At 47.8% G+C, this 72,089-nt stretch overlaps 1 protein-coding gene across 1 annotated transcript; it reads left to right on the forward strand.

Moving 5' to 3' along the window:
- Positions 1–15,620: 15,620 nt before the first annotated feature.
- On the forward strand, positions 15,621–53,560 carry LOC120843168. The gene is made up of 8 exons (XM_040214417.2): positions 15,621–15,767; positions 42,627–42,794; positions 44,027–44,148; positions 44,269–44,383; positions 46,321–46,551; positions 48,051–48,365; positions 51,036–51,251; positions 53,222–53,560. Exons 1-8 carry the CDS (start codon positions 15,621–15,623, stop codon positions 53,558–53,560), a joined length of 1,653 nt encoding a protein of 550 aa, XP_040070351.2.
- The last annotated feature ends 18,529 nt before the right edge of the window (positions 53,561–72,089 follow it).

Below are 72,089 nucleotides of genomic sequence, written 5' to 3' on the forward strand. Positions count from 1 at the left end.
CTCTTATTGTAGTGGTAAATGCTGTGTCAAGTGACGTGTATTTGCCCGCTAAATCTAGCTAGGAAACAAAACTGTTGTATTTGACACGTGCGCTAGATATCCCCCGCTAAACTCGGTGAGGAACTTAATTGGTGTTCAGGTCATGTGATGTCATATTTTTCCCTATATTGAACGGGAAAACTGAATCTAATTCGTGAATTAGCAACCGCGGTACACGCATTTATTTTTGCTGATGACATTGCATCTGGACGACCGGTGTCACTCGTCCTCATATACGGGCGAGACTCCAAAGCGCTCTGAAAACTACCCATAAGTATCTCATCTCATCGAACGTGGACTTCAAATATTAACTTCCAAATCAGCTGCGATCCGGAAGCATACGTTCCTCTTTAGATCGAGGCTCAACGTAGACGCCTCGTGTATCCCGACTGAAAAGGAAGCTGACATCCGTATAGTGCATTTCATGCGTTTCATCAGTGGCACAACATGGGGCGCAATTGTTGGTTGCCTACAGCAACTGTTAGAAGCCTTCTTCCCCGGACTTTGGAGGTACACCTCAGCGGTTATCAAGAACACCAGCATTGCCAATATACGAGCCCTCCAAAGCATTCAGGCGCAAGCCCTACGATCCTGTTTAGGGCTGTACCCCACTCTGCTTCCACGCCCGGGACAATTGCGGAGGCTCGCAGGTTCCCAGTTGAAGCATACATAATACAAGAGACACTGGGGTTGCGTTTGAGACACCTGACACAACATCCTTACAATCACTTAGCAACGTTATACCTACCTACAAACAGACCAAAGTCCAGCTTCTTCAGGACGATAAGAAAGAACAATACTACTCTAAATAATTTTGTTCGACCATCTATGAAGAACATACCGCAATGGACATTCTTGACTCCAGAAGTAGTGCCGTACATCAAAGGTATACGTAAGAGGTCATCAACTGCACTGCCTGTACTGAAACAACTGGCATTAAGGGTCATAAATGAAGGATACGGCTCGGCGACACATGTGTACACCAACGGGTCTTCTTCTGAGGAACGATATGGGGATTGAGATTGTAATACCCGCCCACAGTCATTCCTCCAGTTTTGAAATAGGGCACAAAACGACCTCAGCGGCATCTGAGTTAGCGGCCATACGAGAAGCAGTGAGGTACATCCTATGTCAGACACCCCAGCACTGTACCATCTTCAGTGACTCAAGACCAGCTCTACAAATATTCCAGACATCTATGAAACCTAATGCGTACGACTTTCTGGCATACCAAATCTTCTGCACCTGCCACCGGGCCCTCCAGAAGGGTCATCACATAACTCTTGTGGATACCAGCTAGGTTACTGCGGTGTTGCCGGCAATGAGGCAGCAGATAGGTCAGCAAAGTCAAACAGTAACGGCAAAACAAAATGGTATACCTTACTCCAGATGTGACACGAACACCCTGGTTCAAGACGTGGCAAAAGGAATTTCACAAAACTACTAAATGAATCCACATTACTACCATCCCGGGCAATACTCCCTGGATCCTCATTCATTCATTCATTTCCTTCATTTTCAGTGCCACACAAACAGCTATACGCCTTCTTAGTGGTGCACTACGTCTAAATAAAAAGAATTCGCATCTCAAGAACAAATGTTGACATGTCAGAACGAAAGGAAGACATCGATGCACTTTCTAAATGTTCGTTCGCATCCAAAAACACAATACCAAGTTCATCTAAGTTGGATTCGAATTTGTTAAAAACCAGTTGCAGTCGGGTAATAGGGTCAGCGTTGTGTAAAATGGAAGGATAGAACAATGAGCGTATGCGAATAGACCGTTGAGGAACACGCAAATATACACTCTTCAGTAACGCTGTGCAGTCAACAACACCATTAACAACTTTAATTAAGAACATGAAATCACGCGTCATTCGCCTATTACACAAGGAGCGTAAGCCAATTTGTTTACATATTCTCTCATAGTCATAAAATATCTTGGACTGCAAGTGACGATCATAAAAGACGCGTATAAAATTTCTTTGCACTCGCTCAATACTAGATGAGTTAGATTCTCCAATGCTGTTCCTTACAACTGAAGAAAACTCGAGGCGGCTTAGCACAAGAGAGCGAAATAACATTAAAAAACACTGTGAATTTCTAAAATTTCTCGATATACGCGTTATGATACCGAAAACATTTAGAGACGAGTTTACAATATTCATAACCTGATGAATAAACAAAATTTCAATGTCTAAATATATACCCAAATTCCTAATCAGAGACACACGGCTGATAACAGTTGTGCCTAAAGCATAGCAAGATTGCAAAACGTCACGTTTCCTGCTGAGGAAAATAATTTTTGTTTTCGATTCGCTTATAATACAAGGCCATTGGTCGAGCATCACAAAGAAATAGAGCTTACGTCACGCTGAAGCAAAACACAGTCCTCTACAGTATTTGTCCTCCGATACAATTATATGTCTTCGGCAAATAACAACATTTTTGAGTATTTCACACAAGAGGTGAGGTCATTTACGAAAATTAAAAAGAGGAGAGGCCCAAGATTGCCTCCCTGTGGGACGCCCGACGCAGCCAAGAAAGGATTCGATTAGCAACTGGACACACGTACCAAGCTCCCGCGTTTAGACAAGTAACTCTCAAAAAGCTTGCAATACTTGGGGCACAAACCATACATATCTAACTTGGCCAATAAATGCCGGTGATCGACTTTGTCAAATACCTTCGTCATGTCAAAGTAGACCACATCAGCTTGCTTCCGGTTATGAACAATGGGCACAACATCATGCAGAAAAGAACACAAATTCGTCTCCACCGAACGACCTTTCAAAAATCCGTGCTGATCGAGTACAATTTTCTGACGAAAATATGCATATAGACGATTGTGTAGTATTCGAAAACTTTTGACAATGTGCAGATAAGTGACACAGATCTATAATTGTTCACTTCACTTCGGTTACCCGATTTAAACACCAACACTGGAATAACAAGAGAACTCTCCCACATTGTCGGGAATACACCCGATTCCAGAGATAAGTTAAAAATGTGATGTAAAACGGGACAAATCGTTTCCGCACAGCCTTTAACTCTAAAACTCGGGATCCCATCTATACCCACAAATAACTTCGGTTTAGCCTTCGAACAGCCTCCACGACTTCGCACTCAGTTATCGGGTTGCAAGACAAAAAGTCGCCGCCTCTGACGTCCGGACTTGTCAAAGGTATCTCAGCGTCAGAAAAACAAGCACTAAAATGCTTCGCAAACATGTTTGCTACCAAAGTTGGTTCCGAACAATAACCATTGTTATCTCGCAGTACAATTGAGGAAGGAGTACTGCTTTTATTTATCTTTTTTACGAACTTCCAAAGGTCGTTCGGTTGCCTAAGAAGTTCTTGCTCATCAGCATGTTTGCTTTATCGTTCTTATAGAGCTGCTTGTTTATCGTTCTTATAGAGCTGCTCCCTGGATCCTCAACTTGCGTTCCGCGTTCCATCTGGATTTTCAAGACAGCTGGAGGCGATCCTGCACCTACTACGGCATGGGTTTCAGACACGCGGCCCGCCGGCCGCATGCGACCCGCAACCCGCTGGGAAGCGGCCCACAGGCAACCGGCTGAGAGTTCCGGTTTCTATGTTTCAAGCGCTAGAAATGTTGTGCGTCATAGTGATATCATCTCGGCGATTCATTTTCGCTGGAAAAGTATCTATGCTCTTTCAACGTATTCACATATTTTATACTCATCTGTGTTCATTTGCCCTTTGTTTCGCTTTATTTCTTGTTTCCCAGCTTTTTTGTAATGTACAGCAGTTCCGCTACTAGTCTGCAAGCGCGAGTTATTCGTTGAAGGATGCATGTCGGCTGCGCAAACTCTCGCTTAGCAGGAGCAAGTCCATAGATAAAGCTATGAGCTCGCGATTCTCGCCTTAAAAATATTATCACCATTAAAAAACGTGTATTTGTTCAGAGTGTTATAATGAAAGTTTGAGGAATTTAATAACTGTCAAATTAACTGATTATTTTTTTAAATACATGTTGAGCTGGAAAGGACACTATACTTGCCATCTTGTTCTATTAAAAATGCCAGCACGTTGACGGGTGGTGCCATTTTAATTCTTGTTATCAGATCGGGTCAGGGCCCAAAGTACTAATATAAACCAATCAGATAGAAAGATGTCACTGGTAAAACTGAGTTTGCAAAAAGCATACAGCACGAGGTCTTTTCGCATTAATATCTAACCACTCCAACCTCCTCCTCCCGCCTCCCTCCGTCCTACGTTGGCCCTCGACCTTTGCGGTGTGGGCTATCTGACCCCCGCACTCAAATTGGAGACCACTGGCACTACGGCTTGGTATGGCATACACACTGCAGTGTCTTTGTCGGATTCAAAGGAGAGATTCCGCGAACTGTGCAAGCTGCGAAGTTGAAGGGACAGTTGAACAGATACCTGTGTGCTGCAACATACATTAATGGCGTTGGACTCGCGGAATCTCAGCTCATCAAAAGTGCTTGGTGCCTGGGACACAACTGACCAATTCATGAAGGCCACGAAGGTCTTGGTAGTGTTCCTTACGAACAGGGATTTATCGGGCGCTTTGTAGGGTGTGGATTCGTTAAAAAGCATCTCCTGCTCTAAAATTCTTATTGCTAGTTATCTGAGGCATTATCTCAAAGTGCAAGAAATGCCTTTCGGTCCTTCAAAATTGTTTAAAAAGATCGCAACAGAGAAATAACTTATCGTATGAGTTTTGTGACACCGTATTTAAAACTGAGGAAGTAGCGTTTTTAGATTATAACATTCGACAGTGACTCCCACTCGCGCACAAAGCACCAAAATGGCGGCGACCACTAAAAGATATGGGAACAGAGTGTCAATACTCGCCCGGTGCCTCCTGAAAAAATGAGAGCTACCGGACGTCAAATTTCTGGCACCTGTCACCTGAGTCTGCTCATTTTTGCCACCTGTCGCCAGGGTCTGCGAATTTATTGCCCCTGTCGCCCGAGTCTGCAAAATTTTGGCACCTGTCGCCCGAGTCTGCAAACTTTGGGCATCTGTCGCTCGAATTTGTGAAATTTTGGCAGCTGTCGCCATAGTCTGCAAATGTTTCTATCGCCCGAATTTTAGCACTTTCGGCACAGCTGACGCTCGAGTTCATGAATTTTAGGCACCTGTCGCTCGAGTCCGCGAATTTTTTTTTTCGCTATTTGCGGTTTGAATTTGCAATTTGCAAGTCAAAGTCTACGAATTTCTTGGCCCTGTCGCCCGAGTTTTCGCACTTTTGGCACAGCTGTCGCCCAAGTCTGCGAATGTTTGGCTCTCTGTCGCATTTGCCAGCGAGAAATGTTCCTTGACTAGAGTCACTGACAGCCTAAAAAACGCAGGGTGTGGATCATTCATTAGCTTCACGCTTTTTGCTTTGTGATTGGTTCTTCAGCATTCGTATTGGACAACGCCGCAGTCAATTTGGCTTTGGAGAGATAATGAGATGCAGTGGACTCACTTGCCACGCGAAGCTGGCCACGGCCGGCTGCCGACCAAACCAGTTTTCGCCCTCAGCGGCGCGCCGGCCGGCGTCGCTAAGCCGGCCTGTCCTTGCGTGGTTAAAAACTCGCTGTTCCCCGCCTCTGAGGAAAGGAGCCAATGGGAGGTGGCGTAGATAGTGACGTTGCGATGCAATTGCAATGCGCAAGCCGCTTCTCCGGGCGTCTTTCACGTTGCAAAGTAGCGTAGCGTTGTTTTGTTTCGTCTGCTATCCCTCTTTCCCCCAATGCCTTTCCCAACGGAGCGGTTCCTCGAAACGGTGCGACTGTTTCCCTTTTTATATGACAAGACGCAGCCAGACTACATAGACAAGGACGCTAAGAGCAACCGCTGGGAAATTATAGAAGAGGAGTTAGGAATCACAGGCGAGTTTCTCCGTGGCACTTGTTGTATGCCGCTTGTGTTGTGCATGTTTATTTGGTGACACTCTCGAAAGTAGCCTTCATCTCTGATGCGCAGCCGGGGCTCTACACCACTGACCTGCCCCTTGGTGTTTCGGTAGCACCAATTCGGCCGGTCCAAAACCCGCGTTTCCTTCCTTTCAGAGCGCGGTGACGTTGTAAGATCAACGAGCAGGCTAGGATGTTCACATTCACGCAGATCACCAGGTCATCATGACTAATAATATATTATAATTGAGGTTGTGTGGATATTTATACAGCGTGTAGTTGGTCAGTCATTTCAAAGTTGCGACGAGTCACTCGCTGTATATGAGCAATTTAACCAGTGCAGTACAACCGCTAGCATGGGGTCTTTAACGTGCACCACGCAGTAGTAATGCTCATCATGACTACCTACCATGTGTACAGCAATTGAGAGCCGAAACAGAATAATCTACCGAAGAGCAGACGACGAAAGAACAAAAAATCCGGCGGGAGGCGCGCGCGCGAGCGCGAGAGCCAGGCCATATGACTTTAACGCCCGCGAAACCAGTACAACCTCAAAGACAAGGCCTCTGCATGACGTTTCATTAGTAGATTAGGGTTGCAAGCATAGTGGAATAAGCACGTTTAGGTGATCGACGCGCGTGGAGCGAAAGCTCGCGCTGCAGAACCCAGGGATCCTGGGCTCGAGCCCCACCCCTGCCCGTTCCGATCTGGATGAGCATCGTACCGGGGTGCGGTCGTGTATCACTACTGCGTGGTGCACGTTAAAGACCCCAGGCTAGCGGTTGTACTGCACTGGCTAAATTGCTCATCTACAGCGTGTGACTCGTCGCAACTTTAATGGCTGACCAACTACACGCTGTATAAATATCCCCACAACCTAGTTTGTTTTTCATTTAGCTGATGACTTTTGTCGTTCTTCCCGCGGGGAGGAAGCGACTATACTCTGTTTCACCTTGTGTTGTACCGCAGGAAAGGCTACAAGCGCGAGCTCCTTACTCAAGGGCGCATCTCGGCGGCAGAAGCTCTCGTGCACCAAGGGCACCACACTCTGACTCCGAGCACGTGGAGCCAAAGCTCGCACTGCAGAACCCAGAGATCGTGCGTCCAATCCCAACCTCTGCCTTTTTAGTTCTGGGCACGGTGATTTTGGGTGAGCATCGCACAGGAGTGCGATCGCGTGTCACTACTGCGTGGTGCAGGTTAAAGACACCCAGGTAAGCTGGCAGCGGCGCCACGGCGACAAAGACCGGTTAATTCTTTGGGAATCGAATCATATATAAAACGAGTCAGACAAAAAAAAAATACGTAGAAGCTCGTGTTCTCATTTACGGTTCAACAATGACAACAGGGTGTAATAAAATGGTAAATCCGCCAATGTTTACTAGCATCTATTCTAGCCGAGTAAAGTAGCGTAGCGTAAATACCGATTTTATGCATGGCGCTTGTAGGCACGAATCACGCACCTCTCTTGCACGTGCGATCGTCACGCACACGCGCCTGAGTCACGAGCTCAGCCAGCTCGGCTCATTTAGAATGTGAGCTTTGTGTCTTCAGCACATTCACCAGCGGGCCAGCAGTGGAGCAAAAGAGGTCATTCCACGCCTTTCGGCGTCCAAGTAAGCTTATTAGCCATCTGCGGCCACAAATTCTTAATTTTTTTTTTCGGTTGGTATTCAGTGCACCAATCCAGCTAGGGTGCACCGAATTCTGTAGATCGGAGCAAGTTCCAGTTCCAGGAGCCAGATAAGCAACTTAACATCCCGTGGCATAGCCCCCTTTATTTTTAAAAGCCTACATATCCCCCGAAGGAGCCATAGAGTGCCCGGCCGCCAGAAAAAGGCGACGAGCAGCGCCGAGAGGTTACCGATATGGCAGTGCAGAGTCACTTCTGGGGTGACAAGGGAGCCAGATTTTGCTGGTGCTCTTGTTTAATTCGTTTTAAAATTCCTTTTTGTGTTTTTTATAACAAGATATTGGTGTGTTCGATGTGATACTGCTCCTTTGGACGCATATAGACCAAAAATTAAGCGCCGAAATTTTGTTGTAGTGCATGCGCACGTCTCCTTCCCTGATCATCTTTCCCCTTTACAATGATTAAGTTCTTTCGCGATTTCATAGGCTTTCAAGAATAAAGGAGGCTGCGGTCGTAGCACTAAACGACATATTTGAGGGCTTTGCTATTATTGCTTTAGCAAGCATGCTCAAACCGAGTTCGGCATAGAATGAACGTTGCGGAAACAATGTGAAAACTTGGCGTCTTCAGTTCACCTGGAAGGGGGAGGGGGGAATCGGTGACTAAGTGTATAAGCTACACACCACAGCTCGGAGCACGCGTGGAGCGAAAACTTCCGCCACGGAACCCAGGCATCTGGGTACTCACTGGACGCAATATTTGAGGTCAATTTTTAGAGCGCATGCTCAGAAGAAGCTCTTATTAATAGCCTTCTTAGGCAGGCAACCTTGATTTTGCGAAATACAAGTTGCAAAAGCACTGCCGTAGAGACAAAACGCTTTTTAAGCCTTTCTTAGGACCAGCTCCGCAGCAGCGCATCCGGTCCTAAGACGTGGGAAGAGGCTTAAAAACCGGTCTTGTCTCACTCCGTCCTACTTGGTTGCAAGAGTGAACGGGCCTTAAGTTTGAGAGCATAAACTTAACTGGATCAAAAGTTAAAGGAAAATAGAAACTGATTTCTAAGAGCAAACGACGACCCCCGGAGAAAAGTGGATCAATCGCGAGTGCTTTGGATCAGTGATAAAACCCCCTTGATAAAGGCGTTTCTTACAAGCACCGCCAACCATTAATTGCTCTGAAAACACGCAAAGCAGTGGACGTGCCAAGAGCGGGTGCTCCGCAGTCATTCGCTTCCAAGAGCCGCTTATTTCAGTTCTGTGCCGCCATTTGCTTCTAAGGGCCGCTCGAGACAGGGGCCTCGAGCATTGGCGCATTATACTTGCAAGACAAACGCAAACTCATTGCGGGTCTTTAGTCAGTGTCAAAGCCACTGGTTTAGGCTTTGGTGTTGGCGGCAAAACAGAATCGTTGTTCGATACTTTCTGGTGTTTTACTTACTGCTTTTTATTTCAACAAAAACAAATAAAATAAAATGTACGCTGTGATACTTGGGTGCATTTGCTCAGATATAAAATTTATCAGAATAATTATTTCAGCAGACGTCGTCTGCTTTGCTTGCTCTTCGGAAACCCGGACACCGGCCCTCCCGCTGGTCACTTTTATCGTCCTTCGCATTTCGCTGAACGTTCGTGCCTCATGAGGCAACTAACTCAAAAGGAACGCACGGATGTCGTGCATGCTGTGGTACTCGGAGGAGAAAACCTTCAAGAAGGTTCGCAGTCAACACCGACGGGAGCACCGTTGCAGACCACCGTCGAAGAGAACCACCTGGAAGTGGGTCCCGCGTTTCGGGGAGCTGGGCAGCATCGTCAACAAGAAGCACATCGTCGCCAGCACGTCGGAAAAGAAAGAGCTCTTCTACGGCGTCCTGGAAGCATTCGAAGCGGACCCGCATCTATTCACGAAGAGAGCGGCACATTTGTTTGGCGTCTCCGGCTTCACTGCGTATGGGATCCTTCAGCAGAACAATATGCGGGCCTACAGATTGCACGCATTGCATGAGTTGATGCCTCGCGGGACAATGAGCGACGGCTGGACTTTTGCCGCGTAGAAATTCTGACGACCGGGTCCAACCCCTCCCATCTGGACTTCCTTCTCTTCCCTGACGAGACAATGTTTCACCTTGACGGAGAGGTCAACTCACAGAAGTGCCGTCTCTGGCGCAGCAGCAACCCGCACTGGACATTCGAGAAGGGCCTTTTGAATGCGGTAGCTTCCTGTGGCAGCCAAGTCGGCGGCGTCCGAATGTTTCAAATAAACTTGCTGTATCATCAACAACAACAAAAAAAGTTAGGATGGATGGGCGCAGCGTAAAACCGTGGATCCTTTTTCTGTTAAATTCGATCCAGGTGGCCCAATATTTTTTGTCTTTCAAACCTTTTCAAAATAAATATTCGTAGTGTTTGTGTACTTTTTTTTTGGTGACAAATATTCAGTAAAGGAGTGGCAGAAGGCGCGAAGTCAACGATGTAGTGAATCTGTCTAGTATTATAGAGTCTTTACGTATTACGTCAAGAGTTGATTAATATTATTATTATTTTTAGTCTTATTAATATTATTACGTGAGCCCAATACTCTTGGTTAGCTGGTATTGCGATAAAATGCTGGCTAGACCTGCATGATTAGGCTACCCTGTCGAAGGACCAGGGTCATTATTTATATGGTCCGGAGACACCAGTTGAGAAACACGGGGAGGCGTTGAAAGAGTAGCCCAGCAGCCGACAGCAACAATTGGCAGCCCTGAAGTGAGCCATTTGTCAAGGGTGAATAAATAAAAAAATAGGACAGCACACTTGGCGGGAGGGATCCTTGCTCCAAGATGTCTCTCTGTGGAGCGCCTCAATCACAGGCAGTCATAGGAAGTCGTAAGAAGTCGTAGGCAACACAGAAGTCCTGCTGCTCCATTTCAACTTGACCTCTCAACTGCCAGGTGCGTCGTAGAAGCCTGGCCTGGTATTTAGCAAACGCCGCAGCTCGCACCTCGTCCGTGAATAGCACAGACGCAGCCTCGATCCGTTGCTTGGGAATGTCGAGGGTGGCGATGCGACATGTGTACAAATGATACTTGGTTAATTCCTGCACAAAAAAGTCGCAGATCGTGATGTCTGGGGATCGTGGTGGCCATGGCATGCTGGACGATCTTCGGCCCATCTAACGTTCAGGGAACGTGTCGGTCAGCCATTACCTGACGGGGGTCCACAAGTGCGGGGGCGCTCCATCTTGCATAATTGTGCACACCTGACGTTGCATATGGAACGCCTCCAAATCGGGAAGAAAGACTTCCTTAAGCATACGCAGATAACTTCTGTCCGTCACTGACTCTTGAAAAGAAAAGAAAAAAGAAAAGGGCCCTACAACATTTTCTTTTTAGATACTGCACAAGACGGAGACTTCGGGAGAGTGGCCTTCTCGAATATCCAGTCCGGGCTGCTGTTGCTCCAGTAACGGCAGTTTTGTGAGCTGACCTCTCCGTCTTGATGTCCAGATGGTCCAGATGGGAAGGTTTGGACCCGATCCTCAGAATCTCTTTACAGCAGGAGTCCGGCCTTCCCTCATATATAGTCTCATGAGGCTTCAACAGATGCAATATTTGCAACTTGTAGTCGGCATCGACTACAAGTTGTACGTTCGCGTCGGTATCGACGGCGAATCTTTTGAAGCTTTTTTCTTCTGAGTACAGGCCCGTTCACACTCTTGCAACCGAGTACGACCGAGAGAGACCAGACCGGTTTTTAAGCCCCTTACGATCTCTTAGGACCAGCTCCGCTGCCGCGGAGCTGGTCCTAAGAGATCGCAAAAGGCTTAAAAACCGGTCTGGTCTCTCTCGGTCGTACTCGGTTGCAAGAGTGTGAACGGCGCTTACCACAGCACGACATCCGTGCATCGCTTTTGAGTTAGTTGCCTCATCAGGCACGAAAGCCCAGCGCAACACGGCGGAACATAAAAGCGATGAACGGGGGACCAGTGTCTGGGTTCCCGAAGGGAAAGCAAAGCAGTCAGCATCTGCTAGAATAATTATTTTTATAAATGATTACAGTGTACATATTATTTTATTTGTCTTGGTTAAAATAAAAAAAGCAGTGTGTAAGTAACGCACCAAAAAGTATTGAACAACAATTTTGTGTTGCCGCCAAAACTAAACCAAAACGAGTGGCTATGACATTAATGAAGTGGTGGCGCCATCTATGCGACGCGATGCAAAGCAGACGCGATTGTTCAACTCTTGGGGTCGTGTCTGCTCGTAGAGATCAGGGTCTCTAAACACGTCAAACTCAAGGCCGGGGCCAAAGTTCAGAGAGCGCGCCGATTGGACTATCATGACGATGACTTCGCGCTTTTGTCGCCAGCGTCCAATCGCAAACTTTGGGCTCCAACTTTGTGTTTGACGAGTTTAGTGCCCCAGTCCCTATTTTCTTTTAACTCTTGATCCACGTAAGTGCATGCTCGAAGCGTAGTTTATATGTGCGAACTAATAAGCGGGGTTTAACTTTCTTGATCGGACCCTGTAGATTAGGTCAGTTCTGGAACGTCCATGGGGGAGGGTACCCCACTCACTCACTTCAGTCCGCCTCCCGTCGTTTGAAGCGCCTTCTAGGTCGTCTTTGCAAAACCGTGCATTCCATAGAGTACGGTGAAACGGCATCTAGACGCTGTGCATCAAAATATATGCATTCCATAGAGAATACACTGCAATTACCATAGTATACATCCCCAAACCGGTGGCGCGTCGAATGACTGGAGTCGAGCCGTGGGGTCGAGCCGTGGGGACAACGGGAGCCGAGCCTTAGGGGCAAAGGAAGGGGGTGGAGGGGGGGGGGGGGGGCCTAGTGCTCGTGCAAGCAGCGTTAAAGCAGCGTCTATGGGCAGTTCCGTAACTGATCGAATCTAGTAACGTTGCCTCGTGTGAACTGAAGTTATGGCGACGTCACGCATGCGCCGTACACTTGGTGAGATAGGTCGATTCCCTCCCTTGCCCGTTTCAACATGGAGGAGCATCGTACCGGCGTACGTTCGTGCTAGCTATCGTAGTTTACTAGCTAAGTTTTGTATTGCACAGTGGCCCAATTTTTTAATAATGTCAAGCGAGCGTCGACCGCCGGTACGGCCAGCACCGTGCCGCGGAGGGGTGCGGTGACACGGGAGAGATTAGGCGCGTGCGCACAACAACCCTTTCCGGTGCGAGCATCGTCTGCTAGGCTGTTCCGTTGACCGTACACGGCCCCTGTTCATTATCTGCTGGCAGCGCTAACCGCGTTTAAGCGAAGATCTGAAGAGCACTTGCTTGCGTGACACTGCTCAGGAGTGGCATAAACCGTGCGTCATCTCGAGTTTTATTTAGTTTTTCTTTTTTGGAGCGCAGCTCTTAGGGGCCCGTTTCCGGCTTGAGCGGCGTCGCCGTCGCCGTCGGCGTCGCCGTCGGCGTAACCGCGCGGTGCATCATGGGAAATGTCCCATAATGCACCGCGCGAGCCCCCCACCGGGGTCACGTGACCTCGTGGGGGGTCACGTGACCCCCCGAAGTCACGTGACTCCCCTGAGGTCACGTGACCCCCTCCTCGAAGTCACGTGACCCCCACCGATGTCGCGTGACCCCCGATGACGTCATCGTCACTGATGACGTCACCGGCATCCACATCGTCATCGTCATCATCACTGATGACGTCATCGGCATCCGCATCGTCATCGTCATCATCACTGATGACTTCACCGGCATCCACATCGTCATCATCACTGATGACGTCACCGGCATCCGCATCGTCATCGTCATCATCACTGATGACGTCACCGGCATCCACATCGTCATCGTCATCATCACTGATGACGTCACCGGCATCCACATCGTCATCGTCATCATCACTGATGACGTCACCGGCATCCACATCGTCATCGTCATCATCACTGATGGCGTCACCGGCATCCACATCGTCATCGTCATCATCACTGATGACGTCACCGGCATCCACATCGTCATCGTCATCATCACTGATGACGTCACCGGCATCCGCATCGTCATCGTCATCATCACTGATGACGTTACCGACATCCGCATCGTCATCGTCATCATCACTGATGACGTCATCGGTGACGTCACTGATGTCGTCACCGGCATCCGCATCGTCATCGTCATCATCACCGATGACGTCATCAGCGACGTCACTGATGACGTCACCGACATTCGCATCGTCATCGTCATCGTCACTGAAGTCATCAGTGACGTCACTAATGACGTCATCGGTACCCGCATCGTCATCGTCACTGATGACGTCATCAGTGACGTCAGTGATGACATCATCGGCATTGGGGGTCACGTGACCCCCAAGGTCACGTGACCCCCCCCTGGTTAGTTTAACCCCCCCCCCCCCCCCCCCCCAGTGCCCTTCCCTCCTCCTCCTAAAGAGCTGCGCTCTAATTCGGTGTTACAGGGAGTTGTAAGCGGCTTTCATTTTTTTTCATTTTATGTTTGCATTTACTTTCTGAGCACCAGCAAAATAAAAACTGCGGTGAAGCGACAAACTGGATGAAACGATGAATTAAACTACACGCCGCAGCCAATGCTACGAGCCTCCAAAAACCAATCCAGTGCTTTCACCCTGCCACGAGACATCGTGCTTCCACGTGCAGGTGTACCTAACGGGAAGGCCACGTGACACACATTTAGCGATGGACTGGTCAAGATGGCTCGTAGTGTCGGCTGCGGTACAACACAAAGTAAAAGGGAGTACAGACAGGGTTTCGACTTGGGTGTTTTGTATTATCAACTGCGTTGTTACTGTCGTTATCTAGCTTATGTAGCCGGGTAGTCACATATGGTAGTCACACTTTTTTTGACCAGCGGGCGCGCGCACATTTTTATGCCTCCTTGAATGCCCATAGAAACACGGGGACGTGTTGCGAGAATGTGGACGGGCGGCGTGACGCAAAGGGATATAGCAACAACAATCTGGGTTAAACAAGGCCACCGTCAATAGTATTGTGAACGCATTCCAAGAGGAGGGGCGTATCGGCGATGCACCTCGACATTGCAAGCGCCCTGGGCTCCTTTGGTACGGTGCAGGAGCTGTGTGCGATCAACGAAATAGCCTAGCAGACGACACTCCAACCAGAAAGGGCTTTGTGCGCACGCGCTTAATCTCTCCCGTATCGCCGCACGCCTCCGCGGAACGGCACTAGCCGTCCCGGCGGTCGACACTCGCTTGATATTGTTAAAAAAAATTGTACCCAGACTGTAGAAAGCAGACACCCACTGGTGCTGACATTTAAAAACAAGAATTCCCGAACATCAGATACGGTATCAGGAGGCTTTGGCGATACCTTTAGCTCTGTCGTGAACTGTTTTACAGATTTCTGAATTACGAAAAAGCGTTTCCTGCAATTTCACATCAAATTTCCTATAACTGGCACCAGCAATTTTAAGCAAGAAGATGGCTGAAGTGCGGCTACTTCGAAGCGTAGCTTGTTTAGTGGCTTTGGGCCGAACACTTGGGCATGGAGCCTGGAACGGGTCTCCGACTGGTGTGTTTAGCGTCAAAAGTGGTCCCGAAGTGGCAACAAATGACGTCACAGAAGCCGGAGTCTCTTGCTGTCGGATGTCGCAATTCTGGTGATTGACCGTCGAATTGCTAGCGAAAATCACCAGCGAACGCGAGTGTCGCTGGTGTCGCTGTTGTCGCGGCGTCCCAACTCCTGGCTGTTTAAGGTCTGTCACGCAAGAGTGCGACCTGCAGCAAAACAGGCGTCTGCCACATCCACCAAGGCTGCTGGGACATCACCAGGATCGCGACCAGCGACGGCATGACACTTCTATGACGTCATCGGGCGTAAATCGAGGGACCCCTTTCTTTGGACGCGGTAAACGTACCAGTCGGAGACCCTACAAAGATGGTCGAGTTCCTCAGCTGTGCAGGGTTGCGCAGTGTCTGGTATTGCATCGAACAGGGTTGCAAACGCATGCACGAACCGCGTTCCACAACCCAGAGCACAAAGATGGCGGCGTACCGAAGGCGATCATTGAAACGGTCCACACGTTTTTCCAGGACCGTGACTCCCGTCTTCAGGATGCTGTTCATGGCCGTACTGGCGTTCTTCGGGCTTGCTCCAGCGGCAGCCCTACACGTCGACACTGGCGATGGCGGCTACACGGGGATAGTGGTCGCCATTCACGAGTCCGTGCAACACCATCCATACATCGTGGAAAATATCAAGGTTGGTCAACGCCTTATCGTATACTGCACAGACCGCCTTCTGCACGCTGCTATCTTTTCTGTTTCTATACTTGTCTTTGGAACGTTTTCTTAGCATGTGAAGGTGTAGCACGGTTCTCTGGGGAATATCAGGCACCACGCAGGCTTCCACCACCCGGTGACTCAACATTTTTTTTTTGTCCGAGTGATAAGCGCCTGGAAGGGGAATAGTCCCATTTTTTATTACGTTTTTCACTCTACGCAGTGCCCTATAATACACGAACAGAGAGATAACAAAGAATCCTGTGTGCACCCCTACCATGTGTGGGCACTGCGCCTGCGCAAAAACCAAACTCTGAAGTTGTGAAGCGTCTGCGCATGCGCAGTATCGACAGCAGCGCCACCGCAGCTCAGTGACGTCAAGCCCGCGTGTCGGTCTATATTACGTTGGACCGCAGCCGATGCTACGATCAAGCTGCGCCAAAAGAGTATCGTCACGGCACCCCTTGTCTTTGTGCGTTTGCTATAAGCGGATGAACCAGTCACACAGGAAAAAACAAAACAAGTGCAAGATCGCGGCGCGTTCACTGTGCGCGATTGGTTTGGTCGTGGATAGCGAAAGCGCAAAGGCCATGAACGCCATGAAAATGCACATTCGGCACTGCACATTTGGTTCCTCCAGATCGTTGCGATGGCTCGGACATGAGATGAAGCGGTGCGTGTCGCATCATTATACACACTCTATGGAATCGCCAAGTGTCTACTCTCTTGTTAGGCCGAGTTGCCACACCCGCTGGACAGGCATACGTGTACCTATTCGGAGCGCAAGTTCGTCTGCTTCTTGAGGAGGGGTTGCGGTGACGTCAAAAGCCCGAGCTCTGATAGACTCCGATCGGAATGATATTGAGGTAGCTAGCATTGGGGTCTATCCCTCTATCAAAATCAATAAAAGCTCGTAGTTCTGACGTCGGTGCAACCCCTGCTCTAGAAGCAGACGAACTCGCGCTCAGCATACATTTACTAACCAGCTGATATTGGGTTCTCCTAACAGCTGCTGTGATAAAAAAATTCTCGGCCAGCCGCTGTGCAGCGCAGAAACGATTTTCACAGCCAAACAAAAAAGATGGTTCCCGTGGAAATCTACCTGACCCCAGGCTTTTGCCTGCACGTAACGGTCAGGAAATTTAATTCAATTCCCCGTCGTTGCTCGTGTGAGCAGGCGCTGTTCAGGTCGGCGTCCGAGTTCTTGCACGTCGCCACCAGGGGGCGGCTGTACTTCAAGGAGGTCACCGTGGTGGTGCCACGGACGTGGCCGAGGAGGAGTCGGGCCCTGGTGACGGGCGACAGCCTGTTCGGGACGGCCGACGTCCGCGTGGTAGACACTGGTTCAGACGCGGAAACAATCTTCACGATTCAGCCTCGCGGATGCGGCCAGAGGGGGCACTACATCCAGTTGACCCCGGGGTTCCTGACTGACTCGGGGCTGTCCCCGAGTCAGCATTTCGGCGATCATGGTGAGACGCTCAAAATATGGTATTCTGTTCGTGGTGTTTTGAGACTTCTGTCAAGGATGCCTGTATACATACGTGAACATGATGGGGTGGTGCAATCCGATCATTTTGCTGCGTGAGGATATGTACTAGTTGCTCTTGAGCAGGTACAAAAAAAAAATCTTCGGGAGGGTGTTCTGCCACCGCGCTATTTCGCTATTTCAGCAAATGTATGTAGTTTTGAAAATACAAAAATGTGCTTGGGGGTCTAGGGTTTGATAAAAATTGCACATTTATATTTAGAGGGAAAACTTAAATGTGTGTTTAATTGTACACTAATTCAGTTTTCGTGCTATATTTAGTTGGGCAACGCTTCCCGCTTAAGCTGGGCTTATATATATTGTGTTAAAATAAAACAAAAACAAAGAACATACCCTGTGCTGCTCAAAATACAATGCAGATGTAGTGTCTCCAGACTTCATTCGTAGGAGTGAGGCACGTTTACGGGTAAGGTGGGCCAAGATGAGGTGAAACATTTTCATCTCAATGACAATTTTTATTTTTGCTTTAATTTATAATAAAACACAGCATGGGGATATTTTGAGATGTCTTGATTTTATGCTCGGTAAATATTACTTAATTGGAGCAACGGAAAAATATTAAACAAAACTAGAATATCTGAAAGTCACACATTGTCTCATTTTGTCCCGCCTTGTGGGGCAAAATGAGACAACGTAGTGGGTACAATGAGACACAGAAAATCTGATATGCGTTCAGTTTTCGGAATAAAAAAAAGTGAAAGCCGTTTACCACTCCCTGTAAAGGGCCACCCACACTAGCGAGAAAACGCGCCCGGCGCGCCGATAAATCGGTTAAGCGGCAAGATAAAGGGCGTGTCTCTGCACGCGCACGTGGCGCTGACTGTGCTTCGGCGACATTTTGTTACTTGCCGCGATCGGCGTGCCACGCGCGTTTTCTCGCTAGTGTGGGTGGCCCTTAACGCCGAATTGGAGCGCAGCTATTGAGGAGGAGGGAAGGGTACTGAGGGGAGGGTAGGCCCCTCCTCCTCCTCCTTCTCCTTCTCCTCCTCCTCCCCTCGTTCTTTAATATGCTCCGGGGGGGTCACCTGACCTCGGGGGAGGGGGTCACGTGACCTCGGGGGGTGTCGCATGATTTAGGGAGGGGGGGGGGGTCACGTGACCTCGGGGAGGGGGGCCACGTGACCTGGGGGCCACGTGATATCGGGGGGTCACGTGACCTTGGGAGAAATCACGTGACCTTGGGGGTCACGTGACCTTAGGGTGACCTTGGTTACGCCGACGGCGACGGCGACGCCGACGCCGCTCAAGCCGGAAACGGGCGCCTAAGAGCTGCGCTCTAAAACACTTGAAACACATGTGTCAGCTCCAACGCACTCTTTATGAGCCGCCTACGTGCGTTCCATGCGCTCGATCCATACTGTATGCGGGGCAGTTTGGCTCCAAAGTTCTTTGCATACCTGGCACTGTTGTGATGTGCATTGCACTGTCTGCAGAACGCTCAACACTAATAACCTTTCTCTTTTGTTTTATATTTTTTTTAAAGCAAGGGGGGGGGGGAGGGAGGGGGAGGGAGGGCAGGGTGGAACGCCGGTCTTTCGGTTCTTTTGCCAACATCCCCTTCACCTTGTGGGAAGATGACGCTAGAGCAGTGCAGCTCTCGGACTTGCTTGCTCCTTTTTTCCATCCTACGTTAGGTATAGAAGAAAAAAATTTTAACTTAAAACGCCAAACTTAACTTAAAACGTCAAAAAAAGAAAGAAAAAAAAACTTTTCGCAATCTTTTTTTTTTTTTTTTTTGCAGGAACGTTTTTTTTTTTTTTTTTCTAGGAACGTTCTTTTTTTTTTTTTGAAATCCCCCGAGTTGTTTGGTTTTCTTTTGAAACGCATCCTTCGGTACTCCCAGAAGTGTGTGGCAGCAGTGCGATGGGAGTGACACTGCTGCTTGACACTTTCAAGAGCTTTGTTCATGTCACTTTCGCGCTATGAAGCCCATGATGTTTTTTTTTTTTATACGTTCGGACCTTCCTAGAAACTGGGAGAAAAAGAATATGGCTCGGGAGCAACCAGGAGACTCGTGCAACATTAACATGCGGGTCATAGAATGCCAGATCGTCGCGTTTTGACCCGCGCGTATCCCGTTACGTAAATAATTATTTTCTTAAAAGAAGGCAACCACAGCTCGCTCAAATAGGGTCCGCATGAAGCTTATAAAGCATACAAATAAAATTAAAGCTTACCTTGGCAGAATAGTCCGTGCCAACCGGGGTGCACGTATCGAAGCTAAACCCCACGATCAATTTGTGCCTTTTTGGCTCAACCTCAACTCCGCATTTTTTTCTCTCCAAAACACTCTTGCGGACAGCTATAATATTCTAATATTATTACACGCAAAGCGTAGAGGTCACGGCACCTCTCGGTGAAGTTTGAACGTACTCCAATTGCTAGTCAAGCAGATGGATGGCGCTAAACACAGGCAGGCGCACTTTGTCCCGCGTCTCATTTTATCCCACTTTACCCTAATTTCTTTATTGTGTTTTGTCTTTATGGGGCATGATAAATACTAGTCGATCTTCTTTTCATCATATATTGTGATTAAATTATATGCTGTTGTGGTTATCTGAATGATCGTACTTGCTCTGGGTTCTGGGGACTGCAGACCAGGGATGTATTAAATTTCCGTCCCTTATATTAAACCCAATGCCCCCTTTTTGTTTAAAAACGTATATACGGTAACAGGATCAATAGGAGACTTCGTGGCCAATGTTCACGTGCGTAATTTAACACAATAGGTGGATCAGCGTCAGAGAAAATGCTCGCGCGGCACTTGGATTGCTGTATAAAACACTTATGTTTCTAAATAATGAAAGGTAGCGCAAAACATTGTCTGAAATGGGAAGAGAAATTCCTCCTCACCCATGCCCTCTCTTACTCTAAAAGTTTCTCTTTCACGAACGCGACACGTGACCGTTACCTTCCCATGATTCCGCGCGATTCTGTCGTCTGCTCTGAACCGGCGCCATTTTCGTGTGAGGTACGGTGGTGGCTCCTTCCTTACAGACCGGCCGTAGGTTCTTTTTTTTTTTTTTGTACCAGGATTACGGCGGCGTGAACGCGATGCCATTTGGCTGCGCTGTGGATTGGACGAACAGCGTTGCGAGAGGGGAGAAGCTTTTTACCGTCCCGACGGAAAAAAGAAAACCTTCAGCGACGAACACAATGGCTCTACACTCTAAGAATAAATTGGAGGAAAAAAGTAGCAACGGCGCGTCTTCCTCCCTTCTACTGACGCGCCCCCAAACGGACACGAGAAAAGGGGAGGAACGAAACGTTTTTCTCCTTCTCCAAGTAGACGGGAGGAAGCTTTCGCCCTCCCGACTCATCTTCTTTCGGTTTCGTTTTTCGAGCAGGTCGCGCACGTTGTTTAATAAATAGCTGTTGAGTCACTCTCAGAAAAAAAGGTGTCTTATTACACCCCTTGTCCCATATAATACACCCCAAAACTTCAATTCGACGTACAGCGCCCCATAATCGAACAGGCGTCCCCAAAGTTTACGGGGGGCTTGATAGCCGTGTGGTACAACTTATTAAGATAGCTGATGTACGTATTATTGACTACAAAAAAGATTATCGGAGTTTTCTTGGCCGTACTGCAAAAGCTTTGTGTTTTCTTTCTTTGGTCTTTGATACGTACTTTAACAATTTAATAAGTTATATCGCACCGTTATCAAGCCCCTGGTAAAATTTCGTGCCGTCTGTTCGACTATAGGGCGCTGTACGTCGAAATGAAGTTTTGGGGTGTATTATATGGGACAAAAGGGTGTAGGGTGATACCCTTTTTTTTTTAGGGTGTGAATGAGCTTCAGCGGCAGCGAAGGCCGCCTGTAATTCCGTTTTCTAGTCTAAACGCGCAGAACATTTCGCTTGCGTTGACGTTTTTATCACTAATTTTATCAAACGAGCAAACGAAGCTGCTAGAAACAGCGAAGTTCCGGAGCAGTGCCAGCAGCGCCACGTACACTGGCTAAGATGGCCGTCTCCGGATTGCGGGACTCACGCGGCACGGAACTACAGTAGCGAAACCACGCGGGACTGTGTCGACGTTTTCGACGTTTTAGACGTTTGGATATCGCAGGAACTGCGTCCAAGACATGCAGGTTTTGCTGCCGGCTGCCTTCCGTGCTGAGTTCGGTTCTGTTTTCCGATGCCAAGTGCAACCGGCGTTCAACGTGGTTCTGTATTTGTGCGTGTCAGCAACATAGCAGCAACATCGTGATGGCAGTGTTGTGGGTTGTGAACAGAGGACTGGAATTATCGCCGATGTGACCGTGTGTTCGCGTATCAGTGGTGTAACAACAAGATAAGATCGTAAACCGTCGGGCATTGATGCCGCTGGTCGGGCCGTGATCGGAGAGCGCGGGGTGTCGCAGGTTGACATTCCGCTTTACATTAAAAAGTTTAATACCACTTGAGAGATTAGGTGCAATCGATCGACGTCCGGATAGTCATGTTGGAACGCTGGTCTGAACAGTAAGCTCCTATCGTACAGTGGCCAATGTGACTGTCGGTTGTCTCGTCCCCGAGACCGATTGCGCTCTGGGGAAAGGACAACAGTACGAAATCGTGACGGAAAGTACGTACATTTACTGTGTGGAATTTTAGCATTAAAAAACGATAGTAGGTAAAATCGAGAAAAAAGCTACCCTTTATTTTGCTGTTTAAATATACTACGGTTCCTGGAGAAACTGCCCTCCAAGTGGCGCGCTGGAATGAGCGCTAGAAGTTTTCGAGCTCGCCGCGGCGTAGCTCCGTACACTTAAAGGGCAGCTCCGCTCAATTCCGAAGATTTCGGGATAATGAGTGATTTCGAATTAAAAAGCCCTAGTAAAAGACACTACCTCGTTTGCTTCGCGAAAAAAGGGATATATATTTTTTAATCTAATTTTAAGCTCGAGCGGAAGTCGAAACCGAAACTTCGGCTACGTCCGGGAACATTGGCCTCGGGCCGCCAAGTACATGGCCATCACGTGGTACGAGACGTCATGTGATCCTCGGCCCAACGACGGGCGGGATGGGAGCGGGCGGGAGTGCGGCAGGCGCGAGTGTCGTCTGCACCGCACTCTTCGCCACGTTTTGGTGTCTACGGCATTCGACGACGTCTGCACAACTGCGGCATAAGTCTGCGACTCTGCGTACGTGGTGTCCATAGTGTGGACGAAACTCCGAGAGGCAATAATCACAAACGGTGAGACGACGACGGTGGTTGTGACGCGGAAGACGGCGGTAACGGCGGCACCACGGCGGGCAGTTGGTCTGCTCCCAAGAAGCGGGCTGCGCAGGCGCGTCCGCCAATCACGTGGACACCGCTGAGTGCCGAGAGGAAACGTTGCTGACGTCATGCGCTACGCTCGATCGAAGAAGTAAAAACAAGCAAAAGGGGGCCATGATGATGACGCTTAGCTCAATGTTGGCTCCGCCCATGCCGTAGCCTTGACTGCGCTGTTGGTTGCGCCTGAATTCGCCCGCTCGAGTCAGCCGATTTCAGCAACTTGGCGAGTTGCAAAGTTTGCCGGACCGTTTAAGAAACATTTAGACAGAACTGCGTCGTAATATTTGACGTGTGGTCTTCCTAGGCGATACTGAAGAGGACTGCATTGTTTTTTTCAAAACCAAAAATGAAGCGGAGTTGCCCTTTAACACCTGCCGCAAGTCCCGGCTTTTACTGCATTCAAGTTGATCGAAAAGCGATTTCTCAGCCCGTGAAGCATCACTTCCATCTGAGTGAATATCCGCGCTACAGGGATTAATTCAAGACGGCAATTGCAGCTTTGCGCGAACAGCACAACTAGAAAAACAAGCACTACAATAGAAATACAGGCTACGACGTGCCGTGCGGGGAAACAAGCTCATGGCTTCGAACCGGATTGGAGCGGCTTGATTTATTGCTTTCAAATATTTACGGCGTGATCGAGCATTTGCTTTTTAATAAAAGATTCATCCCCTGAGCCATTCAAAATACTCTAAGAGGTATGACATTTCTGGGAAAAAATCAACATGCTGTTAATATTTTTTATTGCTTATCCAGTCACCGAAAAATTCCGTATGTTCAAAACGACCAGTAGAAAAGACGGAAACACAGAGCACGGGTGTAGTGTTTGGGCTAGTGCATTTCTGCATCTGGCGTTCGTACCGCTCGGACGCAGAATGGCTGGCTCCCACGGAGCAGTGATAACGGCCAACTCGGGCCGCGGTTTATCTGTTCTTTCTTCGACGGACGATTATCGTGTTGTTCTCCCACCCCTGCCAGCAGGAAGTTTTGCTGTGAACACCGTCTTCCTTCATTGCGACGTGACCGGTTGCCCTTACCGGGTAGACCACTTCAGGGCCGAACTGGAACGCGTGATGAAGGAGATAGCGGCGATTGGTGCCTACCAAATGAACCACCTGTGGATGCTGACACTTCACACCGCAAGAGCGAAACAGAGGTTAGTGGAAGCACGAGAACTCTCTGTGAAAGAAAAGAAGTGCTTAGTGCTTGACCCGGACAACTCCGAAGTCCGGTTAAAAGTGCACTGGGTGCCATTCCACGTTCCGGACGAGGCTCTCTTCCGAGCTTTTGAGCGGTACGGGAAGGTTCAGGAGGTCACTCGCGAAACCTGGAGGACGGAAGGCTTTCAGGGCATACAGTCGTCCACGAGGATGGTGCGCCTTAGCCTGAAGCAGGGCGTCACCATTGATAGCCTGCCTCACCAGCTCAAAGTCTGCGGCGGAGGTGTCCTGGTCGTGGTTCCCGGACGCGCACCCTTGTGTTTGCGGTGCAAATCGAGAGGAAACATCCGGAAGGATTGCAGGGCACCCTGGTGTCAGCAGTGCCGCAGGGTTGGGCATGCACCTGAAGACTGCGTGCGTACGTACGCCACCGTCACCGGGGATCGTTCAACGGATGATGTGCAAGACCTCGAGATGGACGAGGAGGAAGCAGAGGATACGGCTCGGAGCGAATCTCAGCGACCACCGCCCGCTCCACCAACGAACAAACAGGAGAATTCCGGAACGTCAAGTTCTGCTACCGGTCCCCCCGAGTCGAACGCTGAGCCAGAACCCAAAGCTCAAGGGACAGGTATCCTCAGTGAACCAGTTGGAACACCTGTCAAATTGACTGAACAAGCCGCAGAGACCTCCGACACTCCGCTGAGCAAGGAGCGTCAAGAAGAAACTGAGATCGACACCGACGACGCACCTCTGACTGACGACTTCCCAGCCTTGCAAACCCTCGACCCGTTCTCTCTCAGCCCTTCTCCGGACAGACCACACAAGGTAGAACAAAAGTGGAAGGGTGGTTTGACCAAGAAAGGACGCTTCAACCCAATGCCTCGTATCCCACCAGAAGACCGCCGGCGACAAGACCCAGCGTAGACAGTGACGCCGCCGAAAATCCGAGACGCCAAGAAGCGTATGCAAAGCGGTGATCTTTTTTTTATTCATTTTTCCGCAGTTTATCTCCTCACATCACGCCCCTCAAAATTAAGCAACTTAAGATCGCCACGTTTAACTCGGTTAGTTTAATTTCTAGAATAAAAAAACAGTGGCTTCTAAATTTGCTTTTGAAAGAAAATATCGATATAATTTGTCTTCAGGAAACCAAACTTTCTTCCGAAACACATGTGAATGACATGAATTTTTTTTTCGAAAAATATTATCACTCTTTTCACTCAAGGGCGGTCGGGCAGAGTGGCGGCAGCGGAATTTTGATAAGAAAAGACAGAGGATTTGTGATCTACCCTGAATGGGAAACAGATAGGAACGGCCGGGTTTGCTCGGTGGTAGTGATTAGGTATCAGGAGTCGGTAAAAATAATATCAGTACACGCCCCCTGCGACGCGGCCGACCGCAAGGCTTTCTTTACCAATCTCCGGAAGTATCTTGACAGTCCTGTAAAGACGATTATCGCAGGAGATTTTAACTGTGTTTTAAACACGCAGGATTGCTCACGCAACTTGCAATCAGACTCCAGCCGGTCGGAACTTGATAAACTACTGCGAGACTTAGACCTCGTGGATGCGATCGAAGCGTCTCAGGGATCACGTCCTAGCTACACTCATTGGCAAGGCTGCTGCCACGCCCGGCTAGATCGCGTTTATATGTAGAGCGAACTCATCAGGGCAGTTACCGCGTACCAGGTGTCTCCGGTGGCCTTCTCTGACCACGCAATGGTTGCGCTGCGGGTAGGAAAGGTGAACAAAACCACAAGAAAACCATTCTGCTGGAGCTCTTGGAAGCTTAATGAGAGTCTCCTCGACGACGAGGCCCTCTGTTCTCAGATAAAAAACACTATATCGGAAGCAACACAGAAGGGGGATGTTGATGCTGTAGCATGGGAAGAAATTAAAGAAAAGATTAGGCTACTCTGTTATGACCACAGCAAAGAAAAGGCCAAAAAGGCGCGGGAAACAAAGAATGCATTACTACAAGCCTTGCAAACTTTAATGGCCGAAGAAAACAAAACCCCGGGCGTTTTCACCGATGATATCCGTGCCTGCAAGGCGCAATTGCTTGGTCTCATGGAGAGTGAATACAGAGGAGCAATGGTTCGCAGCAGGCTCAGAGCGTTAGACAAAGAAGAAGACCCCTGTAAAATTTTTAAAACAAAGGAAAGAATGCGAGCTCAGCACAACAGAATAGACTCCCTTCAGGCCGGTGACCAAGTTTTTACAGAACAGAAAGATATAGAAGAGGAACTCGTGAGAGAGTTCCGAGAACTATTCACCAGCAAAGACGAAGGGATCAACAGGGCGCTAGATGAATGGGTGAATGCGCTCCCCAAAATTCCTATAAGTATTCAAAAACGCATGAACAAAACAATCACTAAATCTGAGATTGCTAAAGCAATAAAAGAACTACCACCACGGAAATCCCCTGGAGTAGATGGTTTAGGATCAGCGTTCTATAAAAAGTGAAAGCCGTTTACAACTCCCTGTAACGCCGAATTGGAGCGCAGCTCTTGAGGAGGAGGAGTGAGGGGTACTGAGGGGAGGGTAGACCCCTCCTCCTTCTCCTCCTCCTCCCCTCAATCTTTAATATGCTACGGGGGGGGTCACGTGACCTCGGGGGGGGGGGGGGTGTCACGTGACTTCGGGGGGGGGGGGGGGGGTCACGTGACCTCGGGAAGGCGTGACCTGGGGGTCACGTGACCTTGGGTGTCACATGGGGGTCCCCTCAAGGTCACGTGACCTCAGGGGGTCACGTGACCTCAGAGGGGTCACGTGACCTGGGGGTCACGTGGGGGTCACCTTGGGGTCACGTGACCTTGAGATGACCTTGGGAGGGGTCACGTGACCTTGGGGAGGGGACCACGTGACCTCGAGGGTCACGTGACCTCAGAGGGGTCACGTGACTTGGGGGTCACGTGACCTGGGGGTCACGTGACCTTTAAAGGGTCACGTGACCTTGAGATGACCTTGAGATGACCTTGGGAGGGGTCACGTGACATTGGGGGTCACGTGACCTTGGGATGACCTTGGTTACGCCGACGCCGACGGCGACGGCGACGGCGACGGCGACGGCGACGGCGACGCCGACGCCGCTCAAGCCGGGAACGGGCCCCTAAGAGCTGCGCTCTAAAAAGTTCGCCGACGTTCTTGTTCCCGTATTATATTACGCCTTTGCTGACATTCTCCGGAGGGACCTACTACCACCCTCTATGCGACAGGCACTAACTGTGCTAATTCCAAAACAAAGCACGGGCTCTAGTGTCTTAACATCAGATAGATTAAGGCCTATCAGCCTTCTAACGACAGATTATAAGCTGCTGGCCAGGATACTGGCAAAACGATTGGAGATGGGCCTTAAGTTCGTAGTGGGCGACCATCAGACGTACGGGTTCAAGGGGAGATCTATTACCTCTAACGTTCACACGCTCCGGATTCTTTCCGAAACAGCTGAAACAACCGGACTCTCCGCAGCAGTTCTGCAGATTGACCTCAGTAAAGCTTTTGACCGGGTATCGCATGCCTTTCTATTCAATATGCTGGAAGCGTGTGGTGTTCGCAAAAGAATCGCGAAATATATTAAACTATGTTACAAAGATATATCGACACGATTACTGGTTAATGGGAGCGTAACAGAAAAAATCTCAGTTCAGGGCTCGGTCAGGCAAGGCTGCCCCCTCTCGCCTATACTGTTCTCGCTATATTTGGAGCCTGTCTGTAGAAGAATTATAAGCGACACCAGGATTCAGGGCGTCCCCCTTGCCAGGAATGCCACAAAAATGCTAGCATATGCCGATGATGTCACTGTTGTTGCCGCCACCAGATTAGAAATTGTTCTTGCGGTGCAGCACTTTGCTGATTTCTGCGAAGTATCCGGTGCCCAAATGAACCACGCTAAGTCCACAGTTGCATGGCTCGGAGACTGGGACGTGAAACCACAGCGCTTTATTAATATTGATTGGAGCTCTACTCTCACGAATTATCTTGGGGTCAGCTTGGACCCCTATTCGCTTAGAAGTGGTAAAGGGGGCATTCACCTCAACAGTTTGAATGCAAAAGTGCAAGACTGGCGTGGTCGGAACCTTTCCATTCTAAATCGTGCCTTCGTACGCACCTCAGTATTCTTCTCCACTCTATGGTATGCTGCTCAACTTGTGCCATGTCACGCAAGCGAAATCCATAAAATGCACCGCTTTTGCGCAACCTTCATTTGGAATTCCAGCTTTGAGCGGATGAGGCGCACTAACATTTTTGTTAACCAAGCCAAAGGAGGATTTGGTGTTGCAAACCTAGAAATTAAACTCAAAGTTCAGAGGTTTTTATTTTTCCGCGACCAGAGGAATTCTGTTATTGTGCAGTCATTTGTTAAACTTGGCGGCCGGCTGTTAGCACCATGGCTCGTTGTAACCCAGGAAGGAGCTACGTCAGCGGCTATACTGAGGTTTTATAAAGAAATCGCTGCTGCCATCAAATTTTTCGAAGCACGTTTTTCTCGGCAGTATCTTAGCAAGGTGAAAAGAAAAACCCTGTATTGGGATACAGTCGACACGGTCTTTCCTCCGCCGCTCCATCGCTCCTTTCTTGGAACTGATGTAGAATCCACGGTTTTCAAGCGCCTCCGCAGCTACCCCGTTCGCAAAGCCGCAATCGACTTCTATATTTCTTTTCACACCGAAGTGCTGCCAGTAAAGACGTGGCAGGAAAAGAAAGGCTTCTTTGTTCCGTGGAATTTGAACTGTGTGCTGTGTCCCACACCGGAAACTCTACAGCAGGTTTTTCTTTTTTGCCCGAACGCGGAGTTATTCTGGGCGGAACTACGCTGTAGATTGCAGGTTGAATTGTACATGGATTGGCGCAGCGCAAAGCTCCTTGAGTTTGGCACAGGCCCTGACAGAAAATGTCTGGAGGTATTGGCATTGCTTGGACTGCACGCAATATGGAAGTCCCGCACAGATCACCTCCTGGCTCTCGAAGAAGGCAAACCAGCATGGCGTCGCTTTGAAGAAGGGTTCATGATTGCGAGTAGCCTCATTGCCGAGGTGGGAAACCCCGAAATGGCTGGCTGGGCTGAATTGGAAGCGCGCTTTAAAATGCCAAAAACGCCTCGAAATCGGAGGAGATAAGTGCGGAACTTCGAAGCCACTGTATGACTGTGACTGGGTACACGAACCAGTGTTGTTTAAATGACCACATCGGGCGCTGTCTTTGCCCAAGTGTATTTTAACCATGTAAATAACCCTTGTTTTACATAAACAATAAAAAAGCCAAGTCGGCAAAAAAAAAAAGTAGCGTTTGGGCTAGTGTGGTGTGCCGCTGTATTGATGTTTCTATGTGTATGTGCTTAATGTATGTTCACCTGAGGCTTGTACTATGCGTAATATGCGTATAGTAACGATTCCCCATGCGCAATAGTGGCCTGAGAAAATGAAATTATTTTTTGTAGAACATGAATTGGGCGGTACCTAGCGCCACCTAGCCTAGCAACTTGCAATTACTCTGCTTGACCCTGCCATCTGGTGGCAAGCGATTTAACCTTCTTTCTCTCTACGCGATAAACAGCGGCTTCGAGTTCGTTCTTTCAAGAGCGGCTTTTGGTTTCGCGGATTGGTTTGTCTAGGAGCCTTCATGTGCGCTTTGCAAGGGTGATGCCACCCTTTGTAATAGTAATACCACTCGCCGATAAACCAGCAGCCATTTTGGTTTTCGGCGATAATCCGTGGGGCTTATAACCCTCCCGGAAACAAGCACCTTAACTTACAAGTTCGGAGCAGCGTTGTGGAACCCACGGAGGGAGGATTAGCATTTTCCCCCTCGGATGGGAGGACCGATGGACACAAAGGCCACTTTCCGGCGCACGGGGAAACAATGAGAGGAACAAAATGACGGTGGAAGAGGGTGTGGGAAAGGGAAACAGGCAGTTGGCATCACTCTATGCGAAGCGCACATGAAGGCACCCTAGGTTTGTCATTTCTCCGTGATGTGCGGTTGGCGAAAGAATTGTGACTCGAGGAACACCAAAGGTAAGACGCAAAGTGCGCGAAGTAACTGGGTATCGGTTGTCTCCGTTTAACGTCGCAGTGCTGTGGACGAGAAGACCGAGTAACTGCTTTCCAAACGCAAGTTTGTGTACCTGTGGGGGGAATCTGGCTTCGGAAATAAACACAGTTCGCAGGAAGCTCGTGTTACGCTTTTATTTGCTGCTCCTCTCGTCCCGTACAAGAGACGTAGCGTCCTCGTTAAGCCTTGTAGAGCTCGATTCGCTCGATTCAGGGCCGCTATAATGAGATGCAGGCGACGGAGGAACTTTGCTCCCGTGCTTCAGGGACGAAAGTTTCTCTCTTTCTAAAGGAACATAGGTTACAAGACCGTTCCTCCCCTAAGGGAGGACTATCCATACCCTTTTTTCTAAGAGTGTACCGGATCGGTCAGAAAAGTTTCGATTGTCTCCGACGGAAACGAGTTTTTTTTTTGTTGTTTTTTGACGGATAGTTAAATGCACGAGGTGCGTAAATAGCATAAGTCGAATATTCCTCCGAGCACAACTGCACAGCTGCAGGTAGTGTGCGATGTTCATAAAATGTGTACGAAGTAAACGAAGCTTTTGGTTTGGCTAAACGATCGGTAATGCTATAAATTTCCGAAAAGTCCCGGGTTTTGCGCGCTTTGTGCTCTCTTTTATTTTCCTAAATCTAGGGACGCCGAGTGTGCAAATGCACTTCGTGCAAGATACGATAGAGTCTAGACGCTTTGCAGCAGCTGTACATCCGTCATAACCGACCCTCGGATTTTGTTTCTTCTTATTGCGTTTACTTCACAGCATCATTACCGCAGCAGGGCAGGTTATTGCCATTTTAGATTCTACCGCGTCCTTATCCTCAGCGTTGGCCTTTGTGGAAGCTCGTCATCACCCTGTGCATATGGGAAAGACAAGAGAAGGTCAGCCATGGCGGCTGTAATCAGGCGAATGGGCAAAGCGTCCATGCTTCATCTCATGAGCTGCGTGCAGCAGATGCAAAATAGCACAGGCGCGACTGCGTGACTTTTAGATTTGCTTTCCTTTCACGAACACTCGCTAAAAGAGAGCAAATCCGAAAGCCACGTGCCGGCGTCTATACATGCCTTCTTTGTCTTTGCTGCACACAGCTCCTGAGACAGAGTATAGAAAGTTTTAGTAGAACGGCACGCTAAGGATTGCGAGCCTTGCGGGCGCGTGCTCAATCCGCGCTCAATTCATGCTCAAAGCGTCGGCACGAGCTCCCGCAAGCAACGCATGCAGTCCTTGCCTACGATCCACTAAAACTGTCTATTTACACGCATGGAGAGGTGATTCTATCGTGTGCGGCTCTCATCAGTTCCTGCAATAAACGGGTAAACGCAAAATATTTTTGCAGGGCATGTCCAAGTTCCAAAAAACTCCAGACTACATTGCCATTTTTTTTTTAATCGTCTGCGTTCAGCCAACGCCACCTAGACAGAAGGCCTCCACACGCGTCATCATAGTCAGATCGATCGAGGCGAGAGATTGGGCACGAGTACTGCGTCAGTGTTCGGCTGCGGCTCGTGGCCAATCAGCGCGTCGAAGGTCGGGCTCGGGTCCAATAGCCGACCGAGCGCGATCCGACTGTGATGACGTTTCATAGAAGAAGAGGAAACCATGCAGAGGCCTTCTGTCTAGGTGGTGTTGGTTTAGCAGAGTTGGAGAAAGTTTGTCTTCACACCCGTGCGACTTCAGCCCCGCTCGCGTTATTACATTCGCCGATCGAGACGTCTTCCCGTGCTTCGGAACGCCAATAAGGGTGCAAAAAACGCTAGTTTCTTCAGAACAAAACTGTCTTCATATTAGGAAAAAAAAAATTTCTATTCCGCCCTTTTAATAGCAAACCAGAACTGGTCCGGCACGCATAGACTTACGCCTGCGCGCGCCTTGCGGGCCTCGCACGAAAATGGCGGGGGGGGGGGGGGGGGGGGGGGAGAGCGCGGCGCGGAAGAAGGGAGAGGAGAACCGCCCTCTGTGGAAAGGAGGAAAACGTGGGTACAGGGGGAATTACGGTACCTTTTCTTTGAATTACCTTTTTTACGTAACTCTAGATTTTCTAAGACGGAAGTATTGGTATAATTGTGATAAAAAATTATGAGCCATTCCACTCTGTGAAGGTGGATAGCCAGCGAAGCTGTCTACCACACGACACAGGCGTGACACAGAATTTTGAACAAGGGTGCGAACAAATTTATTGTCTTGATCGGTGATCATCGTGACGAGAGGTACGCACACACATGCCGAGGACTATCGCCGCCCCGAGGAGCCGGAGGAAGCTCATGACGTCACTTAATGCCACGAAGCAGTGACGTCATTTCTGTCATGGCTTCGTGACTTCATGTGACGTCACGACTTTGTGTCACGTGATGCCAATTTTCCCGCTAAATTTAGCCGAAACCTTTCCCCGCTGAATTTAGCGGGGGAATTGACGTCAGGTGACACGAAGTAGGGACGTCATTTCTGCATGTTGCCGCATACGAAAACTTCATGGGACCCTAGCCCTAAACAGCTTCGCTGTAAAACAGTTCACTGATAACATCGTTTCGATATAGTATTTATATATATGTTTTAATTATATTTCAGTCTACAAGCTTGTTCACGAGTGGGCGCATTACCGCTACGGCGTCTACAACGATCATGGAGTCCCAGGAGATGATCTTTACCCAGCTCTTTACTGTATCGATAATAAGGTACTGGGTGAGATTCTTGTTTGTTTATTTATTTAATCATGTCCGAAGGCGCATTAATAATATAAAAAAGATTGGCTCTTGTACCTAATACTGCGTGATATAAACAAAGCACACAAAAGAAAACACCAACAATAAACAGCGGAAATACTAAGGAGCAAGTCGGTAACGACCGCTGTCGTCCGTTACCTTTCTGCTCGCTGTCCGCAGTTATGGCTTTTGTCCTTTAGCTTCAAAAACACACACACAAAAGAAAAATGGTGTGTTTGAGCAAAACCTCGATACCGAGATGTTTCCGCGCAAAAGTGGAGATGAAAGATTGCGTCAGTGGAAGGGGTCGCTGAGACCTATGACGTCATAAAATATTTCAGAAAGGGGAGGAGGCTGTTATATAGAAGTAATGTAATCATACAAGCTGTTACTTTTGGCGAGTCTAGTACCAAAAGAATAATGTAATTTTCGTTAGAGCATTTTTTTAACGCTGGGACCAGTGTGAAGGCTATGGGAACCTACAATAAAGAGGTGAAATTGGGTATTTAGCCGGTTAACTATTTTGGGGGCAAAATGTGGTTGGGGAATCGACACTCGAATTCATTAGAGTCTTACCGTGACGTGACATTTTTATTAAAAATTTTGTAGTGAGCTCTACGGGGTGGAACGGGACATGTCATCGTGGTTCACGGTTTCAAGCCGAAACTATGCGGCCAAGGAGCGCCCGCAATGTTGATTCCTCCGCTCTGGGCATGCGTCGCACTGTTGACGGCAATTGCGTTCGCGAACACGTGGGTTATGGAGCCGGCGCAAGACAGAAAAATCGACGTCACGGGCCCTTCTTTCTCGGATAGTTGCAGTTGCAAGCCGTGTGAGAGGGTGATATTTCTCGCTTGTTAGCGCCTATTTTGAAGTTTTCATCGAAATTCCACATCACCGCTAGACCTCAATGAGGTCGAGCGTGAGTTCTCCAACTGCACTATGCCTAAAGACGAAGTTAAAATATACGCGAACTGGTTTAAGCTACACACAATTTAAACAGGAGCTGAATGGATAAACGACAACAAGGGGACAAACACGCGTGTCAAAAGCAGCTTATATGAATAATATTGACCCATGTTTTATACGCCACTCTCTCACTTTACCGAGTTTGCACAACTTTCGTGCACCCGCTAGCCACGCTCTCCATGTCACCGCCCATGCTACAATACCCAGACCATTGCATAAAAACAAAATGTCAAGGTCAAGTCAACTTGACTCACAAAACCAGCTACACTAAATGAAAACTGGATTGTGCTGGTTGGTTCATGATATCCATGGTATTTAAAGAGGCAAAAAAAAAGTATGTTTTGATTTTTACTTTTTCTTGGGTGTAAACATGTTAGGATCATGTGGCGGCGTGGGCAGGGTAGGCGAGGGGACTACTCGATAAACTGTTGATTAAAGTAGATGATAGTTAGCGCCCGCCCGTGTCATTTGTGTCTTAATCGTCCCTCTCTTTTTTGTGATTTCTTAATACCACTGAAACCCAAACAAAAGAGTATATAAAATTCCTTCGGGATGGCCGCACCCAGTGCAAGCGAAGGTTGTCTCATACGAGTGCCTACAGACACGATCCTGAATGTTTCTTTGAAAACCCTTTTCGACTTTTTTTTTTTACCGGACGCCGGCGTTTCGTGCTTTTAAGCGTTTGGCAAGTGCAGTGGAGACAAAGGCTTCTAACTTTAGGTCTTCTTAGAGTCACTGAATGTTGCCAGTGTACCGAATTCTATTCAGTCCGCTCACCAGAAGTTAATCCCCGTAGAATCAACTTCTGATGGGCTGGTTTAACCCGTGGCGCAAGTTATCGGTTTGCCAATTTGTGGATCAACCCAAAACAACTAAAAACGTTTATAAAACGTTTCCGCGTTACCACGGATACGACAAGTACGCACGGGCGAGAGGTCTGGGCATCGATGAGTGATGGCGGAACAGAAGGTCCCTTGATTTTCTCTAGATATTTTTTTTATATCAAGTAGCCGTGCTAGTCTGGTTCGCCAAGAAGGATTGCCAACTCGTTTGCTCACTCCGGTTGCGTTGGTGCTGCGTTCCAAACTGTACGCCGAGACACTAAGCCTAACTCTCGACTTCGATATGGGTTGAGGCTCAAGAGAGAGCGAGAGAGAGACGAGACAGCGAGGAGCAATTGACGCACCGCTGGGAACGAAGGAATGAACTTTAATGAAAACAAACCATGTGTCACCACAGGCGAGGAACGTACCGGGTGTCCCAAATAGTGCCCAGGCTCTTTAAATCGACAGCAAAATTCGGTTTCTTAACCTATCGCGCTACGATTTCGTGCAGCGTTGCCCACAGACGGTGCATTTGTTTTGTGTAAAATTTGAAAAGAGTGAATTTACTTGAGGAAAAACTAAGGCGCGACTGTTTTTCCGTGACTGTCGCAGGCGGCGACAGTCGCGGAAACAAAAACAGGCGCGGTAACAAGGAACTGCAAAGCAGACGACATAGGTACCACGAAAAAAAAGTCCAAATAACCCGACAAACCATTTTTTTAAAATAGATTATGTGTTTATTCAATGTGTTTTATTAGTAAGGATGATAAAATGATGCATTGGAAACTGATATCAGGAAAGCTCGCGCCGCTTTTGAGTCAAAACGATCGTCTGCTAAAGACGCCGGCTCTCGGCGCCGCACTGCTCGTACGTTGGCGGCAGTTGGCATCGCGACCGCTTGCGCAATCTCTTGTCTGCCGTGCGAAACGGCGCCGTATTGTTTGAAGGCCCGTGGCTTCGCTGCGTTTCCATAGGAGTTCAGCCATTTTTCTCTCTTTACTTTTTCCTCGCGGGTAAGTTCGCTCTTTGCAAATTTTACAAAAAAAAAAAAAAAAGAGCTCTATTTGTGGGCAACGCTGCATAAAATTGTAGCGCGATAGGCCAAGAAACCGAATTTCGCGGTCGATTTAAAGAGCCTGGCCGCTATTTGGTTCACCCGGTAGATTGAAGAGCTCGCACGAGAACGAACTCTACACTAATAAGCCTTTCCAAAAAAGACCGTGTGGCGGGTGTCATTTTGCGTGTTGGTGCGTATGGCGCGTGCTTCGCTCGCTTTTCAAAAGGACGAACGCGCACGTGCTCGTCTGTGAAGATCGCTCGCTGGACCGTGATTTTGTAAACATTGGAAAGGCTTATACACGCTTCGCTTCGTCCGCACAAGGCAGCGCCATATTGGGAATCGCGACTGCTGCGCCACGACTCGGTTCTGAAGCGAAGCTTGGGAGTTTCGGTACTCTAGGAACATTCAGTGACTCTAGGGCTGTGTTCCAAAATTTCTCGATCCGACTCCGGAGTAAAAGTTTCGTACCGTGGCGTTCCAAAACTTACTCGAGCTTACTCGATGACGTCAGAACTCGCGTTCCAGAAGCGGGTTGTTTACTCCGGAGTAATTACTCGCGCTACCCTCCTCGATCGGGGGGTAAAGTCGGATCAAATCGAGTAAATGCGTCACGTGATCTGTTCGTCGTCTGCTTTCTGCGCCGACAGCCGTCAAAGCTCGCTTGCTCCGTTGGTTTTGGTGGCGGACGTTCGAAATGACAAAGAATTAGGTGCAGCATGTGTGGTTATTGCGATCTGCTGTTGTCAACGCAGGAATTGACTGCATTACATCCAGACCGTCCACCTTCCCCGGGAACGTGTACTTGTTATTATCTGAGTGCGAGCGTAAAAAGGAGCTTCTCTGCATCCTCGTCCTCGGCGTTGGGGCAATGCCGTATTCTCACGTTCAAGGCCGAAAATGTTTGAACTCGGTATATGATAATGTAGTATTTTTGTTTCCTCCAGAGTGTGTGTAATGAGAGGATAACGTTTGTAAAGCAGTGAAGGCTTCGAAAATTTCACTGTAATCACATTCGCGTCAAAGCGAACGCGAGTGTCATATCATTCTGGAGAAAGCACCGTCGCGCTGTACCGCTACACCGTGTGGAATATATTCCTGCAAAACATAATCGGTGCAAATTACAATGCGTGGAATATTTGCGTTTAGGGCACCGTGACCAGAATTGCAGCGATCGCGCTGATCAATAAAAACACATTTTTTTATGTCTAGCTGTAAGGAGTAAGTAATTTTGATCTCAATATACAGCTCAAAACGAAGGTGAGTAAAAGGAGCAGGTGGATCTACCTCAAAAAACACCGCGTCGTCATTAATATTACCGTTCTTCGGGTGCTTTCTCCATAATCAAAAGGATCGTCTGCTATTTTCTGCCATCGCTGCTGTGTTTTCTTTTTGCCGTCGCCCAAGACGAAGCCAATCCGCGTAGAATCCAGGTGATTATCCTGGCCGTTCCAAAATCGAGTCGCGGATCGTTTACTCGCGATGTCACGTGGTATTACCCGCTGACGTAGGAGGCAGGTTACTCGGGTAAGATTTGGAACATAGCCTAGGTCTACCCACTTATCATTACAACTAGAGCTAGGTGTTCTGACGTTCCCACGCGCTCTCGTCTCCCCCTCACCTTCTGTTTCTCGGTGGATTGCATTCTTCCACGTGTTTTTGAAAACACGTGGATGAGCGTAATATTTCTGAACCTGCGTGGGACTACATTGTTGTAAAGTAGAAAAGAAAAAAAGAACCCTGCAAAAATGGTTTCGAAAGACACATTCAGGATTGCGTATTCATGACCCTGATTGTGTGTTTTCATGACCCTGCCACACGCGTCGCCGAGCGAGCGTGTGCGTAACTGAATGGTTACCGTGCTTGGCTTGGCTGTCGCGCGGAGGCTCCAGATTCCGGAGAGCGGAATGTTATTTTATTTATTCTTTCAATTTGGCGTCCTTGTAAATTCGAGAACCTTCTCGTTGGGGCGAGCCGGACTCAGTCCCGCCCACCCTGGTCTCGCCCCAGCGCTCGATCCTGCCGTTTCGCCCGACATCGACGACTGCGACGCTAACCTTCTATTTTTTGGGGGGCACAAGTTCGCCCTCATTAAAAGTTTAGCTACCCCAGTTTTGCGCCCCCTCGTCATTTACCATTCGTGACAATATCAGCCAATGTTCAATCGCACTGCCTGCGGCAACCCGGAGGTTTTTGTTTTAAAAGGGGGGGGGGGGGGGGAGGGGGGGGGGAAGCGAAAATTTGCAAGCTCTCATATCGTTTACTAAGAAAATACCTACTACTGAGTTCATTTAATCGGGCAGCGCCCCTACGACTCAAGATCCTCCGCTATCGGCGTTGACAGATCACGTCCGGGAAAAGGGATGCGCGTCGCTGTGCTCCTTGTAGCGCTTTCGTGCTGCGCTTAGGGAGAATGCTGTCGCCGACGGACCGAGACACCCGATTCGTCATGACAGCAGAAACGTCTGTCTCCGCTGGCTCGGAGGATGTCCACAGCGATATATTGCGGCAGCCACCCGTCTGATTTCAACGGGGAAATACCCAAGGCTTCACGCGTCCAGCTGTTGTAACTACACAAAAGCTCTCCGCTCCAAGGCCAAAGGATTGTTGCGGAGTAAGATGTGTTCTCTAGTAACGTATCGGATACGGTCTTGAGTTTTGGTGCTCTTGTCGGTCAAGTTAGCTTTGCCTTGACACTGCGTTTGTATATGTAGTATTCTTGGTATTGCAGCCTTGGCTGGGTTATGGAGGTACTGGCGATGAAATGTCGTGACGGGTGGCTTCATGAACCTCCGCGTAATTTTGTGAAAGTTGGGAGAAAGAGTGGCGTATGAAGCGTGATCTGTCAATTTTATTAAGCCACGTCCAAGGCTCGCGTGTTTTTTTTTTTTTTTTTTTTTTTGGTTTCTGCAGTTTTTTCATATCCTGTTTACATTTGTGTCCACTACGCCCCTAGAAATGAAAATAACGAAAAACAAATAATTGAAGCTTTTCAGTTATTTAGCTAACCGATTAAACAACTTTGCATCTCTTAAAGTAGCTTCCTTTCCATTGACTTTGCCATAGGTCTAAAACACTCTTACGCAAAATTCTCATTTAGAAAAATTATCACACACACACACACAAATGCAAAACACACACACTCTGTATAGGCGTCCCGAATCGAAGAAACGTTGACTCATGCTCATAATGAGCTCATATTTTTTTTAAAAGTGTACTGTACAGCTCGGCTTTCTGAAGTCCACGTGCGCTCTCGTCTCGTCACCTCCCTTAGTTTCTCTCACGCAGATTTTTTCCGCGTAAAGTTTGGGCATTCGTGCGCGTTTTGACCGTCGGTCGTCGAAGATTTAGACCTTCAACTATAGGGAGTATTCACTGGCCGCCATATCTGTGTGCGCGACTGCTGAGCGCCTGCTGACGGCGAGCTTCCAGTTTTTTTGCAACGTGCATTCCACACCATCAAGATTGCCGGTCTTAGCAGGCTATGAATGTAAGCTCGTTCTGAGCATGCGCTCTAAGCATCGCCTCAAATATGGCGTCCAGCGAATGGTCCCTATAGAGCCGTAGTTCTCAAGTTTTGAGCAGCGCCCTTGGCGGAAAAATCTGATATTTTTAGGTCGCGTTTCTGCTGTGCGTCGCATTGCCTCCTTTTAAACGCCCTGGTAGCTCCCGCGAAGTGGGGACGCTGAGGGACGCTGACCAGACGCTTGTATACGCGCGTGGATCATGCACGACGGGGACGCTAGGACGCAGCTTCAAGGCAGCACTAAATGGTCGCGTCTCGCGCGCGAGGCGCCGCTTTTGTGGTCGCGTTTCGTGGACGCTAGGGCTCCCCCTGGCCTAGAGAAACAGGCCTATGCTGAAACTGAGACGAACGCGAGCGAGCATACTCTGCGAGCAGCTGCTCTATTTAGATCTGAGCTGGAGCGACCTTGAAGCCTCGAAATAGTCGTTTTCAAGCTGGAGGTATCGTGGCACGAACAAAATCCCCTCAGAGCCACGGAGTAGCAATACGTTGCCATGTCAACGGTTACCGCGTCTCTTTTGGTTTAGGAACGGCCAGAATCAGGGACGATCTTTAAAATAGGGCGAGCCCATCACTCATTCTTTGTGACTTGAGCAAAGCGAAAGCCGGTTGCACCATTCATTGGCTATGAAATTGGCTAATACCTAAAAGACCTTGACGGGTTTGCTCTAAAGCGAGCGGAAAGGGCGCCGCCATGTTTGCCGACGCAACCCGGCCCCTAAAAATTGGGGGCCACACGCTATTTCTCGAATTCTGCGTTGGTGGCTAGCGCCAACCCCAAACCCCAAACGGAGTTTGGGTTCTGCGCATGCGCTGTGATGAGCCCATATTTCTTTGGGACCCACAAGCTTTGGGGTCCCCTATTCTAAAACTCTCTATTGTGGTTCAGCAGAGCAACTAAAGCTTTAGGCGCCTACTACGTAGGCTGTACCAATTTCAAAGCATGCAAAACTTTCTGCATGAAAAAAAAAAGTTGTCTGCCACGGTCATTGCCAAGGTGAGAACGACAGGGAGAAACTTCAGTTGTACCGCCTCGGCAGCGCGAGCTTCCTACCTTCGACAATACTTCGGCGTCTCGTGCAGCTCGAGCGTGCACGCGTAGTCAAAGCACGGCGGAAGGCATGGAGCGCGTGCTTGGAGGCCGGGCGTTCGAAAGACACGCCCTGCCGTTCTCACTCTGTCGGTGGCTGGAAACTGAGGGAGAGAGGCGACGAGGGCTCGCGGGGACGCGAGTGCGCCGAGCTATCGCTGAAATGATTAGTGGGTAAACGCCAGACTTGTACGCATCGAGTAAAGGGCCACCCACACTAGCGAGAAAACGCGCCCGGCGCGCCGATAAATCGGTTAAGCGGCAAGATAAAGGGCGTGTCTCTGCACGTGCTCGTGGCGCTGACTGTGCTTCGGCGACATTTTGTTACTTGCCGCGATCGGCGTGCCACGCGCGTTTTCTCGCTAGTGTGGGCGGCCCTTTACAAGTAACTGCAGTCCGCTGCCTTTCAAAAAGGTCGGGCGAGGGAAAGAAAGGCCGGGGAGGAGGAAGCAGACGGAACGCTGGAGAGGAGAGGGGGAACCTCCTTCTCTCCTTAGAGTTCCTTCTGCTTCCTCCTCCCCGGCCTTTCTTTCCCTCGCCCGACCTCCTTGAGTTGCAAGGTTTTTTTTTATTACATGCGAGCAATTACATTTTAATGTGACTTTTAGAGCGCAGCTCTTAGGGGCCCGTTTCCAGCCTGAGCGGCGTCGGCGTCGGCGTAACCGGGGGGGGTCACGTGACCCCCCCCCCCCCGAGGGCACGTGACCCCCCCACCCGAGGTCACGTGACCCCCCGAGGTCACGTGACCCCCCGAGGTCACGTGACCCCCAAGATCACGTGACCCCCCGAGGTCACGTGATCCCCCGAGGTCACGTGACCCCCCAAGGTCACGTGACCCCCCCCGCCGAGATCACGTGGCCCCCCGGGGTCACGTGACTACCCGCAGGTGACGTGACCCCCTCAGTACCCTTCCCTACTCCTCCTCAAGAGCTGCGCTCGAATTCGGCGTTACAGAGATTTGTAAACGGCTTTTTTATTTATTTCTTTTTTATTTGATCAAAACATACACGTTTCAAGCGCAAGGACGTTTTCTTTTTTTTCCTGCGGCAACCATACTTTGTAAAAAAAAAAAAAAAAGATGATAAGGTATTTCCGGCAATGCATGACTACCAAAACTTGTTTTTTTTCCCTTGTTGTTACACTACAAAGAACACGGTGGTATTTCTGCTCTGCTGGTCTCTTTAGTTTCACTGTGGCTCGTGTCGTCGTGCAGCTGTGCATATTAGAAACTGAATGGAGTAATTTACGTTTTTTCTGAAAGGTGCGGTCTCATTACGAATTCTTGGCTGCTTTCAGCCTTCTTCTTATATTAATTTTAGTGTCCAGTGAAATCTGGCAAACTTTCGATGAGAGTTTGATTTCGGCACCACGTTTTGAACCGAAAATAATGCTAATATTGTCAAACGCGAGCTCGAGAGAAAAACAAAAAAATAACAACCAATGCTTCAATGTGTGGTATTTCGTGCTGGTATCACCATCTCGTTGAACTCATTCGAAACAAAACTAACTAAAGCTGTTCTGGCAAGATTATTTACACAAAGACGCACATACTTTATTTACTCTCGCTGTCATGGTTCCAACATTGAGATAGAAGCAACTTCGAGTGAGCATAGTGTAATGTATCGTCACTTTTATTTTCTTCGTCATTTCAATTTCAGTATTGGTTAATATGCGCCAAAAATTAACTGCATCCATATGCTCATCTTTCTGGATTTGATTAAAAACCTCCAGCGCTCCCGAAGAAAAGCCCCAGATATACACTAACCTCGAAATACATCATGATGAAGAACCTCCAAAAGAATTATCCCCTTCGTGCATTCTTGAAGCTCAGGTTTGTGTAGCTAAATATAGCGAAGGATAAATTGTCTTCCACCTGAAATAGAGCGAAACCCCCAGGCGACTGGTGGTCGCCTAGGGGTTTCGCTCTATTTCAGAACATAATTTACGGCTGGAAATTCGTTTTCTTTCAGACCGAAAACCGCCGATTGAGAACTGGCCGGTTTGAGTCGCGCTCGATCTCTTTTTTGTGGTCACGTGCAGTTTTCCATGGTTTAGACACAGCCACTAAAGACAGTAAAAGTCCTGGGTCATCAAAGACACACACTCAATACTAAAATAGACAAAAATATGATGCCTATTTTTTGGCTTGTAAGAAACAGCAAAGAAGACGTTGACTGAAAAAAAAAAAAAAGTTTGCACAGCCACGTGATTTTATGGTAATTTTCTTCCTTCATTTCATCTTCCACTCCATACCAGTTTCGGTTTCGGTTTCGAGCAGTTGCGTTTTTCATTTTATTGAAAATTTACATGACGCTTTAACAGAATATTGATTGGGTAGTCTTCTGACGCCAGAATAGATGGCCTGGCAAAAAAAATATATATATATTTGTCTGGCGCAGCACTTTTTTACGTAATGTCGCGGTGGAGCTGCTGTTGATTGGTTGCACCGCGTAACGCAGCACGCTCCTGATGTCACGTCGGGCCCGTGAGATTTATATAACTGCATGCAATATCGAAAAGAAATATTATACCTTGTAATTCAGGGACACTGCTTTAGCTGAAACAGTAAGGCTCTCGGAAGTTGTTTTTTTTCCATTAACATTTTCTTACCTGTTTTGACTTCTTTTGACTTCAATTTCTCTCAGGTTGTGGCGAATAGTGGTGCCAGTGGGAAGAAATTCACAGCGAGTACAAAGTCGGGCGGAAAATGCACTCTATATAAACACTGCCAACTTTCCGAAGATTGCATAGTGCGATTTTACGAGGAGGACTTCATCGGGTCATCCGTGATGTTTATGCCCCGTGACGGAAACGTAAGTTGTCAATTCAGCCGCTTCGCGCAGAAGATGCGTATAGAAAATGTCTTAAAATGTCGTCCCCGCATTCTTGGCGAACCGGCTGCCGTTAATTGTGCTTTAGAGGCGAATTCTCACAACACGTATACAGTCTCCCACAATATAAAAGCTTCATTCACCCGGGGAAGTTCATATTAGCGCCGAGATGTTTCGGTGGCACCCTCTTATGGTTTCCCTCCGTGACGTCATGACTGGGATTTGCCTCGCCGTGACGTCGCCAGTTGTTATTCTGGCTACTTACCATCGGGTGCGACGACGAGGTCGATGGTGTGCTTAAAGAGCACAGTAGAAGCTAGGAGCCATCGCAATCTGAAACTAACACCGTCAAAGTTGACAATCTGACAGTGCTCATATGCCCATGGTTAGGCCGATCGTGGAAAGCTGACCACAGCGACGCTTTTGGCCGCGCACATCGCTAATATGCGACGGTGCTAAGCCAAATAGACCGATTTCACCCGCCAGTTTGGGTACGCCACCGCTGCCGTAATGCATCGAGGGAACTTTAGTCTTTCTGCACGTGCCACAACCTCGCTGATGCTCTGCGCGTGCAGAGCACGAGCAGTCTCGTGCGCTGCCGATTGCCTCGTGTGAACTAAAGTTATGGCGGTTTCATGCATGCGCCGAACGCTTGGTGAGATCGGCTTGTTTGCCGAGATGTACTTTATTTTAAACAAATAATGAAACACAGGTTCGTTCATTTCATCACTCCCAAACAATATGAGCCTGGTTCGAGCAGCTACTGCCGTTTAGAGTACCGGCACTCCGTTCCCCGATGCTATTATGACCGCCGCCGTCTTGGTGCTTGATGCGGAGCATAGCGCAAATGGCGAACATCACAATTCGAGAATGCGTCTGGCTAGGCTTAATTTTTGGTATTAAAAATCTCAGGCGACATCGCTTTGCTTTTTCGCGAACCCTTTTTGGACGAAGAAGTGTTTCCTGCGATTTCAGCTAAAGCTGACAGATAACTGGCAACACTGCTTTCAGGCATCGAGATGGCCGGTCTGTCGTTAGTCTGAAGCCTAGACGATTTAGTGCTTTTAGGCCTGATCAAAGCAAACCCAGCAGAGCCAGTTGCAACTTCCTCGTCGAATGGGTCTTTCTTATTGCTGGAGACTGTACGGTGCCGGCGAGAGAACCCTTGCATTGTGCATATATGTCAATCATCTTTCACTTCAACTTTCTGGCAGGCTAGCGAGCTCACACGCGGGCTTAAATATAATTATAGTTCCCCAGTGCACACTCAACACTACTCTGTGTGCCGCGGCAAGTCGACGAGTGAAGTGATCAACAGCAACGAGGACTTCAAATTGTGAGTGACCATGACTCGCTACCTGCGCTTATGACCTCTGCAGTTCTTCAAAACGACCGAGCTTGACGGCATTCTTTGTTAGGTTTTATTTAAGGACTATTTTTGTTCGGTTTCTCTTAGGTTGCACGACCCCAACATGGAGAAGGCGATCGAAATAACTTTCCGAGAAGTTCAACGAAGCGAGGGACTCAACGGGCGCATAGTACTGGTCTTCGACGTTTCAGAAGAAATGGAGGTAACGTTAATAAACGGGTCACGGGCGCGTTTGTTCTTAAATTTGCAAATACTATTTTTTTAAATTTGCAAATACTATTTTTATTGGTATACGGCACTGTATTTTACTCGCGATCTTTATTTGAGCAAATCCCGCGCTTCCCTGCTTCATGCAGTACGTGGTGGACTAATTATTACGATTTTCAGAAGAAAACGAGCAAATCGGAGAACACGTGTACCAAGAATACCATCTGCGCTTAAATTTTAAGTACGCGAACGCCATGCGCATTGGTCAGGCCACTCTGAGAACTTTTGGATCGTATACCGTAACCCGAAATGACGTATGCTGCTCGCATCCTGTGCGGAACCGTGCACGCGCCCCGCTCTTTCACAATATGGCCGCTTTATGTTTCGAACACGTGAAATATCTTAAGGTGTGCGAGACACAAAAATACTATCAGCTTCGCTAGTTCACTTATTTAGAGTAGAAATGTTAGTGATTGAGATAACTATAATTATCCACTATTACAATTATAGCAGAGACGTCAGCACTGTGTACTCCCTACCTATAACGTGGAATGCATATTGTTATATATTATCCAAAGCCTTTATTCAGGTGGCTCACTTGGCCGTAGGGAAAAGAGGAGTTGCCCCAAAGGCACACGGTTCATGGCGAGTACCCTGAATGACGAACAATTCGGCGAAACCAGCTTGGCTCGTCTTGGCTTGACATCTGCTGACTCGCCGATGTTGCCACACGCACACACACAACCCACATCATAGCGTGTAGTCCTCACTGGCGGTCATAGCTGAGTCCGTTGCAACTAAATGCGGCTTCCGCAATGCTTCCGCAACGTGCATTGCACACCGCCGAGATTGCCGCTCTTTTCAGAAGATAAAAATGAAGTCGTTCTGAGCATGCACCGTGAGCACCACGCTCAAACATGGCGCCCAGCGAATAGGGAGTATTCACTGGACGCCATATTTGTGGGTACTGTTTAGAGCGCATGCTCAGAACGAGCTCACATCAATAGGCTGCTAAGACCGGCACTTTTGATGGTGCGGAATGCACGTTGCAAAAGAGCTGTGGAAGCTCGCCATCAGCACGCGCTCAGCATTCGCGCACACAGCTATGGCCGCCAGTGAATACTCCCGATATCACTTATAACAAAAAACGTTTTAACGCAGAATGTGTTATATGGCTGATACTTAACCATATCTGTTCATCAACTCAAAACGGAAGTGGATTAGCCGACTCCTAGCCGAACGCTACGTAGCGCTGGTCTCATCACTGATGGGACACAACTACCAGCCGAACGTCTTCCTCCAGTGCATCCGTGTTACTCCTAGGGGGGGTAAACATCACGTGTTTAGACATACAGCGGTGCCCTGCTCCGTGAAACAAGCATGCTCCGGGCTTACCCCGAGAAAAGGGTGTTTGAGAGAGCGGCATCAAAGCAGAGAAAACACGCGCCACGCTAAGGGGACAGCCCGCAGTCCCTCGGCGATGAAGACGGCGATCCTACTCGTCGAGCGCAGTGTCCGCCATTGGTGGCGAGCTGCCTCTAAAAGCGTGCGCACGCTTATAGTCGAAACAAATACACATCTAGCAAACTCTCGTACACGGCACCTCGCGGTACTTTTGGAACTGTCGCTCACGACGTGATGAGGTGTTATGCTGCCGCCCCGAACTCTCCGCAACATAAGGTAAACAACGAGCGTCCGGGTCCCAGGTGGTGCACACCACTTTACCACAGCCTCTTTATTCTAATTTAATAAATTACGCACGTTACCATTCGTGCCATCCAGTCTACGCATGTAGACAAAGTTTCTCAACACTAAGACATCACATTTTGCATTACCACTGCATTTGCCACGCTGGTACGGGAAAGGGACGACGACTTCGCGTTTCTAGCCGTCTAGCTGTGACACTGCAGCTCGTAACATTTATCCTTGCAGGTGGATAACCGCATAACAACCATAAAAAATGCGGCCGCATTCTTCATCCGAAGCGTCGTGCCGGACGGACACCGTTTGGCCATTGTTGCGTTCGCCGAGAACGCCACGATCATAAGTGAGCTCGCCGTCGTTGACAACTCGACTCGACGATCCCTCGTCACCGCAATCCGCACCCTCAGCGCGACTGGACCTTGGGGCCGCGTGAGCGACGGACTTCGGAAAGCCATCGAGGTTTGTGAAGGGTGTATATTTTCACGGACAGATTAAAGAAAACGATGGCACTGTACTTTCCCGCAAACAGTTGGAGAGAGCCAATCAAAGAATTCGGTGAGTGACAAGATTATAGATAGGGTAATAACGAAAAAAGAAACGGTGGGTATTGTCACACTGGGAATGGAGCTTCACGGGCTGACGAAATATGTTGCAGTGTCACAACGCAGGTTGCTGTTTAAGGTCTTAGCATTTTTTTTTCTTTTATCATTCGCCGACTTCGCCTCCTTGGATTACACCAATTAGCTCTCCCAAGTGATTTGCGGGAAAGTAGACGCAATTATTATTTGTTTTGGAGTGCAAGACGTAATGAGTCCCCGCTGATGTTAGTATCCTTCCGTAGCAAACGAGATTGCGACATTCGTCGATAAGAGCGCCGAACAACGAATCACGAAGCAAAGAAACCTGAACATAATAAGCCGAACCCAGCGTTTCTTAAGATTGTCCGTTATTATATAGTAGTCAATGACCAGAATAACATCGATAACATCGGATGGCCACTCTTCGGCTCGAGACTCCCTCGACCGGCATACCGCGATTATAGTAGCTGGAAGGGGACATGTGCCGGGCGCTGTATGCGCGCAATGATCAGGAGGGGCACGATACGCGATGATAAGTTTGAGAGAGCCCAGATTTTAGAGAGGGTTCATCTCAAACCATGGGGAGCGTTTGCAATTTATGGCGGACGCCGCCGGCGAAGATTGGTCGGATGTGTTCATGAGCTGCGATGTCGCGTGGTGAGGAGGGAAGCAGGAAAAAAAACTGAGACGCTCGCAGACGACCAACGCCTTCGTCACCTCCTCGCAGCACTTATTGGAAGTGAAGGGCCCATAAACCACACGGCTCCGATCAAGCTGTTGGAAACTCTCTCTAATGTAGGCCCTTCCAACATTTTAGGCACCGCTTAACTCGTCTGCTGGATGCAGCGCCCCTAGCGGTCCCCCAAAAATGTCTTCGCGGCATTTTCAGCGCGGAATTCAAGCGCACGACCCATTTAACGGGTGAAACGTGGGCAATCCGTGTAGTTACAGAACTCCGAGTCAAAATATATAGGAACTGTGTTAACTTTCAATGCACGCGCTGTGGGAAGCGCGTATGTTGCGATGAAGATCTTCGCCAGCGCGAGGGGTGCTGCAGTCTGCAGACAAGGTTTCGTTTTCATCGCAACTCTGTGCAGCCCTTCGCTCCCGGCCGGCCCACTTCCCCTTCCAGCCACCCTACCACAGTCAAAACAAAGACTGTCGCCATCTGTCTTCAATGACCAGCCGTAATTGGCTGTGTCCATTACGCGCTTAGGCAATCATTGGCTTCGGAGTGACAAAAATGCTTGAAACTCGCCTCGCACTGCGTTCCTTCAGATTGCCCACGACTGGGCGAGTGGCAGATCCGGTTCAGTTCAGACACTTTACGGCATATCAGCCGATTCAATGAGTGCTGTATCGTTCTTCCAACCTTCGCAGGTACTCGATTCAGGAAACAGAGCGGAAACTGGTGGGATGATTGTACTCGCGAGCCGCGTCACGGAGGGACAAAGCTATGACGACATCAGCGGCTTGGTCCCCTGGTTGGAAGACAACCACGTTGCCGTGAACACGGTCGTCTTCGGCTCCGGCGACAGCACGATGCCGTCGCTTTTGCGGGAACGGACGCGCGGAATGTCGCATTTGGTCACGGACTTCGCACAGGAGTCTGAGCTCGAAGTGCAGAGCGGGGTTGAAGCCTCACTCGTGGAGTTTCTAGCAGCGAGGATGGACCTGCAAGAGCAACCCATAATCGTGAGTCGCTGCTTGCTTGCTTTCCGAATCACTTTGATCGCAGTAGCCGGAAAGCCGTTTAGAAGTACCGAGGGCCATCTGCGTCGAAGGTACGACACCAACACGTCTATAATGACTTAGACGTGAAGTCATCGCACCGTACCAATGGCCATTCAAACTTGTTCTTGCCGAAAAAAAAAAAACAGCCGGTAGGGCGAGACTTATGCTGTAGAAGGTACGCTCGCTGCAGCAGGGTGCGTTACAATGGCTATTGGTGAGACAGACGCCAGTGCAAGCCATGTAGAGTCACTGACGAAACACAGGACATCTCTTTAGGGTGTCCAGCCTCCAGTAGTCACCTCAGTGTTGTACACGTTCCTCCAAAACAAAAACGAAAGCTCGTTCCTTGTCCTTACTGAGCCTTGGGACGAGTTCCAGATTACAAGATCCAGGGATTCGGGAAAAACGCTCTCCCATTACTTTTCTGAGATTGAAACGTGCGATTACATTAATTCTACATTTGAGAATTTAAGGAAATGTTATGCCGAATAATCCATGGATAAAGTAAAGCAAAGGAGCGAAAATATTTACATTGAACTGCATGTCGTGTCGTCACGATCGCATTTGTTCCAGTACTTTTTTTTTTTTTTACTATCTCTCGGACACTACCTTTCCCCTTGAAGTCGGTGGTTCAAAAAGTCCATAATAAAACGCCTAAAAGCCTACTTAATTTGGGTAAAATTGCACATATACTGACAAATAAAAAGGAGCGCCCTTCTTCCTGCCCTTCCCTCGAAAACATAACGAGTTCCTGTTCCAATTCCTCGGAGGCAAGAAGCAACAACAACAATCCTCAGTTCCTTTTAGAAAAAAATGCGTTCCTGGAACGTCACTCCTTAAAACGCCGTTCCGTACAACCCTGCTCGTTACCTTTTTCCGTGCCTTTTGGCTGCGCTTGCATGCTCGAAGCTCGACGGAGGTGCCGAAGTGTTATCAAAGATCGGACGTTTGAGTCGGAAGCGTGACGACTGAAAGACCTCCCCCTCAGTTTTTACCCTACAAGCTTGGTGCACCGGCAGCTGCCCCATGAGCGCAAGCGTGCAATCAGGGTAGTTTTGGTAGGGTTCCTTGCACGAGCGCAGACATTGCGGCGCTGAGTTGTTCTGCTTGCAATTGCGCTGTTTCTCACCGTTTCGACTCGGCTGTGACCGCTGACGGAATGAGAACGGCAGGGCGTGTCTTTCGAACGCCAAACCTCCAGCACGCGCTTCGTGGCTTCCGCCGTGCTTTTTGGCTGTAAGCGAGCGCTCGAGGTGTTCGAGACGCCGACGCGTTGTCGAAGGTATGCGAAGCGCAAGTTCGTCTTCTGTTTTTGCAGGGGTTGTGGTGTCGTCAGAACGTGGAGCTCTGATTGAAGAATAGTGGGTAGACCCCAAGGCAGCTTGCTTTGAGGTATACCCACTATCCTTCCAATCTGAGCAAGTGTTATTAGATTAGCTCAGTTACCAAACTGCTCATAGACGCTGCATGCACGAGCAGTACTCCCCTCACTCTTTACGACTCGCCGGACGGCTGATATGGTAACTGTATTCTATTAAATATGTACGTTTCGAAGCACAGCGTCTAGATGGCGTTCCACCGTACTCTATGGTACTCTATGGAACACACAGTTCGTAAACGAAAATCTAGATGGCGCTTTGAACGACGGAAGGAGGACTGAAGTGAGGGAGGGGGGGGGGGGGGGGGCCCTTCCGCGGGAGTTCCGCAACTGAGGTAATCTACTAGTAACGTTGATCAGAGCCATTTAGAGCTCGGCGTTTTGACGTCACCACAACCCCTGCAAAAGTAGCAGACGAACTTGCGCTTCGCATAAACACGTCCACGCTGGGGGCGGAGCAATTTTTTCTATTTTCCGCCGTTTTCTCCTTTTCTTTTGCAAACGCCACTAGGCGGTGGTCCAGTTTTTGACATCCTAGGGAACTTCCGGTTCATAAAAAGAATGAACAGAGCCCACCTTAACACCGCTGATTGAAGCGTCAATGAAACATTTAACCACCAATTCTCCAGGTGAACGCCGAAGGAGCCAAGAAGCGCGAGATCTGGCGAAACTTTTTCAGTATTCCTGTAAACCAACTTGTATCCTCTAAGACGTTAGATCGCACAACCGAAGGCCCTTGCAAAATGTCTAACTTTGTTGTCCGTGTAGCATTTATTTTCTCAAGCACTGGTAACATAAGCAAGCTCGACAGCCTTGCAAAGACGGAGCGACCGTAAGTCCCTTAAGACGCAAGCAGAGGTTCATGTTTGTAATCATTAAAACGTTTATATAGAGCGTCACTTGAGCTGAAAGACACTCACGTGCTTTAGAGTCATAAACAAAAGGAGAGGACCATCGCAGGCTGAAGTGACCTGGAACAAGGTATACATTGCAGCCGCTGCAACTATGGCCCCCAAAACTGCCGGCGTGCGCGTCAAGAATTTCGGAGGTTATGTCTGGACTAGCCTGGTCCAGCTTTTTCGAGCGTTTCTCAAGGAGACGATGTCACGAGAAAGGTGAAAATAAGCAAGAACGCAGTATCTCATTCAGAAACATCGAACACCAACCTAACCAGGTCTCTTAAGTGCAAATCTAAGACGTCTGCTCTCCAGGCGACACTTAAACCATCATGAATTTTGTCACCTTCGCGACAGGTTCTGAACGCACGGAAAGACTTTGAGGACATCATTGAAGTGAACTTTACCCTACCGAGCGGCACGGGCAAGGACACCCGGGTGCACATTCTCGGCACATCGCTGCGTTCTGTGATCGCTTCACTTGTCAACCCAGACAACGATGTCTGCGTCCGATGCGTCGAGGCCAGAGATGACGACTCGAGCATCGACCTACACGTCCCTTCGGCGGCCATGGTACGCTCGGTTACGTCAGGGGTCGTGTCTCATGGTGGCCACCTTTAAAGAGTGTTTTCAAGATTCTCGATGTGTTTTCAGAATAATAGGGTGACATATGCAGTCCTTTGGCTTACCTATAGGAAACTGTTCCGATTGTTGTCACCGACATGTTAAGCAAACGCGGATCGTACCTACTCCTGTGAATCTTGCCATCGCTAAGTCGCCAATGATATGGCGGCCATTAAGCGATCAAAATACCCAAAAACGAATCGTGAAGCAAAATGCGTATGCGGAGTGGAAGTTCGTCTGCTTCTTTTGCAGGGGGTTGTGGTGGACGTCCGAACGCCGAGCTCCAATTGATTCCGATTGAAGGATAGTGGGCAGAGCTGAAAGCAAGCTGTCTTGAGATTTATCCACTATCCTTCAATCAGAGCCAATCAGAGCTCGACGCCGTTCTGACGTCACCACAACCCCCTGCAAAAGAAGCAGACGAACTCGCGCTCCGCATAAAGATATTAAGCCACGCCTTGCACTTTTTAAGCCTGGCATTGACTATAATATATCAATGAAGCGACAGCACGTTGACGTGTTTTTCCCGTTACTGCCAGTGTCACGTAATCGTGTACGCCCCACACAGCTTCCTACACTCATCCTTGATCAATGTTCGCGGCGCGTAGACCAAAGGTGCTGACTGATGGTCTTGTACTGCCTCTCAGAAAGAGTTGAGGATTAGGGGAAACAAGTTGAAATATCCTCCTTATGTGTATTGTAGGGGCAGTTGCACTAAAATACACAAGTTTAAGGGCACATTTTGTGCGTAGTAGTCTAGCAGAGTAGTAGTAGGTGCCTTAAAGCTCCAATACTACATGACCCCCCAGATGTTAGGATTATGCATGACCAATAAACTTTCCTTGTGAGATTCGAAACTCAGACCTCGTGAAGCAGACAACCCACGCAAAAAAAGAGACAACGAAGAACACAAAAAAGAAATCAATTTTCGATTTCAGTTTTTAAGAAATATTTATTGCTCGCTTTTTACTTACGCTTCAGAAAATTAAGCAACATTCTCAGAGATTAGTCAGACGAGATGAAAGTAATGCTTTGTAATGAAAGTGAACCGAAAGTAATAGTCCCTTTTCGAACCCCATCGAACAACATTGGCGGTCGTCATTTCTTGAAAGCTGACGCAGCCCTCAAGTGCAAGGCAAGTTTATAATGTTTGTTAAAAAAAAAATGGCGGACTCGAATGATTGGCTCAATAGCTACTAAATAACGCTCCACAGAAAAAAAAAAAGAAGAAAAGGCTTTATTGCAGACGGCGCGTTTCTGGGTTGCACAACTTATCGCCTCAACTTAAATAGATCCTATTCGGAATTAATTAAAATCTGGTGTCTCGAAAAGCCGTTTCACTTTCGACGAACGAATGGTGGTCACGAAACTATATTTATGGGACACGGTCAAGTACTGCGCCTGAATGGCAGATGAGAATTGGTTATTGGATCACCTCGTAATTCTTCCTCGATGTGTTTACATTTTTGTGCCGCGAACATAAGAACTGACAGGTATAAAGCGCCAGCCCATAAGCTCCTTGATTGAATTTCTGCCATCAAAAGGCTGTAGAGCCAAACTTGTATCAAGAGAATGATATTAGGCAACACTCCTAAATATAAACGCCTAATCAGCCGTTTTATCTAAACCGTACGTCGTGTTGCTCTGACGTCTTGAACATACAGTTCTCATAAACCCTCCGCATGGTGGTATATTCAACTCCTTCCTTCATCATCTTCGAGAAGGCATCCATTAGTTTGGTACAGCTGTCATACGCCGAGATGTTGATAGTAACTAAAGAATTTCAAAAACGGTAAATGTCCCCGGCTATTCACATAAATGTAACGAAGGAAGCGTTATCTCCCAATAATGTGCCCATATTTTTTTTTTGTTTTGTTTCAATACGAGATGAATCGTTGTTTTTTATTTCTACTGCGCAGGAGGGAGTCTGGAAGCTCGTTCTTAGCAAGTCAACAACACACACCGGAAACTCTTCGAATATCGGTGTCCTCGTTACCACGTATCAGATGCAATCGGACGTTGAGCCAGTTCGCCTGAAACTGTACACGGCGCCACTCGACGAATCGACTGCTCAAACAATTTTCGTCGACGTTTGGAAGGGATTGCAGGCTGTGCTCGCCGCTGAGGTGATCGCAACCATTATTGGATTGAATGCATCGCATCATGCGGAGCTGAAGTTGCAACTTCGTGACGACGGCTTGGGTATGTCTCACAAGTGCAGCAAATTTAGCACACGAGGTCCCGTGGCCATACCCTAACACCATGCAATCCTAATCTTGATTCATTATCAATCCGATCATCCAATCCGTCCCTATCTCGTTCCAATCTCCGCCGGTCTCTACTTGAAACAGAGTAGTGATGTGGGCGAGTTGGTTCATGCTTAGAAATAATGGAAACAGCGCGCAAACGACAAGGACGGGAGGAAAAGGAGTACACAGGACGAGCGCTGAACTGACAACTGAATATTTATTGAAAAGGACCCAACGAAGAAAACACCCACAAAAAACACACTCGCATCAACACGTGTCCATGAAAGTAATCTCCTTCTTATGTAAATACACAGAAGTTTGACTCACGCAGTTCTGTTCCCCCTCCTTCTTTATTCTATACGCTTCTAAAATTTCCCTGGCTGTTTTATCTGCTCCCCTCCCCATGATTGTGATCTTATTGAAATCAGGATGACATTTGCATGTTCCGCAGTGCAGAGGCAAATGCCCTCCTGCTGTTGAATGAAGCGACCAGTCATGTTCGCGTGCCCTTTCATTTATGCAACGGCCCGTTTGTCCGATGTAAACTCTTCCACAGCTTAACGGGATCCTGTACACCACTCCGATCGCACAATCCACGTACTTCTTTCTGTGGTTTACAGTGCATTGGTTCCCACCCCCCCTCCTCTCGGCTACTTTAGAACAAAGGTGTGCCAGCTTAGCACACCTTTGTTCATAGCGTCTTCGTGTATGCAGGCTGCCCTTGATAAGTCCTGTCCCCATTCTATGGCAGAGAGCTTTGAACAGCAGACAGTGCGGCTTGCAGCAGGGGGATACCCTTCTTCTGTTTTGCTGGCGGTAGCGGAAACGCTGTTAAAAAAGATTAAGGGGGGACCTCATCAGCGGCTGGATAGACCTAGCAAGAGACCTCAGGTTATCCCGTATCAGCACAGAATTTCCCACAACCTGAAAAAGGTGGCGGGGAGGTTTGATGTCCCTGTCGTGTTTTCGGCGCCTCGTAAGCTGGCACACCTTTATTCTAAAGTAGCCGAGAGGAGGGGGGGGTGGGAACCAATGCACTGTAAACCACAGAAAGAAGTACGTGGATTGTGCGATCGGAGTGGTGTACAGGATCCCGTTAAGCTGTGGAAGAGTTTACATCGGACAAACGGGCCGTTGCATAAATGAAAGGGCACGCGAACATGACTGGTCGCTTCATTCAACAGCAGGAGGGCATTTGCCCCTGCACTGCGGAACATGCAAATGTCATCCTGATTTCAATAAGATCACAATCATGGGGAGGGGAGCAGATAAAACAGCCAGGGAAATTTTAGAAGCGTATGGAATAAAGAAGGAGGGGGAACAGAACTGCGTGAGTCAAACTTCTGTGTATTTACATAAGAAGGAGATTACTTTCATGGACACGTGTTGATGCGAGTGTGTTTTTTGTGGGTGTTTTCTTCGTTGGGTCCTTTTCAATAAATATTCAGTTGTCAGTTCAGCGCTCGTCCTGTGTACTCCTTTTCCTCCCGTCCTTGTCGTTTGCGCGCTGTTTCCATTATTTCTACTTGAAAGAAGCTTAATCCTGACCCACCCAAATCGCATCTAGTCTAGTTTAACCCAGCATTATTTAATACCAGGAAGTAAACGTTAATTCCAACGACAATAAAATAAAAAAAAAACGGTAAGACACAAACTGGTATGATCAAACGCTGCTTCATAATTTGCTCGTGCATATTTTTGCTTAAAGTAACGTGGATTGGATACTGTTTCACAATGGTGCTCTAAGGTGAACAAGAAAAGCATATTTTTATTGAAATGACATTTAACGATTGATCCCTAAATCATGTTTAACGTAGCGCTATAAGGTTACATCGAAACAAACTTACCCCGACCCGACCCGACCCGACCCGACCCGACCCGGTCGGACCGGACCGGACCGGACCCGACCCGACCCGACCCGACCCGACCCGACCCGACCCGACCCGACCCGACCCGACCCGACCCGACCCGACCCGACCCGACCCGACCCGACCCGACCCCACCCGACCCGACACGACTTTGCTTGACTTGACTTCTTCTAATGTGACTCTACGGAATTGGACTAAACCCTGCATAACTATAACCTTAGGTCACTTTAGACGAATCTGAACACAGCATTAAAACCTAATGCAACTTAAGGCGACCTAATGGAATTCTAAGCCGTCAATATTTGAACTTATATTATGAACCATTTCTTTTCGCACTTGACCGTCACCCAGTTACACTCTGTGTACTATATAAATAGTTCTGGTTTATATAAAGTAATAATTGTAATTCGTATTCCAAACAAGGCGACTAGTGTTTAATGATACACTGCACATAACATCCGTTTTATGTTTTTGTTTTTCCTTTTTTTTTCAGAGGGGGATTCAACAAGAAACGACGGCACCTATACCGGTGTATTCTCCAAGATTAATGGTATAGGGCGTTATAGAGTTTCGGCCCAAGTAACCACCAATGCTGAAAGCGTTTTGGCCGGAGGAGTTCATCAGCACGTAGTGTATGCCATTAATAACGGTAAGCTTACTTTGCAGATGTCTCTTTTCTACCCTATGGGACAGGTTTCATCGGCTACTGAATGAAACCTACGCTGCGTGTTATACCTTCCTAAAATGTTCATGCTGAAGCGCGAGATCTTTTAGTTATCATAGCCTTTCGCACATACAAACGCAGTTGCCTGAGACTTACGTATTATTTTATCCCAGAATGTGGTGAAATTGTGTAAAGGGCAACATAGGAAAAATTTCAGGTACTAAATTGGCATTCAATAAATATGCTAGTTAGTTAAAAACCCTGAGTTTCTTTAGCCAGAGTAGTCAAAGTTTTTAACGCAATTTTAGAATGAAAATTTATAGTCAAGATCCTTTGAATAAAGATATATTAAGAACTCAAGTCATTTGAGAATTATCCCAGTTACACTGCTGGGAATAACGTTTTGTGGCTAAGTTATACATTATATTTTTGTCATTAACTTGGTGGTTTAAGTTCAAAGTTTAAATCATGGGTACATAATAATGGGATAATATTTTAAACAGGAAACTTGGGGGGGGGGGGGGGGGGTATTCAGTGCGCACGCAGCTAGTATTTGGGTCTGTTAGATTCACTCAGTTTTTATCACAACGCATTCTTATCTATTTGGTGGACACATTTTTAGTGCCAGATGTCACAAGCAATGAATCAAGAGGAGGATTGGTTCCTGCGCTTGAAGCTAGCAGGGACGCGTTTCTCTACGTTGATGAGGATGTTCCCAAGCCACGGCGGAAGAGAAACGCCTTGAACGGTGTACCCGTCTTCATGAGGATCCTGGATGGGACTTTCTTTGATCTAACAAGGAACTCCAGTTCTGGCAACCTCGAGACCATTACCGTGGATAGCATGTACTCTTCAACGAACGAGACGCCATCGGGGATCCCGTCCAGGACGTCGCCGCCAAGAGCTCACCTCAATCTTAAACGGAGTAAAAAGACTTCCACGTTACTAGATCAACTCAGTTCCGCAACTCGCAAACAGAAACGAACCCTCCTTTTCTCCCTCTCAAGGCCGCCACATGTTGCTTGAAACTCCATCTAGAGGCTGTACTTGAAAGCCTGTGTATTGTATGAAATCTACAGTAGTTACCATAACAGTCCTCTCCCGATCGGTGGCGCTTCAAACGACGAGAGGCGAACCTTTGGGAGAGAAGGAGGCATGCGCGAGGAAGCGGCGTTTTTGGGCAGCTCTGCAACCAATAACGCCAAGACACTTTCTTACTAACATCAGGACATTAGTAAGGGGTTATAAGTATGCTGCATAAAAATATATCAATATATATATGTTGTAGTGGTATAAGAAGTATTCAATGGCGGCCATAGCTGTGTGTGCGGCTGCAGAGCGCAGGCTGACGACGAGCTTTCACAGTTATTTCGCATCGTGCATTCCGGACTATCAAGATGGCCGGTCCTAGCAGCCTATTCATGAGCGCTTGCTCTGAACATGCGCTCTAAACACCGCCCTCAAATATGGCGTCCAGAGAATACCCCCTGTAGGAATATACCCAGGAACAACTTCCTGCGTTATTTTTGAAGAGAGGTGGGGTGAGCGTGTGCAGCTCTAAAGGGTAAGTGCAAAGGAAAAAAGGGTTTTTAAACAGTCTAATTGGGACAAGCATTTCACAAAACAAATATTCCGCGAAAAAAAAAATATTTTTTAGCAATGTTTACGCCCCAGGATGTAATTTAGTTGGAGTCAAAACCTCTACACATTTGAAACTCCCGCTCTTTCGACTCCCGTGGAGGAGAAATACGCCCGCCCCCCACTCTTGGATTTGCTCTTGGGTTGACTTGGCTGCGGAGTTGAAAGACGTAGCGTCTCGACTCCGGTAAGATCTGGCAACAACGCACGTTAAACATGGTGCCGGTATTGTTTTGGTTAGACGGGACACAGGAAGCTGCGCGGTTTGCGAGCACATAGCGAAGACGTGACCGGAGAAGCGCCCGTGATATTCCCGGAGGACGGAAAGTATCATTCGTAATCGTCGTTTGTGCTTTGAAAGCGAAAGGAGTCACAGGATCCACGAGTGCGCAGCCACAAGCCAACGTTCACGACAGCGCTGCGTTGACTTCGACGATCTCGTTCTGTTTGGTGCAACACGGCGATGCGACAAAGAACTGAAACGTTCGTGGTGTGTGTGGTGCGGTGCTTGGAAGTAGACACACACACTAACACGGAGCGCAAATTGGTTGTTGTAGGGTTGAGGTTCGACGGGTTCAGTCACGTCGTCGTCAGCTGATCCAGTCAAACTGGTCCGGTAGGACGCAGCGAGCGTCTTTAAAAGTAAATCTGCCTTCGTTCCGTTTCAAAATGTGGAAGATTCCCGACGCATACCATGAGTAAAACGATGCAGGCGTTTTCAACAAAATTACGTGGTTTTAATTGAACAATGAACTCCGAATTGTTGTCCCAAAGCTGCCGTTTTTATGCTTCGTGTTGTTGCACTGTTTGCACAGCGACGTGTTGCGCTCATTGTGCGGTGTGAATAAATTTGTGCAAGATTTCCTACCTGCCCACAGATGCATGAACTGAGACAATTTTTTATGTAGTGAACATAGTGGTTTTTTATTTTGGAAAGAGGCGTTGCACATTATTACGGTACAATCACTTGAGAGTTTAGAAATTGGGGAAGGCGAGGAAGCTTTCCGAACTTTGTCTTTTTGCTCTCTGGCATTGCCCCTAGTTTCAAGTTGCAGTTTCAGTAGACATACCTAGTAGCAGCCAGCAGGTACAAACTGCTCTAAGCATGTAAAAGAGTGGGAAGTCGGGACGGTGCGGACTCCGTGTTTCACGCTTTTCGCAAGGTGACAGTGTGGAAGTGCTTTTGCAAGGTACGCGGAATATGCAACCAATTTTTTTATGCCCGAACTTTGCGCCTCTCCAGCAAAACAAATAAGATAATCTACAAAGCCGCAATCACAAGCCAAGATTTACGGTAACGGTACACATGCATTCAAACAACTTTGCGTAAAATGGTTCGGAAGCCAAAAAAAAAAAAAACAATCTGTCGGCTAACGCAGAATTCAGACGTCCGAAGGCTTCTGAGGAGAGCTATTACGTAATAACCTGGCTATGCCAGGTTTTTAACGTAACAGCTGTGTCTAGTCGCGGGCGTTAGGTGCACCTAGAGCCACTCTATATGGCAGCGTAGCTGCCAGAGTAGCGACACGACGCAAAATTATCTAGATACACGACGTCAGATGCGCTGATAGTGTTCTCCATTTTGGGCCTGGGAGGTTGCCATGGTAACCGTGCTTCTAGCGACGCCGGGCGGCAATATTTGTAGTCTAGTTTATATCTCCATTTGTTCATTGAAAAGTGGACGCTTGGCATCGCGGTATGGCAAGAACCTCTCGAGGAACGGTGCCTGTTTTTTCTGAAAAGTGAGACGATTTGCAGCCCGGGGACTGTCGGGCGACGAGAGCTGCTATGGTATCGTACGTGCACGGACAAGGCGAGTGGTTTTCGGCGCCGCCGGGATGGCGGCCGCTTCGTGGGACAAACGTACCATCTTAGTACTTTCGGACTTCGCTCCGATGGAACAAACATGACTGCTTCTCGACTGCCCCATAGTGAGCGAGTATATGTTTAGCATCATACTTCTTCAAGACCCGATCATCCCTTCAAGATGAGATTTTCTCACCGACTGGTGAGGAGCGACGTCGACGGGGTTCAGCCAAGAAGGACGGCATGGTGGTCTCTCGGGAATTGTTGGCGCCATCAAAAGAGGCGGACGCCAGATATGAGGTGTTCTTGCCGACAGGCCAAATGGTCATTCGGTAGTTTACAGGCATTCAAAAAGTCAATATTTTTATCTGGTGTAGCACACATATCCGTCTTAAAGGGGCCACGAAATTATTTTTAAACTTCGTCTTTCTTACCTGTAATCCTCAACTCAAAAGAGAACTGTGAAATCACGCACTCGTGACATGCTAGGGCACCGGTGCGATGACCCCAAACTTTCAGCATGCTTTTTAAGCACATCGTAGAACTTGGCATTTGCAAGTGCAAGATGATAAGTTTTGTCAGGACACTCAATGGCCAGGAACTCGAATTCAAATATCCATGGACGAATTGATTGCTGACGAGCGCATACATCCGAGCGACGCAGTTTTTGTGTCCAATGCGTGAGTTGGGGTCGGCTGACGTCATTTTGGCCTTTCTAGGCATTGTAAAGAGGATATTTAGAACCATACACACATGATGATAACGTCATAGCACACTGACATTAAGAAGCACAAAACGGGCCCAGCTACAGAAAATAAATATTACACTCGTAAGAAATAAATACGTCTGTAACTTGTTAATTACAAAGACGAACACACCTCTGATAGTATGTGTTGATGCATTGTTATATAGCAGGACATTTCATATACGTCACTTGAGCAAACGCCAGTTTTTCACTTGAAAAACAAATAAAAAAACACTGCGATCAAATGCAAGCTATTGCAACGAAAGCAAGTTATATCAAAATCTTCAGAGCTGCCAATTCGTAAAATTGGCGATTAGTAAAAAAGGTTAAAGATCGTAGGAGCTTCCTCGCTAAAAAAAATGCTGTGAATATTTGGTGACCCAGGGCTCAAACAATTTCCCCTAGGCCCTACACGCGCCCTATACCTTTCGTTATGATTCTCAGAAATTCAGACTTTCAAAGGAAGCTAGAAAAATGCGAAAATTTTATCCTAAAAGCTATGTGGAGCGCAAGTTCGTCTGCTTCTTTTTGCAGGGGTTGTGGTGACGTCAGAACGCCGAGCTCTGAGTGGCTCCGATTGAAGGATATTGGGTAGACCTAAAAGCAAGCTGCCTTGAGGTCTACCCACTATTCTGTATTCAGAACCAATCAGAGCTCGGCGTTCTGACGTCACCACAACCCCTACTAAAAGAAGCAGACAAACTTGCGCTGCGCATATTGTAAAATCGTTGATTTGTATACTTGGGAGTTGTGTGAATATTTATACCGCGTGTAGTTGGTCAGCCATTTCAAAGTTGCGACGAGTCACTCGCTGTAGATGAGCAATTTAGCCAATGCAGTATAACCGCTAGCCTGGGGTCTATGGGTCTTTAACGTGCACCACGCAGTAGTGATACACAACCGCAGGCCGCTACGATGCTCATCCAGATCGAAACGGGCAGGGGTGGGTATTGAACCCAGGTTCCCTGGTTGATTAGTAGAAAACGTAAACATCGCAGGAGCTTCCTCGCTAAAAGTTTGTGATCATGTGGTTACCTGGGGCAAAAACAAATTCCCCAAGGCCCAACATGCGACGCATAGATTTCGCATCGATTCTCAGACACTCCAACGTTCAAATAAAGCTAAGAGAATGCGAAAATTGCATGCTAAATGTCTTATCGATCCTCAAACACATCCGGAAACCCGAGCACCGCTAAGGCGATATTACTAATGCTGTTGCACAGGTGCTAATATTCAGAGCGATCTTGCACAGAAAGGGTATAAAGTATCATTCTTTCAGATCTTCACGTTATACCTGCGTCAGAAAGCACGAAGAAGCCCTAAATCGTCGACAAGCTGCGGCACATCGCGACTCCGCGCACCGAACAAACTCGCATCCACCAGCTCTGGGCGCTGCCATCTTACCGATGACATCACGGCTCTTGAGAGGTCACGGGACTAGTCGTCACTCGGTTGCTACGGAGACCGAGCCAGCTCAGCTCGTTGCTATGGTACCGCGTGTGACCAATCGCGGTGAGAGGCGGCACGGGGAAAAGCGTGGCGCTACTCTGGCAGCTACGCTGCCATATCGAGTGGCTCTAGGTGCACCCGGTGCGAATCTCGACAGCCTCCGTGGCGATATGACGAGAACGTAACTGGACACGCTTGTCGCTACGCGAACGCCCGATTGCCTCCAGCCAAATTGCAATCTTTTCGGGGTGACATGGCTGCTGGAAGGCTCGCTGTCCGGATCACTCACCTGACATCTCCGAAAAGCCAACATTTGCACGCGCAAGCAAAAAAAAAAAAAAAAAAAAAAAAAAAGCAAGCAAAGCGGGAAACGAAAGAACCGCGCTATGAAAGCCAAAACCCCGCGTTGCTTCTTATCACTTACACCTGCGCCAGCTGCTAAACACACACTACTTCACTTGAGGAAGTCTCACTCAAGCCCCTGGGTCAACACGACACACTGATCACTTCGGCAAAACGACTAGTCGAGGTGGGCGAGAGAAGCGAAAGCAGAGACTTCGGCGGCCGTGAAAGAATGGTGAAGCTTTTGCTTGTTATGGTATGAATCCAAACCGAAGCGCTTGTCTTGTAAACCTTTGGTAAAGAATAATAACTCTCATCACATGGGTTCTTTTTTAAACGTAAAAATATGCCGCTCAAAAGGAAATTACAACACATAACAAAGGTTTAACAACCAAGATCTAAGCTGTCAATCAATCTCTTAGCCAATGAGAAGTATAGAAGCCAATCGGTGCTAATTGTCACGGAACACTGACTTTGTGGCGGGCGATTTAAAACTGACGAAATAGCAGTCTCACGGAGTAAATATTGCTGTAAATTTTTTTTCTCGCGGAAAAGTTGTTTTTTGACATGCTTGTCCAAATTAGGCTGATTAAACAAAAAAATTGTTTTTTTTTTGCCTTTACCCTTTAAGTGGCGCTCAAGCATGGGCTTCCGTACCTTTTAGTGTAGTGCCAGAAGAAATGGTCCCCAGGTATATTATTTATTTAAGGTCATGTATTTTATCAAGTAAACACACAGAACAAGATTACGTTGGGTTTAGCTATTATTAAATGACGTCTGAACGAAATACAAGGTTATGCTTGCAGGAATAGCTTTAAAAGGAGGTTTTCGAAATCCTATGGTTGCCGGTCGACGTTTTCCTAAGAGACTTGGATTTTCCTGGAAGGGTGAAAGCGGACGTGGGTCATAGATATAGTGGACACGAAAGAGCAAAGTATCGACCATCTGCGTCCACTATTTTTACATAAGGAAGCAATTCAGGGTGGACTCAGAGCCGGGAGGAAATTCTTTTGAAACAATTGAGTTCCAGAAGATCAACTTGTCGCTTGCACTCCGTTATTGTCAGGCTCATGGTATAACAAGGTATATAGTACACCGCGTGCTGTTTTAGAAGGCCAGGGTTTTGTTATCGCCCTCAGTCTTAGAAGTCACAAGACTTAGTCCTCAGTCATTATGTCATATACATATATTATGGCCTGCAGCTAGATGATTAGATCACTGCAATGTAAACTGTTATCCTTAAAAGTAAAAAAAATAAGGCAGGTAAGCTGGTATTCCTTCATGATGGAAATTTGTGAGACGTCAGTAGCCATACTGACGAAAGAACGGAGGCATCTAAAAGCGCTTGTTTGTCCCTTCAGTTGGTTTGATCTGTCATGGGTATTTATTATGTCAGTTACCTTCGTTGCTTAAAATATGAATCCATCATGAAAGGAGGTTTTCTCAGCACGAAACAAGAATACCGGCTGAAAGCAAAAATGCGTTAGTCGTTTCAGACCCATAATCACATACGCGTGAGGCGCTGCGAATAACGCGTAGCTTGGCCTAGACCAAGGGCCTCCCAATTTCGGCCTGTGGGCCAGATCAGTCCCTCGGAGATCTTTCGGCCGACCTGAGAGAGGCCGCGGTCCTTTTAATGAACCCGTCCCGCGGCCCGTGGCCCCCTTTTACTGGGCCAGCTGCTACCGGCGCAAAAATAAGCGCGTTTAAAGAAAGGGCGTCGCAACACGCACCAACCGCGTTAACTAATGATACCTGAAAGCAGGGCTGGACAGAGATACTCTAAAAAGTATTGAGAAATACAGACATCTATGTTTTTAAAGCAAAGATACACATATTGGGATACATTTGCCTTTTATTTGTAACGGGATAATCCTTAGATACTTAAGAAAAAAAAACCGTCAAAAATATTTCGAAATACAGATACAGATACATAAATACTTCTTTATTTTTCTTCCCGAATAATGATAAGTGCGTAGTGTGCTGTTCGTGGCGAACGCATAAGGAAGGGCTGGTATTCCTCAAAGTTATGTAAGTTTATGCGCCTGTCCTTACCTCGAACGTTTCATATATTCACAACTGCCATCGCGAATGCAGCTAGAAATAAACATTCTCGCCCACAGTGACTATCATTAGCATTAGTTTTCTGCCTGTTGAAACATACCAAAGTTTCTATGTGCTTTGATTTATGCCTGGCGAGTTTTCTGGGCCCTATTATTGAGTAAGGTCATCGCTTTGAGCTAAATACTAGATTTAAAAATAAAGTAGATGTATTACTCCCCCCTTATAATCTTCTTTTCTTTAAAATTTTACTTTAACTTTCAGTTTTGTATTTAATAATTGCTTACTAAGGATTTTCTATTTAGTGTTTCCTTATTTATTTCACTTCTTTTCGTTTCCGGCCCTCGAGACAGCAACAAATTCCTGATCCAGTCCCTTAGCAAAAATGTTTGCAGACTCTTGCCCCACAGGATAGCGTATTCAACAGGCTTCTTACACCCGACGTCACTTCCGGTTAGCCTCGAAATCGAAACCAACATAGTCGTCTGCCATCAATGCCTTGGCGCCTTGTTGGAGGCATTTAGAGCTAGCCTTAGAGCCGCTCGCTTCCCTGGCGTTTGCATCGCTCGCACCTGATGACAAACCAAATTAACGGATAGCAGCCGATGGAACACAGGTCAGAATAAGCGAGACTTCTGTTTAGCATCTTCGGACGTCACTTGAACCCGCGCGTGGAGTGCCGTCGCTCGGCTCATGAACGCCTCTCAAGAGTGGCGTCAGACGGCAAAAATATTCGTCGTCTGCTAATCGTTGGCTGTGAGTGACAAGAGAATTAGTACCGCCACCTATGCGTGAAATCATTGGGAAATATTGTGCAAAACTTGTCGGCACTGTAGCCGGTCTTCCAACGTTTTGACCGGCTACACAGATCAATACTGCAGCTGCCGTACAAATAATGCCGTCTGCTTTACTTGTTGTATACTTGGGGACAACTTTTCTTGGCAATGAATCCAAAGCAATAGGTACTCGCGCATATTTAGCGCCGATCACAGCTGTGATCGCGCGGTCTTCACTTCTTTGGAATTGCCAAAAAAGTTATTCTTGAGTATTAATCCGTCGCAAAGATGTTCCTCACCTGACACAAGGTTCGGTCCACAGCCCCTTAGTTAGAACGAAGCTTTTCTATCGAGACTGGGCCGGCGTATCCGTCGGAGTCATTTATGATGCCGTCGAACCAATTATTCGACCGTCGTGTTGTCCTAAAAACAAAGAGTGCTGCTGGCCGTATCTCTATTTTGACGTCGACTTATTCGGCAGGAACAATTAATTTCGACGCAACTGATCATTTATACCACGGCTCCAAAGTGCACAAAACATAGCATAACAGCGACGAATGCCTCCAATATGGATTCCGACGGGTTTCTGCGAGTTGTCTGAACCAAAAGTTGCGTTGCATCATGGTGTCTTGCAAGAATCATATAGGATAAATTTAGAAGATATTCAAAGTGTCCAGTTTACTCCACCCTACGCGAAATGCGGTGTTCAAATTGTTCCTATTTTCACTATAGTTTACAGTGTATTCTCTTTTTCTTTTCTAATCGCAGCCGTTTATAAAGAAAGAAACCTTCAAGGATACTCTAAACGAACAGCGAAAAATGCCAACCTGCAAGGAAATAACCGTGCACATGGAATCGTACGGCCTTTAATCTTTTCCGCCAATTCATGGTCAAATCCTCTGCAATTTCGAAAGCTTCGGCCTGATCAGGGCAACGCGTCAGCTCTTGAGATGGGGGCCACCCCGATGCTTGGTGAATGGAAACCTCTGCAGGTGACATCAGGTACTACTACTGTTGTAAGCACCATCGGCAGCACTAGGGTGGCACCAAGCGGAACCGCTGTTGGGAATACCACAGACATGACTATGGCAGCACCGACACAGACCGCTGTTGTGAACACAACCGGCAACATTATGACGGTACCAAGGAGCACCGCTGTTGTGAGCACCACCGACAGCGCTATGGTGGCACCAAGTAGCACTGCTATTGTGAACACCATCGGTAGCACTCTGATGGCACCAGGCAGCACCGCTGTTGTTAACACCACAATCAGTACTATGGCGGCACCAACAAGCACCGCTGTTGTGAACATCACCACCGGCAACACTATGGTGTCTCCGAGCGGCACCGCTGTTGGAAGCACTACGCCGGCAGGGAGCAGCATCGCTACTGTGAACCATACAATCTACACTACAGATACCTTAAGCAGCACCGACGTGGTGACGAATACAGGCATCACTACGGATGCCTGGAACAGCACCGCCGGTGTGAGCGCTACGGTCAACTCTACAGCGACAGAAAGTAGCACAGCAAACAGCACGACTGGAACGATGAAAAACAGCTCACATGTGATTAACAAAACAAGAATTCCACTCGATCTTGGTGATGCGACGGTGAAACTTAAACCCAGTAAGGTGTGGCTAGCTGCCAGCACACTGGTCGGAATGGTGATGTCTTCGATGTACACTGCTTGTTGGACCGTGACAGCGCAAGGCGCGTAGGCTACGTTGCATTCTTCCGCTTCATCTCAATGTGGATCGCAGCGCAAAAACTAAAAGCACGAAAATCTTGCTTAAGAACATGGTTCTATGTAAAAGGGAGACTGAGCATACAAAGCATAACGTATATACATATAGTGCAGAGATTACAGGCAACCATTTAAATTCGTCGAAGGGATTAGTAGTTAATACTTTAGAAAATATTCCAACTATAACGTATTCAAACAATAATTTTATGAACGACAATGCCTTTTTTTTTTTTTGCCCGATGACATGATAACCGAGCTACCTTTCATGCAATTTAAAATGTAATGCATAGAGTTCGCCTCACCTCTGCACCCACGAAGAAATGTATTTTTTCTTTAGTACAATGAAGCAATGCGAATCCATGCGATCAAGCAATGCGAATGAAGCAATGTTGTGCGCGACAAAGTATGACGTGCAATATTTTATGTTTGTGTCAATTATATCAACCGTGATAGTAGAGCTTGCAAGCATTAGATGAATGATTTGGACATTAGTCCATTTGATCTCCCAAAACTTCTTGGATCATGGCCAAGCAAACAACATTGCGCAGCCTTGAAGTTTTTTTTAATTCATTGGCATTGTTGGTTAGATGACAATACTATAATAAACACTTTAACTTTATTCTTGTTAATTATTATTATTTTTTTTATGAAAGGCTGCCTATACTCGGCGTTGACGTTTTAGTTTTTTGTTATCAAGGCTATTGTTGCCGACGTAATGAAAACGGCAGGGAGGTAGTCGTGATAGATGGGATACGATATTCCATATACGAGGGGCGTTCATAAAGTTCGTATCATTGTCCCGAAGGAATAGAGATTCAGCAGTCAAACTCGAGCAGGAGTTTAGACCTTCTCTACATGTTCGCCACCAAAAGGTATGCCCACTTTTTGGAGCACATGCTGGAGGCCATTGTTATAGAACTCCTCGTTTTGAGTGTTCAGAAATCGCTCCACTTCAGCAATCACTAGGTCGTCGTCATTGAAATGCTTGCCTCTTATTTGGCCACACTGGAAACGTCTGCTCCATTTAACCAAAGTGTGAAACTGGGGCGTTGTCCCCGGAAAACGCTCACAAATTGGAATATCCTTGGCACTGCTTCCCTTCAACTTGAAAAGATTGATCACTCCATGGACTTGACATCGACGGGCGGTGCCATTTTTGTTTGGACACCGTAACGGCGTTAAGCGCTACTATGGCTGTGCGATGTTTAACTGTTAGAGGGACGCGCGCTCATGTTGATGCCTGTTTTGTTTCGTTTTTTTTTTTACCTTTTGTTCCGACAATACGAACTTTATGAACGCCTCTCGTATAAGACACTATACGCCGTATTTTGTGGGAGGCTCAAGCTCAGTTGCAGGCTTTGTTTCTTTTCTAGCGGAGCGACACTGATGTGGTACCATTCCGTAAAAGCCATCTCCAGCACTGAAAGGACAAAATCCGGCAAGTGTTCTCATTATTACGAAGATTGGTGACCAGAAATGGTAATGCATGCTACTTGCTCGGCTCAGGCGGGGCACGAAAGCTTGTGCCTCACCCACGCTTCCACCGTGGCCTCACCTGATCCGGTTTCAGTTGCCATGGCAATCGCCATTTTAGTCCTTTCGAAGCTTTGAAAAAGTCGTTCTAAACCGGTCGTGCCAAGAACGCTATAGAGAGTCATTGCACCAGAAGCGTTCCTCGCCAATGGAAGCGTCTTTGGCAGTATGTATGCGGTCAACTTATCAATCATTCTTACAGTCATAGATACCCTACAACGACAGTTATTGCTCGTCTTGCGGATTTAAAGACAGAAAGACAGCGTACGAAGATGTACGCTTGTTTTGCCGGATGTGGATAGCAAAATCTCAGTATACAGGAAACGTCTTTATAAAGCTACCCGTCACTAGCGAATTTAGATCGGCTCACCAAGAGCCGATCTAGTGGAGGAAAAAACGCTCATTCCATGAACGAAAATGGCGTCAATACGGGGGGCCTGGAACTACTTTCTCACTATTCAGTTACTTTAGGTTTTTATGTTCACACATTTGCGTCGGTTGCTCTCGCGCCAACCGAAACGACAGCAACGTCGAAGTCACCGGGACAAATGTTCGTGGCAAGCGATTCATGACGTAGCTTCGAGAAGCAAACATGAGTGACGGTTGTTCCGTGTTCTGGTCGTTCCTGAGCGCAACCGTTGCAAATGTGTGAACGCCTTATGAAGGCCACTGACAACCCCAAGCTTTATATCTTTTTACTGCCTCTAACGCTGTAAAAACGCGTGGTAAAAAAAAACAAAAAAACTTGCGCGTTAAAGTTTGTTTACAAGTTTGCGTCATCCTGCCCCAATTTCAGCTCCTCGCTTTTTGTTTTATTTTTGTGACGTACTTGATGAAAACATTCTTGAAAACATTAGGAGGTGTCGCAGGTTGCGTGTCTGTAATCAGGATTGATATAATTAATCGAATATGTTTTTTTACCACAATTCTAAAGGCACTATATTCTGACTTCAAAGAATAAAATTCAAAGACCAGATCTGTTATTGAGAAAACGTCGGCCGCCTCCTAGCCCTTTCTTCTTACTTTCAACATGGCGGCACCCGGCGGCTGTGCTGAGGTAGAGTGGCGTAGAGGGTTGTAGTGGGCTCACGGGACGGCTCGGCCTGACGCGTTTGATGTGGACGCGGCGGTGGCGCTGTAAGCGTTTCCTCCTGAAACCTTCCAGCGCGCATTGGCCAGACCAGGTCGGCTAGGCGGCTCTTTACAATCGCGGGCAGCGGACGGGAGAAGTTTCAGGAAGAATCTACTGGCGGCGCCTTCGGCGTTTTCGACATCTTCCGCTTCAGCGCAATACACGGGGAGATAGGGTGGTGAACCCACTACCCAACTTCTAGGGCACTGTAGCTGAGGCCACACCTCCTAGACAGCTATGACATTATGTCCCGGAGGCCTGCACGGGCGCTGATTGGATTCGAGTGCCGCGGCGGCCTTCGCGTGGGACTATGATAGAAAACGAGTCTCACGGGAAAAGGGGGGGGGGGGGGGGGGGGGCAAACGCTGACGCGGCACCCGCATCCAATCAGCGCCCGTGCGGGCCTCCGGGACTTGACATCATGTCACGTGACGCGGAGATTTTGAAAGCTGTCGAGGAGGTGTTGGCTGAGTTCAGTTGGGAAACTCTCTTCCCGACGTGGCACTAATTTGTCCAGCGCGCAAGAGGTGGCGCTGTGGTCGTCCCAAGGTTAGAGCACCCTACCCAAGGTCGTTTCTCGGTGGTGTCTTGTGCCCCTTGTTGTTCCACGTGTTTTCGCTCGTGTCATCGGTGGCTCATCGTAAGCCCGTAAATGTTGCTCTCTGGTACCAGGAGCTTTGAGTCGTTCGCCAATCAATTGACTCCGTAAGTGTGACGTCATGGTTCCAAACAAACTGTTGCTAGGATCGTTGTTATGGACAAATACATGTGGCTAGGTTTCGCTACGAAAACCCGACCGTTCAAAAATCAGGAGTAGAATTTAAACTTCTAAAAATCGCAGATATAGTAAGCTTGAATGCCATATATGTTTCGACAGAAGTATGCCGGTAATCGCTCGTTTCTGAAGTATTTACGACTGCAACTTCCGGTCCTCAAGATGCCTGCAGCAGACGACGAATGCAAGAAGTATGCCGTCTGCCACACGCCAAGAGGCCAATCCGGCGCCGGCGTCTGACTTGTGTGGATAAAGACGATATTCTGAAATTGCATTTGTTTGAAATATAATGAGTGTCAGACACTTATTAGAATTCATAGTGGGGTGCGATGCGATGCGATGCGATGCGATGCGATGCGATGCGATGCGATGATGCGATGGGGTGATTCGAGATTATCGTCTGCTAAAAGTTGCATTGCACCCATGAGAAAACCACTTCAGGCGATCGGTTGAGATCCCAAATTTTGTTTGCGGACTCGCGCTATGGAAGGGTGCTTTGTACCTGGTTGTAACCATCGCGTGGATAAAGATTCTTGCAGTTTCTTCAGAATCCCACAAGACCCCCAAAGCACAGAAGAACTGGATAGAAAAATAAAAGCATAAAGTGATTTTATTACAGATTGTACTCGCATCGCGGGTTCGATAGAGATCTTCACCAAAAGAGCACATCCACAAAATTTGATGTACACCAAGGAAAAAAAAGATACTGCTAAATGCCGATAGACATGCAATTCTTTAATCACCTGATAGCCTTAATTATAATAATAACAAACGACTTACCTCGACGGCGTACGATTTGTTTCTCATGCCGGCCTGCACTACGCCGGTAATGCACTTCAGGTCGTCGTCGTAACTGATCTGCATGGCGTGGTTTGATATTACGGCATTTTCATCCCTCTGAACTAAGCTGGGTTCTTCACAGAAAAAAAAAAAAAAAAAAAAAAAAAAAAAAAACATTGCGGAGGTCTCTGCGGCCATGGCGAGGCACTTGTTTTTGTCGCTCGTTTACCGACGCAACTCAATGAAGACGCCCGCTGCAACAGAGGCCAGCGAACCTGTCGCGTCGTCTGCTACCAGAGCAAAACAGAGTGTAATGCTTCAGAAATGGCTTTCGTCGTTGCAAGACGACAAGAACATCTTCGTAATTAGATATCAAGAAGTTAGGGTGCTTACAAAAAATTATTTACTTACTTGTAAGCAAAAGTCTAGCCTCATGTGGAGTCTCCATGCATTAGTGACTAGTCCATAGCAACGTCCCTAGCAACGGTTTGTGTGGACCCAGACACCATGTTGTGACGTCATCACTTACGGGGTCAATTAGCAAGCATGCCGACCTGCTGCACTCCCCGCTGTCGCAGCGCGATGGCCTTCGGCGGCCGAGTGGGATAGCGCATACCAGCTCGGAGCACGCGGAATGAAAGCTCGCGCTGGGGAACCCATAGTACCCAGGGGTCCTGGGTTCTCTCCCCACCCTCCCGTTTCGATGCGAATGAGCATCTAACCTGCGTGCGGTCGTGTAACACTACTGCCTGGTGCACGTTAATGACCTCAGGCTAAAGGTTCTACTGCACTGGCTAAATTGCTCATCTACAGCGGAGATACAAGTCGCCCGTTGAGACAGACTAACTTCAGGCTGTATAAACACACTTTTTTTGTCGCAGCGGGTACGATTTACATGCTTCGAAAACTGAAGAGAAGCCCTACTTTTTTTTACCCTTTGAAAGTTGCTTTGCGCCCAAAAGTATGGCAGAACGCGGTCCGTCGAAAACGCTCGCATAAAAAAATTGGACGAGGAGCGTGTTGGTGCGCGTCAGGATTGAAGAAAGAATGAACATGCAGAACAAAGACAAAACAACCACATCTTTCATGGTTGTGTTGTCTTGTTTACATGTTTATTCTTTCTTCAATCCTGGCACACACAAAACTTGTGTACGATTTGCATTTCCAGTCCGACGACATTACTCGTCATTACTCGCACGTCATTAATGGACAGATGGTTCTG

This window comes from Ixodes scapularis, unplaced genomic scaffold (assembly GCF_016920785.2).
Source record: "Ixodes scapularis isolate PalLabHiFi unplaced genomic scaffold, ASM1692078v2 PGA_scaffold8__174_contigs__length_109621045, whole genome shotgun sequence".
Taxonomy (NCBI): domain Eukaryota; kingdom Metazoa; phylum Arthropoda; class Arachnida; order Ixodida; family Ixodidae; genus Ixodes; species Ixodes scapularis.

Coding starts and splice junctions, on each gene's coding strand:
- LOC120843168 (XM_040214417.2), top strand. CDS start 15,621: ATGCTGTTCATGGCCGTACTGGCGTTCTTCGGGCTTGCTCCAGCGGCA. Junction 42,795..44,026: donor TTATGCCCCGTGACGGAAAC/GTAAGTTGTCAA, acceptor ACTTTCTGGCAG/GCTAGCGAGCTCACACGCGG. Junction 46,552..48,050: donor GACTTCGGAAAGCCATCGAG/GTTTGTGAAGGG, acceptor CAACCTTCGCAG/GTACTCGATTCAGGAAACAG.